At 32.6% G+C, this 72,089-nt stretch overlaps 2 protein-coding genes across 4 annotated transcripts; one reads left to right on the top strand and one right to left on the bottom strand.

Annotated features, from left to right (window-relative positions):
- Positions 1-20,942: 20,942 nt before the first annotated feature.
- LOC18435715 (TATA-box-binding protein 1) lies at positions 20,943-36,622 on the bottom strand. Of its 3 annotated transcripts, none has more exons than XM_020668065.2 (10): positions 36,498-36,622; positions 25,508-25,641; positions 24,433-24,520; positions 24,239-24,310; positions 23,682-23,732; positions 23,265-23,309; positions 22,458-22,550; positions 22,019-22,120; positions 21,602-21,707; positions 20,943-21,511 (listed from the first exon to the last, which is right to left on the bottom strand). In XM_020668065.2, the coding sequence occupies exons 2-10, from the start codon at positions 25,588-25,590 to the stop codon at positions 21,465-21,467; spliced, it is 687 nt and encodes a 228-aa protein (XP_020523724.1). In that variant the 5' UTR covers positions 25,591-25,641; positions 36,498-36,622; the 3' UTR covers positions 20,943-21,464. The 3 variants fall into 3 exon arrangements, with proteins under 3 accessions (XP_020523724.1, XP_088708826.1, XP_088708825.1); XM_088852700.1 differs by lacking the exon at positions 36,498-36,622 and adding an exon at positions 34,991-35,111; XM_088852699.1 differs by lacking the exon at positions 36,498-36,622 and adding an exon at positions 30,133-30,211.
- A 7,195-nt stretch (positions 36,623-43,817) lies between these two features.
- LOC148779605 (transcription factor DIVARICATA-like) lies at positions 43,818-46,367 on the top strand. The gene is made up of 2 exons (XM_088854488.1): positions 43,818-44,224; positions 45,864-46,367. Exons 1-2 carry the CDS (start codon positions 43,893-43,895, stop codon positions 46,309-46,311), a joined length of 780 nt encoding a protein of 259 aa, XP_088710614.1. The 5' UTR covers positions 43,818-43,892; the 3' UTR covers positions 46,312-46,367.
- The last annotated feature ends 25,722 nt before the right edge of the window (positions 46,368-72,089 follow it).

Raw genomic sequence — 72,089 nt, 5'->3', positions numbered from 1 at the left:
CTTTATCAGCTTCTTATTAGAATCAACTCTAAAATGATTACTTTCTTAATGGGAACAGCTTTAAAATGATTATAAGGACATGATTTCCTTTTATGTTGAGAAGTCATCATTGTTTAAATCCACCCTCCTACTTTGTTTAATAATGATTTATGTAGTTATCTATTATTTCATTTATTTAGTAATGATTTATGTATTTATCTATAGAAAAAGTTTATATAAGGTTGGAACTTTAAAATGTATAATTAAGGTGCACCTGAAAAATCCATCATAGATGATTGTTTTGATATTGGAAAACCCTCTAATTGATCATCTTGACTTTGAGATGTATGAATATGACCAGAAAATAGATTTCGAGCCCCAAAATAGTGTATCTTGCAACATATTATCTAGACCGTCCAATTTCAAGATTTTTATGTGTTTATAGATTTACTTGATTTTGACCATTTTTTAAGTTTAAAATTTTATAATTAGAGATGAAAATAGATTCTTGAACTATCTTAAGAATTTTTTGAGACCAAAATTACATTTATGATAAAATTCGGTGTGCCTTAATTTGATTGTTTAAGGTCGCAAACCACACGCCTATCTGATTGTTCATTTATTTATTTCGTAAATTTGTTAATACTGAATATTAACACATCAAATTTAAGTAAATGACTAGATATGTATCATATGGTTTTGTAAAGAACAAATTTTCTCAGGGCACCAATTCTTGAGTTTTTTTTTTTTATGAATAACTCAATGTTTTATGGGATTGTATAGATCATTTATCTTTGTTATAAAGAGGTCATAATTACTCCCAATCATTAAGTGTTAAACTGGATAGCTTAGGGTGTGTCATGAAGTTCAAATATTTTGTTTTCAAACTTTGAGCCTAGTTATTGACACTTTTACAACCGTCTGATTCGAAATCTAACAAGATAAAAGTGATTGTGACCTCTTTGTACCAAAAATAAATGGTATCTTTATATGCTTTTTCATGTTTTATTATTATTTTTCTTTTCTTTTTTTACAAATTTGTTTGTCTTAATTAAACCTTAACATAAATGTTTTAAAACATGCCCAAAGCACTTAACTCTCAATTAAAACCCAAATTGTTAACTCATTTTATTCCATGCTAAATTGTGACGATATAATATTTCAAATTTTATAAGAATTTTATGAAATGCACATGGCCAAGAAGAATAATGGTTGGAATCCCAGTTGAAAGTAGCAATCAAACCGAGAACTAAAATAGTAATATTGTATTGGCTGCATTGATTTATCGTATTGACCGGGGGCTGACATGAGAACCCTAATTTGGTTCAATAATTAAACCCTAGTTCGGACTGGGGTCTCACATGACAGACCTAACTTGGTTCAATAATTAAACCCTAGTTCGAACTTTGAACTTTGAGCCATTTTTTTCATATTGGGTATGGTTTCTATAAGGTTGCAACCTTAAACAATTCAATCAAGGTGCACCTCCAAATTTTAACATAATATGCAAATTTGGTGTAATTTTTTTATAGAATTATCTCAAAATCTATTTTCATATCTAATTATAAAATTTATACTTGAAAAATGGTTAAAATCAAGTAGATCTATAAACATATGAAAACTTTGAAAATAGACGGTCTAGAAGTGTTGCAAGATGCATTATTTATGTGACTCAATTTTTTTTTTTTTCATATTCATACATCTCGATGTTGAGATGATCAATTAGAGGGTTTTTCAAAATTAAAATAACTTTTTTCGATGGATTTTTGAGGTGCATATGTAGTTCTACATTTTAAGGTTGCAACCTTATATAAACTTTTTATGATGGATTTTTTCGATGGATTTTAAGCTTACTTAACCCAAAAAGGATAAAGAAAAACAAAGGATTCACTAATAACAATGAAGAGCAAAAGTTTGGTGATTTGGATCGAAATCGTCCGTTCTGGATCGAGAATCATCCTGACCGTTTCGGATCTCGTAATACATCGAGATCTGGCTGTATCATCATTAGAACCGACTAGTTCTATTAGAGAACTGACTAGCTCTGTCATAAAACCGGCGAGCTCTATGTGGTTTTGTGAGTGTTTAACTTTTAAAAAATGGAATGTGGTGGCCCATTCCCTTTTTAAAATGGGAAAAGATCTTATTATTCTCTATTTTTAACTTTTATATCTCATCAAACTCAAAAATTGAAAATATTACTTGCAAGCAAAAAGATTTCATTTTTTATATCTTCCAACCCCCTAAACCTTTTTGACTATATATTAATGACCTCAACAACTTATGAAATGATTATCTCTTTCTCTCTAAAACTCCATCTCTCTCACATCATCGTCTCTCTCTCTCTCAGAACTTCATCTCTCTCTAAAACCCAAACTCCATCTCTCTCTTACATTATCGTCTCTCTCACTCAAAACTCTATCTCTCTTTCTAAAACTCAAATTTCATCTCTTTTTCTCTATCTCTAAAACACAAACTCTATCTCTCTCTCACACAAAAGAAGGTGCGCTCGTGTTCGAGCTCAAGCTAAACCCCTTGGCTGGTAAACTCAACGAGAAATGAAGAGAGATGGAGTTTGAATAAGGTGTTATTTTAGTATTTGTTTGGGTAAAAAATTTATGGTCAAAGGGATTCAGGGAGTTGTAAGATAGAAAAGATGAAAACTTTTTGTTTACACGTAATATTTTCAATTCTTAAATCTAATGAGATATGAAAATTTAAAATAGAGCATAAGGATATATTTTTCTTTTTAAAAATCATATTTAAAAATCTTATACAAGGAATACCTTACTAATGGGCCCCAACCACTCTCGAATAAGCATGTCACCCAAAAACACGTGCTGAATGCAATACATAAAATGATGTCCCAACTTTAATTAGCTGCTCTCTCTTTCTCCCCTCCCAAGTAGTGTATCTCTCTCTCCCCTCCAACCTAGGCATCTCTCTATCCTAACAATCTCTCTCTCCCAACAATCTTTCCCTTCAATAACAATCCTTTTGTCTCTATTAACAATCTCTCTATCTCTCTCTACAAAGTTTGTTTAATTAATAATTTCATTAAAATTAATTCCATTAAAATTTTTCTCTACTAAGTAGTACAAACAAATAATTCCACTAAAATTCACTTTCTCTCTCTCTCTACTAACAACATCTTTCAGTAAATTTGTTTCATATAGTTTTTTTTAAAAAAATCAAAATTCTTAAGTTAATCCAATAATAAAATAAATAAATCGAGTTAGAGAGATTCATTTTATTGTCATGTTGCATTTTAAACTTTATTATAAAATGAATTTAATAGACAACAACACTCAAGATGAGACAAGTTCTGAGTGTTTACCTATTTTTGACACAATAATAAAAACCATAATGTAATTGTCACTATTTTTTTTTAGAAACATAAAAAACTAGATTTCTAAAAAATTATAGTAGTTTTTTTTTTAAATTGTTTTAGGTTGAAACCGACCTATCCGGCCACTTTTTCGATCCAGATCGACGATCCACATATCCGACGCGATTTTTGAGGTGGCCGATCCAAGCCCCTGATATGTTTTCTAAACCGTAATGGGGAGCTTACGAGAGATGAGACAAGGCTGATGCGTACTGTTTTGATGGTTGATAAGAGAGTGGGCTCAGGTTTTGGAAGAGGAATTGTGGGAAGGGAAGGTAGTTGAAAAAGTTAACAGGAAGCAGCACAAAAGGGTATATTTGAAGCTTGGAAAGATGACTAGTAAAATTGGAGGCGTGGGCAGTAGAAACAATCAATGTGGTAAAAGTTAGGGCTATTAATGGGCCGGACCAGCTTGTAGGGTTGCAGGCTGGATCCTGTTCCAGCTCCATGTTAATGTATGTGGGCTGGGATTGGCCAGGCCTACCACTGACTGGCCTTGGCCTGTCGAGAAAATTTTTAAAGTATATGTTACAGACATTACATAGTCTCTTTTCCATATTTATTTAGGAGCTAACCTGTTTTTTTTTTCCGGCCAGATCCGGGATATAACCCTACGCTATTATTGGTTGGCTTCAAGCCAAGACTGCGGCCGTTTACCGTACACCGTTATCGGCTGGGCTCAAGCCAAGACTGGAGGCCTGTTAACTGGTCTAGTTAAAAGTTTATTTGGTTAACTTTTGCTTTCATTGATGGGCATGGTTGGTGTGGTCCGAGCTTTGCAATAGAAAGTAAAACCATGAAAGGACACGTGCGATCTAGTCAGAATATATAATAATTTTTTTCTTTTTTTTTAAATTTTTTTTTTCTTCATGGTTTAGATCACTCACAAGAAGTCTTTTTATTATAATATAACAACTTTCACTAAAATAAAATAAAATAAAAGAATGCAATAGGATCTCAAGAACTTGAAGCCATTCAAGCTATACTTTTCATTAACAAAAAGAAAATACACAACTTATGTTCGGAAATAAAAGATATAATAAATAAATATGGAAGAAACAAAAGAGGGTGCCGAAGAGTACTTCAACCAGGCTTCTTACACCCCACACTGAGTCACCACCTTTTGACGACACGGGATCTATTGGTCAACTTTCAATCTCAACTGGAAAAGCAAATTTTGACAAGCCACATCAATGAAACATGAACCTCTTTGTTCACAAACTTAAACCCTAGGTGAATCCCTTTAGCAACCTAGTTTGAGAGAGATGGATTCTCCGTTTGTTACACCCTAAAACCCTTAAGCATAAATCCATGGTTGAGAGATGAGAGAGAGAAGAACTCTGTAGCTTAAACCCTTAGCCCCTTTTTCACAATGTAGGAGAGAGAGATCTAAGAGGTGGAAAGAGTGGGGCGTGCCCCCTAGATGGATGAGAGAGAGATAAAAAGTTTGGTGTAAGAGATATGGTGTAGAGATTTGGGTAGTGATCAATCCTTTTTTATAGGCCTTGAATAGGATTAGGGTAGGGGCCATTCATATAAGATTGAATATGAATCATTGATCTTGGGCGGCTTATGGGGTGAAAGATCTGAGCTCTCCATTCCATAGATAAACCATCAACATCTTATAGAAGGTACAAGACCATTATCCGCCACTTTCGAAACCATTTTTCCATCAATTAATTTAAATAAGAAATTAATGTATCATAATATTATCCTTTTTTATTTTTATCCATAAGCCTTCTCACACATTCCAAAATATTAATCAAATATTCCTCAAGGCTTCAAACTTTCTAAAATCAGTACTTTCTTATATCTCAATTCTCCAAGCTTGATCACAAAATTAGAAGGTGCTATAGGTAGGGTGTGCCACCCATGGTGGGACATAATGGACCCCACTCAATATGCAATGGTGGGCCCAAAAGACCTATTGGGGTTTCTATGCAATTTAAGTTATTTTTATAATTTTAGAAATACACAAAATTATTATTTGAATATTTAAATAATTATAAAATCAATATGTCTATTTCTAGAAATCCAAATTTGATAAATAAAATATCCAAATATTTTAAAAAATTCAAATAACAATTCTTAAAATTAAGTATAATTAAAATAAACAAAAATAAAACCTAGATGGAAAAATGTTCCATATGGTCTAAGAATAAATATCCACTGGGGCACTCCACGTCCAACCACGAACTGCGAACCACACATGCTTTCTCAAATCGACCCAGTTTTGCCTATGACCCACAATCTATGCAGGGGATCATTAGTGAGTCATCAAAGTCTAGCCAATAGGCAAGAGGTCACAATCTTAGTATATGGATTTCAGGTCCCCCCCCCCCCCGAAGACAAAATACAAGGTCATCCTGATTTGATGCAATTCATAACTCGATGGTGCACATGGGGTATCTTTCGCACATGCAGATGCTTCAACCTGAAAGGTAGTACGCTTTCCTAAAAAAAGTTATCGATGTACATGCCGTGTGATAACACAAATGATGAGGTTTTTGGCCCCGTTCCTAAAGGCCTCCATCACACACAAGGGTCACGTAGTCCCTCGGCTCACTGACTTAGACATACTCCGACTTCATCAATGGATAACCCATATAATCCTCATCGATGCGATTCTCAAGGCCCAAGGGACCACACTCCCATTGTGTTCACATTCTACAATATAATTTCATTTTACAAATACTCATAAGACATTTAATGGCCATACTCACCCAACAAACCGTACCTCAAAATTCCATCAGAAAATATAGTTCACATGCAAAAAACTATGATATTAGCTTGAAAATTTATATTTTCCCGAAATTTGAAACTCAAAAAAATGTACAAATTTAACAAATATGTGAATACATGAAGAGGCACGCTTAGAGTAATGTGTCATATGAGACTCTTTTTAGGGTTTGAGACATTATTTCTAGGGTTTGATATCATTTTTTACTTTTTCAAATCTACAATTATGGAGGTCAAGATAATCAGTTCAATGCTTTTTACCTCCAAAACTTCATTTTTCAGCATGGTTTTGAGGCATGGCTTTATTTTTTTATTATAAAGCGTATACTATATGCTAGCCTTTTTCCTTTTGAAATAGAAAAAGAGGGACATACAAATACTGCATGTCCAATTATTTACAAAGTGAGTTTGTGTACAAATAGATTATGAAATCAAATGTTGTGATGCATAAAGGGGATTGTACAATTACTTTCTTGGCAATCTTTTTTTTTTTTTTTTTGTTTTGAAATCAACAGGGAATAGGTTTCTGCTGTAGGAATGAAAATCAAGACATCACGGGCACCAACCACTTTCACTACCTATGCCTTCAATCTAATCCTCTTCCATGGCAATTAATATGCTTGGAGATTGTTTACAGGGTTTCTTCTATGAGGGTACTAGTGACTATTGAATCTAAAAGTATTTTTAGGACATCAAATTTTGACCAGGTAATCTCTGCAACCTAGTACCGATCTCAAAAAATAAGAACGCACTCTGAACCAAAGGCTGTCCAATTCTAGATGGTCAGATACAAGTGCTTAAAAACTCAAAATTCATTTTTTAAGAAAAAAAATCATCTCAAAAAATAAGAACGCACTCTGAACCAAAGGCTGTCCAATTTTAGATGGTCAAATACAAGTGCTTAAAAACTCAAAATTCATTTTTTAAGAAAAAAAATCATCTAGAGATTGTGATTGTTAGGTAGATCAAATGCACAACGAAAAAATCCCCCCAAATAGCTCTTTCGCCCGAGCAAGTAACCATACAACATATGCTAGCATGCTCCTCTGTGTGATTTCTCGATCTCTCATGTGAGGTACGAGGAAGCAGTAGGAACTGGCATCCCAAGTCCGCCATTTTCTTGCAGTACAATGATGATGGGAGAAAGATTAGGTGGTCATGGTGTGGTAATAGCAATGAGTTCATCTCTCTATATGACCTATTTTTTATGAGTCCCCCTATTTTCATACGGGCTCCCTTGAACACCCATTATTTGTATCGATCTTGGATCCAAATTTGTAGTCATCCACGATCTACACTATGATGATCATGGATATAAAAAATAAAATATAATAAAATAAAATTTTAAAAATATTTTCTATCCATTGAATAGGAATCTTTAGTTGTTGATGTTCATCTTATAGATGGATGTTTGTGATTGTGCGGGCTAGTGAGTCCGCTGACTCACAAAACAAAATTTCCTCTCTTTATAGGTAAGGTGGGCGCATCATAGAAAGGGGACTTTGCCTAGGATACTGAATACTAAAAGTGAGGTCGGCAAAAGTGACTTTAAAAGCAAGAGAGGTTGTCTGTGAGCCCATGGCACGTTTAATGTGGTTGTTGAGTCCATGAGAGTGGTATTTTGGACCTTATAATTTTAGAACATGGTCTTGCACTGAGTGTGACATGTGGACCACGTTTTTCAAAGATATGTGAGACACAAATATGGCAGTTGGCTTTGTTACATGCAGTAAAAGGCCATGTGAAACCTTATTCCCGAGGGATCACAATGCATTTGCATGGGAAAGTTCTAGGTGCTGTTAAGATTTGACAGTAGATGAAAGATGTATGTTTGTTGTTAAGGTATCCACACTATTAAATGTGAAGTACCTTAGATTGAAGCTACAATTGTATATAAGCACATTTGTCATGATAATTCTCACAAGAATTGGATTTGAAAGGTAATTGCTCGAGCTTGAAAGTGATCAACTCATCTAGGTCACAGAAAAAGGAAAAAGGTTATATACGGTTGCAAACTTATGCTATTAAAGTAAGTTGCACCTTAAAAATCCTATAAAAGACGGTCTTCCAGTATTGGAGAACCTTCTAATTGATCACCTCGATCTTGATGTATGGATATGAAAAAAAAGAAAAGAATTTCAAGTCCAAAAGATAGTAACCCTCCAATTGTTCGAGGTCTTCCAGTATTGGAGAACCCTCCAATTGATCACCTCGATCTTGATGTATGGATATGAAAAAAAAGAAAAGAATTTCAAGTCCAAAAGATAGTAACCCTCCAATTGATCGAGGCCTTCCAATATTGGAGAACCCTCCAATTGATCACCTCGATCTTGATATATGGATATGAAAAAAAAAAAAAGAATTTCAAGTCCAAAAGATAGTAACCCTCCAATTGATCACCTCGATTTTAAGATGTATGGATATGAGAAGAAAAAGAATTAAGTTAAAAAAATAGTACGTCTTGTAACATGTTATCTATACTATCTATTTTTAAGATTTTCAAGTGTTTATTGATCTGCTCAATCTATACTATTTTTAAAATTTAAAATTTTATAACTAAGGATGAATACATATTTTCAATACATTACATGGTTTTTGGATGTGTGCCTTACTTCTATGGATCTTAAATTATTTTTTTTAAAGTGTTTTTTTAAGAGCGATTTACATATGGATCTTAAAATTTTAGGTAAAATACAAAATGCCTTTAAAAGCAAGCATAGCAGTTTTTTTGTACGACTATTAGCACGACCAAACGGTGCCTTAGGCATTAAAGATTTCATGCATCCCTTTGCTAATCAGATTTTGATTAATTGATGAGCAAAATCCAATCCAAATTCATTATATAATTCCGAATCGATTGCATCGACTTCCATTGTCGCTAGTTATAGTCAAGGAATAATTCTTCAGGTTATTATAAAGCTTTCTGATACTAAAGCTGCATATTTTGGCATTATTTGAAAGTGTGTTTTATTTTGATTGTTTATACAAACCACACCAAAATAAATATAGAGAGAATCCAATTTTGAACTAGTATTTTACACGTGCACTGCACCTGATATGATTCATTAAAAAAAATTATTTTTAATAGCCATCACAACCATCGTCATCATTAGCATCAATATATATAAAAACATTCAATAATATCATTATCATTATTATCAGCGAAGAATACTAAAATATTTTGTTATCAAACCAAATCATAAAAATAAAAAGGGTAATTATATTTGTTCACTTGGTTTGTTGTACAGTTTATTGGTTTTTGCAATGACTGGAATACCAAATTTAAAGAAGAGTGATAGTCATTGATGTTGGCTTTTATTCCAAAAACATATTTCTTGTTCTCCAAATTCTTCAATATGTCTTTGACTATATGGCTTGATGTTTCCTGCAATACATTTAAGAAAAAATTAGTATCACACGCAAATGTTATATAGTAAATGCTTTTAATTGTTGAAGTTTACGTTAGAACATAGTTTGGAAATTTCACTTGCAGATTTTTCAAGAAGTTGTTTCCCTTGATCGTTAAAGACGGTAAATTGAATTCTATGAGAGTTGTTTGTAACATTAATTTCGAAAATGAACCTGGACAAAATATTAAAAAATAAGAATTAAATCGTTATTTCTTATGGGAACACAATGTATTAATATCACACATAAATGTTATATAGTAAATGCTTTTAATTGTTGAAGTTTACCTCAGAACGTAGTTTGAAATTTTCACTTGCAGATTTTTCAAGAAGTTATTTTCCTTGATCGTTGAATCTTTGAGAGTTGTTTGTAACATTAATTTTGAAAATGAACATGGACAAAATATTAAAAATCAGAATTAAATCGTTATTTTCTTAAGGGAACACATTGTATTAATATGCTATATGATTTATATTACCTCTCAACAATAAACAGTAGATATTTATTACACTTCTAACAAAAAATAATTTCCATCTTCTTCGATGATTTAAAAATCGACGAGTTGCAACGGACTCGTTCGAGTCAGCACGGGAATCGATTATCCCGTGGCGATTCCAGTGTAAAACTGGGAACCGCCTGGTTCTAGAACGAATCGGCACACGTGTTACATAATGGAGTTAACACGTGGCAAAATACCGATTTTCTATAGTTCACATGTGGCAAAAATACCGATTTTCCATGGTTCACATGTGGAAGATTCACCCACCGGGCTCGCATGGATGACAACCTTGGACACACGCGTGCAAACCTCAAGGAACTTACAAAGCAATTTATAGAAGCGAAACTAAAGCTCGCCGTTGGATGTGGGATAATTCCCATGGTGCATTAAATTACAACGAAATTTGGATAAGTATTATTAATGTAAAAAATAATTACACTAGTGTTGATGTGGTGGAGTGGTTGTCACTTCCACATTAAGCCTTCATGCCTCAAGTTTGATTCCGCTTAAACACATTTTATTTTATTTTTGTTGACAATAAAAATAAGCAAGAAATATTTTTTTTTAAAAAAAATTTATTTTTTTTGAAATCTCTTTCTTTCTAGTATCAATCGTTTTTACTAAATTTATTCTATAAATCTAAAAAATTATAAATAAGCACCAAATTAAAGTGCTTTTTTAAAAAAATATTTTTTTTGAAATCTCTCTCTTTCTATTAACAATCTTTTTTATCTCTTTCTATTAAAAATCGTTTTTACTAAATTTATTCTATAAATATAAAAAATTATTATTTTTTAATAAAATTTATTCCATTTGAAATCTCTCTCTTTCTATTAACAATCTCTTTTACTAAATTTATTCTAGAAATATAAAAAATTAAAATTTTGAAAAATTAAAATGTTCTTTCAAAAATTGGTATGCATTATAATAATTTCTAACCAAATTTTTATTTTATTTATTAATTTTTGCATTATAAATCATGTAATTTATTGTCTTTCTTACAATTCTCAATAATACATTTTAAATTAGATCGTATTACAAAATATTTTAGATTTGTTATTATTTGTATAATAAAATAATTATAAAATTTAAACCAACAATTTTAATTTCAGCATATGACATTAACGTTAGTTAGGTTGTAATAAATTTGGATTATAGTTAGTTAGTTTGTAATAATTTGGGTATTTTTAGGGGATTAGGCCTTTCCGCCAATTTGAAATTTATCGATTAAATCAACTCTTTATAGTACTCCATGTATGATTATATATTTTATCCATGATAATTATATGATTTTTCTTATGTGTGATGTAAATTTAATGATTAACATAAGTTTATATGGAGAAAAAACATACCAATATTTATAACTTGATGAAAAAAGTGAAAGTTAACAATGAAGTATCCTCATTTAGTATTGGATTCCTAAAAGACTACATTTATAATTAATTTTAATAATTTTTTTGGATTTTTTTAGAGCTAAATCCGATAGAGTCGACTGATTCTCGATCCGAATCGTCGATTCACCGATCCAAATGAGTTTTTGAAGTGCCCGATCCGGGGCACCAATCCATTTTTTAAATCACTGTTTATACCAAATTTGTGTACGAGTATCTACGTCTATTATCATCCCTTGGAAACGGTGGTATTGCACTTCATCTTGGCAAAAATAACATTTTATTAAAGTATAAGAGATATTTCAGAAATGCAGTTATTGCAAGGCTGAGGTATACAAGTTATTTGATAGTACCTTCTGGAGTTTTGGCACATGCATCTCAATTCTTGTATGCTTATAATTGGTGCTGTAAATGCCAGTCTTGTATGCTTATAATTTTTCTGTAAATTAAAATGCCTTTTATTTATTTATTTTTCAATTTTAGTTTTTTATAGGACAAAATGGGACAATAGAAATAATGCAAAAATCAAGAAAGAAGACATGAATTAAATAGAAGCAATTTAAAACTAACTAAATTATAATGAATTATAATTTTTTTGTCTTGTTTGAACTTTTTTTTTGAAAAAAACTTACAAATTCAATAAGGAGAATGCAAATAAAGAAAATTAGAAACTAAAAAATAAAGAAAAAATAGGAACAAAATAGAAGAATATAATGATTAGGTCAGTTCCCATTGACTGGAACCTAATTACTTCAGGTCTAGGTGGAAGTTGACCCAACCCACTTGGACCCAATTAGTTCAAGTCTGGGTCGAAGTTGACCCAACCCAAAGCTGGCCCATTTGCAGCCCTATTCAAATATCTAAAAAAGGTTCGCTAAAAAAATAAAAAATCAAATTTTTGAGAACTAGATTAAGAGATTAAATGACATCATATCCAATAAGAAAAATGTAATTTCTTTCAAATTACAGGTTTTCAAAATATATGATATTGTTGTCATTTTTGCTGGTAGTTATGAATATTTATATAATTTTTAAATCCAAAAATGTAATTTCATTCAAATTTTAGGTTTCTACTTGTCAGTAGTCATCCATGTATCATCTCTCTCTCTCTAATTTATCTCCTTTCTTTCTACTAAAACGGTTTCTCTATCAAAAAAAGAGAGAGGGAGAGAGATGCATGGAGAGAGAGTGTGTTATAGAGGGATAGATGCGTTCCGTTGAGAGAGAGGGTAATTTTGGAGCATACAAATAATACATATTTTCTTATATATTCATGATGACCGCATGTTTGTTTCCTAAAATTTAGATAATACATATTTTCTTCATGGTGACCGCATATTTTCCTTGTGTAATGAATTGAAAGCATAACGTTTTAGATATTTTGGTGGGGTGAACAACAATATATATAATACTCCTAATTTTTCCTAAAATTTAGATACTATGCTTTTTTTTTCTTTTTTGTAAAATTTAGATAATATAATTTTTTTTATATATTCATGATGACCATAGGTTTGTAGGATTAATACGGTAGAAATATGAACTTTAGAGTAAAAGCATCACAAAGAGCGAGAGGGAGAAAGGCGTATTTTTTTTTTTTGCACTTGTTTTTACTATGAGAGTGGAATTCTAGGATTTTCCACATATTGTACGATGCTATGGATTTCAAATTCCAGCTTTACTTGCTTTTACTCTTCTTTGATTTTTTAGATATTGTGGAATGCAGTGAGAGTAGAAAGACAGTATGATGATTTTACAGAGAAAGAGAGTCGTTGGGTAAAACGTAAAATGGAGTAGAGAGAGAATACGGAAAAAGAAGAAATGAAGGAGAGTTAAAAATGTCTTTATCCATTGTTTTACATAAAAGTAATGATATTGAGAACCTGAGTGGTAGTTATGAGACATTTGGAAACTACTCTTTACAAAGAACCTTTTAAAAAAAATGTATCTTTATTCAAAATGGTATCTTTATTCAAAATGGTAGTTATGGCTAATTTTAAGGAAGGGAGGAAACGACATCTTTTGGTGGAAAGATATCATTGTGATATTCATAACTCCTAATTGCCTAAAAAAAGAAAAGAAATAAAGAGGTGAAGAGCAAGATGACACGTGTGATAAAAAAATAGAGGAGCTTCTCTTCTCGCTTAAAATATAGTAGATAGCAAGCTTAAAAACTCAAAAAAGAAAAAATGTGATAAATAATAAAAAAATTAAATTTATATTTTTTAGGCTAAAAAATCGTTTTCATTTCTTCTTTTCCTTTCAAATTCATGATCATGACGGTCAATATTATGAAGATGTGAAATTTAAAGCTCAAAGTCAATCCCTAGTAATGATTTTTGAGGAACAGTGTATTAGAGTATATGTATCCACCAAACCAACATGCCCCATTATTTTTCTAATCAAACTTGACCTCCAATTTGTAGAAAGGTTTGTAAATTTGAAATTCGAAATGTAAGATGGTCCCTTTGGTTAGACCAAATATTAATGCATATACAAAAACAAAGGCTCTTGGTTTCCTCATGGCATTGTGGGCACCACTAGTATAATGATTATAGCTTTGGATTCTTTCATTATAATGGATGCCTCTTTGAAAAAGCAGCACTTTTTTATTGCCTAAGATTGACCATTTATGCTTTATAACAAGAAGCTTTGCACTTTATCTTGTGGATAGAGCCTTATCAAAGCCCCAAAGTTAAGCATGCTTGTGCCCCACCTACCCCAAAAAACGGAAAAAAAACAAAGAAAACGCATGCTTGTGCATAACAGTAGCAAGGAAAAGTGACCACCAAAGAAGCCCTTGTGCCCCCCCCTTTGACGAAGAAAAAACGAAGCTCAAAGTGTGAGAAAATTTTCACAATAACAGAGATTTCTTACGCCACTTTGGTATGCCTGAAAATATTTTCATGTAATTGATTATTGGGAAATTTATTGAAATATATCTCTTTTTTTAACTATTATTCGTTAACAATTTACCCTCTTTCTATTATTCCAACTCATAAATATATGTATTTATGATGAATATTTTGAAATTAAATCAAAATATATGGTTAAAATGTTAAATGGTTAATATCTTAAGTATATTTTGACCAATGTTGTCAGATTTGTTTAGGGACCTTTTTGGGTTCGGTCAGAAAAATGAAAAATTTTGGTGCTTTGGTCAATTGAAGGGAAAGGATTTTTTTTAAAAATAAAATATAAAATAAAACATATATTTATATAAAAATATATACAAATAATAATTAAAAAAAAAAAAACCTTTAAATTTATTTTATCACGTGAGGATATAACCATCTTTCCCATGGTGAAAAGGCGGATTGGAAATCAATTTATTTTATTTTAACAAAAGTACATGATGGTAAAGATAATAAAGATAGGGGCAAGTTGGTACTTGTTCAACAGGATGACGAGGGTTGGGACATACTTGGATTTGGGGCTCCGCAATCTGTCACTTTATTTTTAAAAAAGAGTTGACTTTGATTTTGAATTTACGAGTTTTTTTTGGGACGAAATTACGTTTTATGGTAGCCTATTTACCGTAATACATTATGATTTTTTCGTTAATTAAAATACCATTATAATTTGATAATGTATTACGGTATTTTATTTTAAATACCATTATAAGTTGATAATGTATTACCGTATTTTAAATATCATAACAAAATAAAGTTACATTGCCATACTTTGAGTATGATTATATGTTTTGTTTATTTATTACGGTATTATTTTTACCTTAATGCTATTACGACAATCGAAATGCCGTAATCTTTCATCACGGTGTTCATTGTGCCGTAAAAGCCTAACCGTTACGGTGTTTTTATTATGTTGGGCTTGCTCTTTTTGAGGTGGGCTCTTGAATTTTTTGAATTGGGCTCTTCTTGCAGAGAATTTTGATGCTTTCAAAATGGAAAACCATTTTCTCTCTCTAAAAATTTCTTGGGTATCTTCAGATACGAAAGAGGGTTCGACATTTTGTTACTATGCATAAAATGTCTGGTTCATGGCCAAGCATTTCTTAAAATGTAGGAGGTTCTTCCTTTTTGTAGATTCTCTGCACATAATAGCTTTGCCGAAAGAAAAATTCTTGGTATCTGAATTGTTCTTTCTCTCTCTAAATGCATTTTCATATAAGCCTCTGTTTTTCATGTTGTGACCCATTGGCCTCTTGCTCTCTGTTTTGGCTACTCTCTCTCTAGAACTTTGTTTTTCCCATTCAAAAGATCTTACTTAATCAACTGTTCCAAGTCAATTCAATCGTTTAAGTTTTAGTTTCTCTCTCTCTACTTTCTTTTGCCTGGTTCAGGTTGGCCTACTTATAAATGGTGCGATTTCAGTCTTTCTCCTGCATTAGTTGGGTTTATTGAGAGAGAGAGAGAGAGAGATTTCAGAGTGAATCAAGTGATTTCGTGAGCTTGTTTTTTTTGTTCCTATGGATACCTGAAATTGCTACTGTTGCATAGAAGCTGTGATTTTTTGCTGTGGTCTTCGCTCAGCGACGAAAGCATGGGAAAGAAAAAATGGGGCTTTTTCGTGTTGTTATAAGGTGCGAAGTGATTAAAGCATTTTAATTGCCGTAATAACCCTTCTAAACCATTACGGTAAAAATAATACCCTAATAAAAAAAAACCCATTATGGTACTCAAAGTTGTAGGGTTCTCGAGAGCCTCTTAGCTTGTGGAATCGGAAATCTCACGTGGTCCCTTATATTTACATTGTTCATCTTGTAGGGCTACATCTATGGCTTCGGCAACTAAAAATCTACTATTACAATGAAGATTACAATTTTTTGTTATAAAAAATACTATATATCTCTAAACATCGGTAAAATATCATCACTGATCTTCCCTTCTCAACCTGCTCCCTAAACCGAGCAACACCGTTGATCAACATCCTCTTTTCCATCGTAATACCGCTATTGGAAAGATAACTTCGAGAGCAACATAAATATTTTCTCTTTCTAAAAGTGGAAGTTAACCAACCAAAAACCCATAAGAATACTGAGTCTCTCTCAGATGTCATGTCTCTCTCTCTTGGAGACCTATTTCTATATTGGAGATCCATTTCCATACCTTCCAAAGGGGTGGCCCCCAAAAGGGTGACCCCCAAAGGATGGGTATTATGTCTTTCTTCACTCTCTTATAAAGATACCACATTCTTACTTCTCAATAAAGTCAATTTTTTATTTTCCATAATACCCTAATCTTTAGAAAAAAGTATGAGTATGGTGATTTAGCTATCACTAAACCGAACAATCTCTTCCATGATAACAAAAATCACCATAATTGCTTTGACAATTTTCATTGAATAGATTTATTGGTTTCTTCATACTTCCTCAATTGTGGAATTCTTACAAACACTTTGCCTCCATATTTCTCCACCTCAAACCATGTATCCATCAAAGTCCACAATGCATCATTTTCTTAATGCAAGCCTTAGCCCCACACACACGATCTCAAGAACCCCTTAGCTTACAGAACAAGGAATCCTAAATACCGGGATCCCACCCAAGATTGTGCACTCAATTGGCCAAATGCGAAGTAGATAAATACAATTATAAATCGAGTGCGAGGAATAAAGCAAACATAAAAAGCACACCACCACAACACCCTATTTACATGATTCACCCCGTAGGGCTACATTCATGGCTTCAGTAACTAGAAATCCACTATCACAATGACGATTACAGTTTTTGGTTACAAGAGATAATACACATCTTTAAGCATCGGTAAAAGACCATCACCGATCCTACCTTCTCAACCCGCTCTCCAGACCGAGCAATACCGTCGATCAACATCCTTTTTTCCATCGTACTACTGCTGTTAAAAAGATAACATCGAGAGCAATATAGAGATTTTCTCTCTCTAGAAGTGGAAGTTAACCAACCAAAAACTTATGTGAATATTGCCCTTTTCTCTCTCTTTTGGAGTCCATCATCATATTGAAGATCCATTTCCATAACCTCCAAAGGGGTGACCCTCAAAAGATGAGTATTATGTCATTCTTCTTATAAAGATTTCATCTTCTTGCTTCTTAAAAAAGTCAATTTTCTATTTTCCATAATACCCTAATCTTTAGAAAAAAATATGGGTATGGTGATTTAGCTATCACCAAACCCAACAAAAGTATTTTATTACCCTATTTAAAATACCGTAATACATTATTAAAGTATAACGGTATTTTAATTACCGTAAATGTCATTATGTATTACGGTAAATAAACTATCGTAAAGGGTAATTTTGTTCAAAAAAGCTCAAACATTGAAAAAAATGATATAGGCGAAGTTTTATAAAGTTGGAAGTTTTTTTCGATTTTCTTAAAATATAAACATATTAACAATAATTTTCCTATATTATTATGAGGGTTAAACACTTTATCTACCATGGCCTTTGCTTGAAAAGCCTAACATCTAGGGTGCAAGATATGCATGTTTGTAATTAATGGTAAAATAATTAGCATGCCGGGAAATGTAGTCCTTGCATTGTGTTCTTGTTTTGTCCATTGTCCTAGTCACACTCAAATCTTGACTTTTTAAATGAGTTTTACATTGACTACCTACCTAATACAATCTACTTTCTTTACCCTACTTTAGAACGGGTTAAGAGAAAGTTTAAAATCCTCACATTTTTTAGATCATATTAATTTTTTTTTTTTAAAATACTGAGTAAAAGATAAAAAGTCAACTTATTTATATTTTCAAAATAGTATTTATATTTTCAAAATAGTATATGTTTTGAGACATAGGAATAATATACAATTTGCAATTATTATTGATATGATTGTTCACTAATGTCACTATATATATCACCTTTCTTTGCTCTACTCTTTAGGAAAGCATGCGCAAGTGCATAAAGAACCGAAAGGAGAAAATATATAACACAATTTAAAATTTCAATTATGAGAAAAGCACATACTACCAGGTTATTAGTCATTAAACCAAGCACTTAGACCCCTTATCTTCAATTTTTTTATATTTTTTTTTTATTTTTTGAAGAGTGATGTTTTGATATTTCATTACATAAAGGTGACACTACAAAATACCTAAAAGCTGAAATGCTACAGTTCTCCATTGATAGGCACCCAAATTGTCCAAATGAATTTGGACAGTTGGGATTGTGTAATAGTCTATGAATTTTATTTTATTTTAATAAGTTAAAATGGTTTAAAATTTAGATATCTTTATTTTTTACCATAACACCCCAAATTCAAAAATAACTAGGAAGAAATAAAATTACTAAAATGCCTCGATAAAATTTGTGAGGGGATTTTGATCCTTTTCTTGTTTGAATTATTTTATTTTTATTTGATTAAAGAGTGCCTCGCAGCGGTGCACACACCTTCAATATTTCAAAGTAAACCGGGTTTCTAAAACTAAAATTAATATTATAATACTATTAAATAACAATGGCCATATGATGGCAATCACTTTCTCTCTCTAAAACAAAAAATTTGATATAGTTTCCCTCTCGAAATATTTTGAGATAGTTTCTCTTTCTAAAAAATTTTAGGTGCTTTGTAGAGAAGTTTACTTCCCTAAAAAAATTTGGTACTTTCTCTCTCTAAAATTTGTTATACTTAATATACTTTCTCTCTCCAAAACGTAAAATTTGAGATAGCTTCTCCCCCTAAAAATTTTGAGATAGTTCTTTTCTTTAAAAATTTTCAGGTACTTTCTCTTTCAAAAATTTAATGTAGTCTTTTATTTTTGTCGCATACCAAACGTGCCTAATGTAATTTTCACATGAAAATATTTTCATCCACAAAATAAGAAGAAATTTTGCAATTTATATGATTCCAGAGGAAAATCTTTCAGTCATTATATTTTCCCTAATCAACATTATCAGAACGATTGTAAAAGAAAAATCTCAAAGAGAAACCCTATCTCGATTTGAAAACAATACCTTGAATACTATAAATTAGGTTATTTATTTTTCAAAATGGTGTTAATTGAAACACATTACATGAGAATGTTTAAATCAACCATGAAACTAACCTCATAAGAAGCTGTGCATGACTGTAAGATATATGAGACGGGCTTTAAAGGTTGACCTATAAAATATCCTAATGAACATAGAAATGAAGCACAATTGCATAAAAGCTAATAAAAATATATTGAACAACCAAAATTACAGAAAGAACACCACATGCATCAAAATTCCCCTATTGAAGTTAATGAATATTTTAGGTGATTTGGGGTATTCTTGTAGGGTAAAAAAATCTATGCTAAATTTTATAGCTTCTCAAAGTAGAGAACAACAGAAATTTTTTAACAAAATCAGAAATTCATTCACAAAAATCCAAGAAAAAAAATTCAGATTGTGATAAAATTCAGATTGGAGCATATAAACTTCAGGTTGGGGACCTCCATGGCGATCTCCAAAAGGCCTAACAAACCATGAAAATGGCTAAAATTTCGATGAAAAACTATTCATTGGATCGTAGGCAACTCCATGGTTGTGCAGCTTGGTGATATCCTTGACAAAAGAGCTCCTTTATTTTTTAGAAAAACTCAAGTAAGACTTAAAAAAATCAAATGGGAAGCGGTTAATTTTACAGGGAAACCATGAAAGCCTAAATATACAAGGAGACTTCAGGTATGTTATAAAAGTTGGCCTTGACTGGTTTTTTATAGGAATTCAAATGAAAGACCATTGTAAAGGATAGGAAAAACAAATTAATATTTTTAATGGAGTACCCAGAACTTACGCATCAGGAATTAGGGCTAGAATTGATGCTTTGAGTCCTGGAGGCCCAATTTCTACGCATTTTTTAGCTAATAACCCTACTGTTTTAATAGTGAGCGGCTCTGTTTTTATTCATGGTGGGATCCTCCCTAAGGATGGAGTTCCGAGAATGTAAGGATCGCGATTCTAAAATTTTTGTTCGGGAACATGTTCCGTTGGACAGTGGGAGCGAGATCCGTGAGGTAGCGAGAGCGAGCTCCGTTCTGAATGGGATCGAGAATCCTAAAAATAGGAGTGAGCTCCCAAAAAGTTGGGAATGGGTTCCGGACGAGATCCCAGCCATGGAGCGCCGGAGCTGGATTCCGGAGCGGGAGCGCCACCCTAGTTGGGGACAACAAAATACGTTTAGGCCCCTTTCTTGTTATTGCTAGCATTTTATTTTAGATTTAAAATGAATTATTCCCTTGTAAAGATGAAATAAGAAAATTTCTAAACCACAATAATTTTGTTCTGCCATTCAAACAATAGCCTATAATAACTGGTTGAGTTGCTCATTTGCACCACAATGATTTTTGAGACTTCTAATCATCAATTCAGTAACTAAATTAGGAGCAAAAAAAAAAATCTGCCAAAATTGAGGCTGAATATACCATATATTCTCAAGGCAGTAGCACGAGCCCATGGGTTCCTCGTACAAGTGGGCTCGTACTAATACATCATGCTTTTCAGTAATGAAAATGGAGGAAAGTTATATAAGTCCATGGGCTCTTACCATAGCAAGCCTGTCGAAGCTATAAGAGTTTATTAAACACCAAAATTTGCATCACATGTTCATCTCTTAACCAATCAAAAAGAAAGAATTTGCACAAAAAATGGGGAAGGTTGAGCTATCATTATTATAACAGTTTATTTCTTGAATAAAGTATGTGCAATATTTCAGCCTAAAAAAATTCCTCTTGACTTTATATTTTAGCCAACAGGCTTCTGTACATGTAGCATAAGCTTGTTAACTTGAATAGAGAGAGCTTTGAAGGGGATAAAAAAGTGACATCATATATCAAAAGTGACATATCAACATCCAAAAAACCAATAGAGGGCTGGCAATAGCCTTTGATTCTCACTATTGATTCTTAATACAACACAACAGAAAATAAAAAAATTAGAGAACCGAGAATGTGTTAGCTGCTTTAAAGTCATGAAAGAATAATTGAATTTGAACCACCCAAGAGCTCCAGTTCCAGTTTCAATGGGGATTCAACTATTCAAAATTCATTGGATTAAAAAATTTGCAACTTGAAGTGGAGCCTTCCTAAATCAGAGTCATCTAATCAAAATTTCTTGGCTTCAACAAATTTGCAGGTCGAAGTAGAGGCTTCCAAAAATCAGTGAGGACTTGAAACATATCCCTGAGGCGGCACTTCATTACTCTCTACACATGCAAACAACAAGAAATTTAGTCTGTCTGGCTCTCCCTAGAGAGTTAATAAATGATAGGGAAGAAAAAGACCAAAAATCGTACCACTCTTAAATTGAATTGGATTCAAGCTAGTCACTTTTTTACCCCTTCTATACTCGGCTAGGACTGGATATATATTATCAAAAGCTGCATAAGTCTCTTCCCGCCTCTGAAAAATTATCAATGGGAAACCAACAGTTAGATCCCATTTCCTTTCCCTTTGCTCTGTACCAGAATGAAATGGACTTAAATGGAGTATGGTGCATGGAACTCCAAATGAGCACCATCATCCATTCATGATGACGGCCGGTGAAGATTATCACACCTGGGTGAATGCCCTTGTCAGGACAATTACTGCTAATCTAATGCCGTCCATCATTGAGATTGGATGGTGAATGCCTTTATGGAGCACTGGGCACCATATTCCCTTGGATTATGACATGCTCTAGAAAATAGAAAATGGTGGTAAATGTGTTAAACCTTGGCTCCACTAATGACTATTTTGCCTGATGCAAATATGAGGATGACTAACTTTGGTTGCGCCATCCGGTAGATCAGACCAGGGAAAAGTTCTGGCTCATACTGCATCATTAAACCAAAATGGGAGAATTGAAGATCATTTGGATGGAATATATATCTTAAAAAACCCAATTATACAATGGCTTTTTGACAAATTTCCAATTATACTACAATTCAATGGCTATGGAAAACCACAATTATACTACAATCCAATGGCTGTGGAAAACCATGGCCGTTGGGTCACCACCACCCAATGAAAAGGATGGTTGGTGATGAAGAAGGTGGGTCCCACCATTCAACTATCATCATCATTGTCCACCGTATCAACGATGATGAACCAATGAAACATAATTTTTCCAAAATCCATTGAATTCAAATTTAAAGAAATGAGTGACCATACCCGTGAGAAACCATCATGAAAATGGCAAAGCCTCTCGAGCTTGATGGGGAATTTGACATCGCAGGATCCAACAATATTCTGAATTTTGAAGTCCTGGGATGCACCATAAACATCAATAACTTAATCAAAGGATTCCTATATTGAATTATTGTCTGGAACCCCTCACAAACTCATGCAGGTTCTCTAGAAATTTGCAACAACAAAGACCCTAAACCATTTCTTTGTGCCAATTTTACCTTAATTCAAGTAACATGCATTTTTTGAAGGGAAAATATCATGTAAGACCGAGGCTTTTTAAAGTTGTAGCTCATATCTCGTTGGAAATACAGTTTTGGTGCCAAAAAAAACCCTCAAACTGCTCACCTTGACCTTAACAATTATGAATATGTTAAAAATGGAACACAAACTCTAACAGCTATGTATCTTCTAGCACACTATCTAGACTACCCATTTTTAAGTATTCATAAATCCGTCAATCTACATCATTTTTAGAGCTTCAAATTTCATAACAAGAGGCAGATATATATTTTAGACTGTCATAAAGGTTTGTGGCACTAGATCTGCATTTTTCGAAGGGCTTCTGACGTGCTGCTTTGCTGAATATCATAAAGCCACAACCTTGTGCTAACTACACCCATTTTAAAAAGAATTATGGCACTTGTAGTCAATTATGCAAAAAGAAAAGCATTAAAATATTTCAGAATTTCAAAGTTTGGATTTACATAAGTTGTGTGGGCTCACAGGAAACTTTTTATATTTTTACATGGAAAAAATATGGCAATATCAATGGCGTGGAACAAGTAATACCTTGAAATGAACGGGAAAACCCATCTTTTGGAGGATTCGAGTGAACTGCAAGAAGGAAGAATACAGGTGTCTCAGCTTTCATTTTGACAGAGATTGAAATAGACACCTCTAATAAACAGCAAGAATATAAAGCAGTGTTTGAAACCTGACTCGGGCTGGGACTTGCTAAGGTCCTTAGCCCCAGTCAGAGTCTGAACTCAGCTGAGTTAGACTACTCAATGCAGTTGACTCTCAATAAAAGATATAGAGGAAATCTCTAGGCTCAACCGGAATCGCCAAGTTGTTGGTGGGTTACTCATTCAGACCCATCACCCAGAAGGGTCCAATTCAATGATTTTTAATCACTGCTGGAAACTATTCCCATAAAAGTAGGTAAAATAAATACATCAAATCCCCATTATGATCTATGGTACTTGCCTTCCTTGCTGCAACCTTGGAGTCTCCTTCACTCTTCGCTCCTGTGCACACCTGAATATTCATCAAAAAAAATTGATGTAGTGAGATTGAAGGGCAAGAAAAATCTTAAAAGGGAGATAGCGGTAACCATTAATTGAATTTCAGAGCTCTCAAACTCGAAAGTTCTATACTAATTTCAATAAAAACTCCAACCTTCTCACTAATGGATCTTGACAAGCAAAGCACTTTCTATTTCAACATTTTATTAGAAACTAATGCAGTACAAGCATAAAGTTCAACTTGCCCATTACTGATATCATCCTATTCTAAGGATAATTTTTTTTTTGGGTGAATAAGCAGCCAAAGTTAAAAGAAAGAATCACAATATCAGTTGACTTTAGCTAGTAAACATTCATCTTGAATAACAAAAGCACCTCTCATAATTACAAATATTGGTTAAAACAAAACAAATAGCAGGAAGTCTCAGGGTACAGTATTATAAGTGGCAAGGTGCCATGATCGCCCGTTTAGCACTTATTCATATAAATAAAAAGAAAGAAATAGAATATCAAACTCACCATTTTCCCAGAAGCGAATATTAATGCTGTGGTTTTCGGCTCTCGTATTCGCATGATACATGCTGCAAAATGCTGACAAGCACAAGAACATAAAACTTATGAAAAAGGAAGCGCTTGACAACAACTCAGGTATTAGTAGGCACAGAGCTTCGAGGACCTAAAAAATTAAATCACTAATGGATCACTTTACATACCTTGGAATTGTACTCAGCATTGCGGGCCCGCAATGCTATGGCCTTAAGGTCCAACTTGCAATCCAAATTCAGTAATGCGACGACATTCCTATATTTGAAATTAAATACGCATCCATTTAGAAGATTTATTTCTTACAAATTTAAGTGCACATTTCAACTCAATAAAGAACCAAGAAGATCACAAGTAGGTGTTAAAATGGATAAAGTACATTGAGTTCCACTCTGAGATATTTGTCCTTTAACTAGGTATTAATTTAATCAACTAAGGATCCAACTTATAGATACTCCCTTATGAAAAAGAAATAAAAGAAAAAGGAAATAAAATTTCCAACAACCAAATGAATTGGGAAGTATAATGAAAAACATTTACGATGTAATCATACTCACAAACCAACCTAAGTACATTGCATTAACTGTTTATAATTGTTTATTTAGGGATTGTACACTATATGACCGTTTACCTTTGGTACAAGCAGGTCACAACTTGTCTTAGCCGATATATGTGAAATAGGACAGCTGGGGGTATTTAATTTCTTCACACAAAGCCCGAGAAAATTTTCTCCGACTTTGAGTAATGGCAATGGCACACCTCCGGCCACCTGATTTCGCATTTGTCAGTTATAGGCAATTGTGATCTTTTCATACCAAAGGTAGATGCATTGTATACTTTCCCAGTTCTTTATTACCTTTCAGGATGCAACATAAATCGTATAGGAACATTAGTTGAAAAGTACATAACTCAAGTCCATTGAAGTATTGGCTGCAAGGGAGACTGATAGACTATAAAAATGGGTAACTTGGACTAAAACTCTTTTGAAAAACTCTATCAAATTATACAACTATTTCCTGTCGGACTTGGAGTATTCGGATAGGTGTGACTCTAGCTCAGGCCCCTTGGAGAGTTGGAGCCCGAGTCTGACTTACAAACATTGCTGCAACCTAATGACAAAAGCGCTGCTAACTAAGCACACGAACACCTTGAGCTAGCATAGAGAATAAGAATGCCATTGAGACAACAGTGTCCTATCAGATTGGAGTCTAAACAGGAGTAAAGACGTCGAAGGCAGAGACGTACTGAATGGTGGGTTCTAAACCAAGAGGGCGCCAAGAGTGATCCACAAGTTGTTCTTCCTCCACAATATTACAATCCATTGTCATACAAATAAACTTCCAAAATCTGACACCAATAGAAAGCTCCTTTTTTCAGACCTGAAAAAAAAGAACCAGCAAAAAAAGATTAACAGATTGTAAGTTTCAAAGATTTGTCACAGGTATGTTATTCTGACAGGCTTATTCAAACCAATGGAACAACATAGAAAAGAAATTATTCTTTTTCAAATGACTCTAGAAATAATCCCTCATTTCAATGGATAAAACGCATGGAATTGTTTGAAATTCAAAGCAAACTATGGCACTAACACCTTTAAACTCAGGTAAAGCTAATGCCAATGACAACAACTAAGATACACTCACATAAAGTCAGAAGGGCTGCTTATCAGAACTAACTTTTGAACAACCTAAGATGGTAAATATTGATTAGACTATTTTTGGTTTCCTTATATGACAAGAAACATGCATATCAAAAAATAAGAAAAGTTTCCCTTTATCATTTGGCAATCAAGTAAACAGAATATTAAGGTATCAGGGCATTTCCCTTAACGTCATGGAGACTCTTTTACCATGTCATCTCTGTATTAACTTCATCTTCGTCCAATCTCTAATACATATAATTTGAACTCACATCCCTATGGTGCAAACATATCTACATATAACCGATTCATTAGTTGAGAACTGTTCCTTCAAGAACACTTGATTGAGATGTCCCTTTAATGGGTTCAGTTCAGAACTCCCATACCTATATAATCTCTATGTTCCTGTGGAGAACAATAGTTGTTTTTTCAAAGATCAGATGGTTGAGAACCAAGAGGAAATTAACCCACAACAATACACCTTAACCAACAATGATCTGCGCTCTAAAACTTGGCTCGGGCCCGGACCTAACTTGTGGCCGGAGCCGAATTACTCGGCCGAGTCCACTCGAACTCAGCTCGCAACTCCAAAAATTGCCTAGTTCTGTCCTACCTAATTCCCATCTCAATCGATGATATAGATAAAAAATCGCCTAGTTTTAAAACACTAGTATACCTTAATCTGTTTAAAACACTACTCTCTCTCTCTCTCTCTCAAGATAGAAACATGTTGTTCAACATTAAAAAAAAAAAAGACTTATTCTCTCTAAACAAGCTGCGATATAATAGCATAGAAAGTTATATTGGTAATTTTTTTAAGACTAAATACCCATGTATAAATATTGGAATTTGAGATATTTTCTGTTTCTGAAAATGTAAAAATTGAGATAGTTTCTCCCTTTAAACTTTTTTAGATGGTTTCAGTGTCTAAATTTTTTGAAATAGTTTTTCTGTAAAACTTAAAATTTAATTTAGTTCTCTCTTTAAAATATTTATTAATAATTTCCCTCTCTAAATATTCTTTTCTCTATTAAAAAATTCAATTTTCAAATTGTTTTTCTCTCTGAAATTTTTGAGAAATCTCCCTCTAAAATTTGAATTTTGAGTTAGTTTCTTTCTCTAAAAATTTTAAGATAGATTCTCTCTAAAAGCTATGAGATAATTCTCCATCTAAAGCTTGAAATTTAATACAATTTCTCTCTTGAAAATCATCCATATTTAACAAGAACCAACAAAAACATGAACTAAATGAGAAGCCAAGAATTGCTGTCAACTTTTTTAAGAAAAAAAAAGAAGCCAAGGATTAACAGGTCAAGCGAAGAATTAAGAAGAAAAGAAACTAAACACATTGCTGCAACCTTACCTAGAGAGAACTGAAAAAAACCAGGGCACACGTATTTCTCTCTCTCTCTCTCTCTCTCTCTCGAATTACTCAGATTTCTTCTCTTTCTCTCTCCAACTCTCCCTCAAAATAGTCTGCTGAAAATGAAAGAGTGGATCTCCTAATTTATAAGCCGCTGTCTTAAGTTCTAAAGATAATAGAATGTTCTAAAGACAATAAAATTTGGAAGAGGAAGAGTTAAAAAATTAAAATAGGATTTAAATATTAGAAAATTAAAATAAGATTTAAATTTCAGAAAATTAAAATAGGATTTAAATTTTAGAAGATTAAAGACCCAAATAACCTGGGATTTTATTTTGCAAAAATTAAAGTTCCATTTTTTGTGTTTTTATTTTCCATTAGAAAATAACGAAAAATATAAAAATAAATAAAGGAAGCAACGTAAAATAAAACTAAAAGTAACTTTAAAAGGTCCAAATAAGCTTAAAAAAGAAAAAGAAAAAAAGATCTAAAAAAATTTGATAAATAGTTGTGGACATTTAAGAAATCCAAAAAAAAGAAAAGAAAAAAAACTATAAAATTTGAGTGATTAATAGTTGTGGACACTTAAAAAATGCAAAAAAAAATTGAAAAAAAAAACAAAAAACTCAACAATCTTTTCCAACAACATCCAAATTATATATATACATATATATATATATGGGAAAATATGTGATTAGCCCACTAGCTTATATGAACATATAAGCCCAATGGCCTAGATTGAATTTAGGCCGATCTGACGATCACATATGTCCGATAGTTCTGGAATTTTATTTTATTTTTCTACAAATCGAAAACACTTAAAATTTTTTTTCTCATCAAGGCGCACCTAAACAAAATATAAAAAATTATTCGGGAAGAAAAAAAAGACTAAAATACCCTTTGAAACTTTTCAGGTGTACTTTGGTCAATTTATTTTATGCAAAATATTTTTTTGATATTTTTCAAAAATTCATTATGAATACACGTCTAAAATTTCTAGTGATTTGAATTTGTAGAAAAAAAAACTAAAATTCAAACACTACCAGACATCCATGATCGTCAGATCGGTCTAAAATCAAATGAATAGTGATTTCGCCTACTCTCATCACCGTCTAAATTTTATCGGGCGGTCACGATTGTCCGGTAATATTTTATTTTTAATTGTTTTTCTACAAATCAGAATGACCTGAAATTTGGAAGATATATACATCTTACTGAGAAGGATCTAGTAAAAATATAAAAAAATTATCCCCAAAAACAAAATTGATCAAAATACCCCTGAAACATTTCGAGGGTAGTTTGGTCAATTGTTTTTTTGTAAAATATTTTTTTTATATATTTTTTGAAGATTATTATATTTTTTATGAATACAGGCTCCAAATTTCAAGTTATTCCGATTTGAAAAAAAAAAAATGAAAAATGAAATACTAGCAGATAATTATGACCGTGCGATTAACTTTGGACGATAATAGGATAAGCGAAATCACTATTCATTTTCACTTATAGACATCGCGTAGTGTTTTTCTATATATATATATAGATATAGTATTCGTTTAATTTTCCCTATTTTTTAAACTTTTTTAATTCTTTATATGGTCCCAATTAAGTATAAAAAGCTCGGCGTAACTTGGCCACTCCCATAAGGCTAGACCTAGTGACTCAACCGAGTCTCATTACACTGAAAGAAACTATACCCCTCACTAACGTATTTTCTTGTATATTAAATGCCTGAATTTCACTGATCAAAATAGAAAAAAAAAAAAAAAACAATAATCTGAATTTTACTGATAAAAAAAAACAAAAAAACGCTATAGCACCTGAACTTCATTTGTAAAATTGGGGAATTCTTCTATTCTAGGAAGTGAAACGTGATGGCCTAATCAGAAGGCCAGAGAGAGAAACAAACTTGAAAGAACCAGACAATCCATTCTATAATCTTTTTACATGGTTACCTATGGTTCGAATAAATTAACTAATGTTTGATTATTCGGGCGAGCCAACTCCGATTCCCCGCCGCTCTTGCGAGCCCGAGTATCCTCGAGTTGGGTGGTCAACCAAGGGATTGAAAAAAAAAAAACAAAAAGAAAAATTATAAAAAATCCAAAAAAAAAATTTGTATCATTTTAGCAAAGAATAGAAAGTGCTCTGTCCATGGATACTTATATTTACATTTTTTTTGCTTTTTTATATTATTACTAAAATCCCCCATCAGAAATTGACTTTTCAAAATATACTTTTTCACTACTTTTAGATTTGTTTTGTTTAATTTTACTTTTCATATAATTTTTTCTATTTTTAGGGCTTTTTTATATTTTTTATAATGTTTTGGCTTGATCAGGACCCTGCCTGACTCAGTTCGAGAGACTTTGACTTGGCCCGAGTTACTCGGCTCAGGTCACGTCCTTGAGTCTTGGTATTGAACATTGAAATTGACAAACTTTTTCACCTTTTGTAAAGGAAAAAATTAACAAAAAAAAATGAAAAGAACAACTACATATAAAATGCGTCTAAAAGAATCTAAACTTGATGATACTCTAAAATTGTAATGCATAACTTGAGAAAGATCTGAAAGACTAACAGTTGTAGACTGTATAAAAATGAAGATCTGAAAGACTTAAACAGTTGTCGACTGTATAAAAGTAAATGAGAGTATGAGACCCTAAAGCCTGAAATGCATGGAATAAAAATGATCCATATTTAACAAGCACCAACAAAAAAGATGAACCAACTAAGAAGCCAACAACAATTGTCAACTTTCTCAAAGGAAAAAAAAAAAAAGAAACACCACCAAGAATTAACAGATGAAGGGAAGAAGTTAGAAGAAAATACTGAAATCACCAAAAAAAAAAAGAAAACAAAAGGCTTTACCTCCACAGATGAAAACCAGGGCACATATTTCTCTCCTTCAACTTACTTCTTTCGTTCTCGTTCTCTCTCTAACTCTCCCTCAAAACGGTCAGGTGAAAGAAAATGAAGGGTAATATGTCTTAATTTATAAGTGGTTGTTTTCAGTTCTAAGGAATTTATTAGGCTTTATCAGAATATTGAAGACCCAATCAATCCAGGACACAGGGTTTAGTTTAACCATTGATCCGGGATTTTAGGATGCAATTATTTCTTCTTGATTTAGATAAGATTTTTGGACAAAAGCTTTATCGTGAAAGAAAACCAAAGTCCCAATCAATCAAGGATATAGGGTTTACCCAATCGATCAAGGCTTTAGGATGTTTTCATTCTGTTTTTCGTAAGTTTATATTAAGGGAAGGCCCACCTATATATATATATATAGAGAGAGAGAGAGAGAGAGAGAAAAAAAAAGTATGTGTTACCCCTGTCTCAGCCATCAGATCTGAATAAATGGCCGAGATGGCTTAAGTCACATTGTCACAAGCCAGTACTTAACTGTTAGATCTTGATCTGACGGCTTATAATGTTTTATTTTTTATTTTTATTATATAAATAATTTTGAAGCAAAATTTGAGGAATCCATAGATCTAACAAGGGCACACATGACAAAAATATTAACAAAATATTTTGGGGATGAAAAATTACCAAAAATAACTCTGAAAATTGAAGGGGCATTTAAGTCATTTATTTTTACATAAAAAATTTTAAATTTTTTTAGCCTCGCCCTAATTTTTTGATGGGGTGCCTAAAATTTTATCAAAAACTGTTGTGGAAAAAAAATAAAAATAAAATAATGTTTGACGTGACATTGTGGTATTAATAGTCGTAACCGTTCAATTTAGAACGAACGGCTAATAAGTAGGGTCACACATAACTTATATGTTGTTAGGCCACATATAATCATTTCCTTTATGTTAATACTTCAAACTTCAAGGTGAGAGAGGGCCGTAAACCCAATATTTCTTTTGATGTACATAAATATATCGTTTACGCTAGTAAAATTTCTAAAATCTACAAAAACAAGTTTAGGAAATTCATAGAAAAATCCTATATAAATATTAAAAATCTATAAAAATTTGATTTTAAGATAGGTGACATCCTAAGACTTCAAATGATCCAAGAATCACTTAATTCTAAAACACAATTTGAAAGTTATGGTCAAAACATAATTTTTTTGACAAATTTTGCTTTAATCACTTCTGTAAAGCGAACCACGTAATATTGTTTAGGGATTGTATACAATGAGACCATTTACTTTTGGTAGAAGGTAGTCACATTTATTTACAACTATCCAAAGTGAAATTTGATAGCTTCAGTGTATCACAAAGTTCGAGAAAAATTCTTTTAACGTTTCAGCTAGGTCAATAGAATAATTGCAACCACCCAATTTCACGTCCAATGGTCAAGATTAATTTTCACAATCTTGTACTAAAAGTAAATGGTCTCATTCTATACTTTTCCTATTGTTTATGCGACAATGTGGATAGTAACACAAGCCCAAAAGCACAATGTAATGCCCTCGTGACATCCACATTTAAGTGCAAAAGCACCTTGAAATGCCCTCGAGACATCCACATTTAAGTGCAGGACGAAATACCCCACCCCAAAAAAAAAAAAAACCAAAAATTAAGGCAAGGTTGAGTTATCACAAGTTGCGTGTACAACTTGGTGTACATAAAAAAAATTTAAAAATCTAAAAAGTTGTAAGAAGTATGAGTGTGTTGTATAGAGTTGTATAAATTGTTTGTATATGATTTGAATATTTTTGGCATCGATTGGTGAATGTTTTTTTTCCAAAACTCCTAGATTTACATTTTCTTTTTTAAGCTTTTTTTTTAAAATGTCTCTAACTATAAATCAGGTTTTTAATCTATTTCTCATTCCTTTTTGAAATATATCTGACATTGTTCATATTACTTTTAATTTTATTTTATTCTAAAATATTGTTTTATTTCTATATATATTTTTAATTTTTCTAAAGCATTTTGGCTAAGTACAAGACTCGGTCGAGTTCTCAACCGAGTAACTTTGTCCAAGGGCTGGGTCCCTTCACCGAGGCGATCTTCTAGCACTGATACTGGCTAACAACCTTTAACTGCAGTTCATGATTGCTTATATGAGATCCCTTCCATGAATTTGAGTAGTGTGAGCTTTCACATATTGAAATACTTGAACTAAACAAATGAAATAATAAATGAAAATTTCTCACATAATAACAAATTGAAATTCTCACCATTTGTTCATTATGTATTTCTATGAAATAATAAATGAAAAACTTTTACATGGGTTCAAAACTCCCATACCCATAGAACCCATATAATCTCGCTGTGTATGGAGAACATAGTTGTTTGATCAAAGATCAGATGGTTGGGAGCCAAAAGGAAATTAACCCACAATAATACACCTAAACCAATAATGATCCATGTTCTAAAACTTGGCTCGGGCTCTGGACTGAACTTGTGGCCGGAGCCGAGTTACTCGGTCGAGTCCACTCGGACGGCTTGCATCTCCAAAATTGTCCAAAAATCCAAAAACAATTACAAAATATTATTTAAAAATTAAAAATTAGCAAAACTATAAAATAAATAATAAAAATTAGTGTAATACTTATTACACTTTTAAATAATGTTAATAATTAATTTTTCCATTACTACAAAACAGGAAACCAAATTCCTTTGTTTAATATAAATTTTAAGAATTTAAAACTGTAAGTACAAATTTTATGCTTTAAAAATATTTTATAACTAATTTCTAGAATTTAATTTCTGAATTTTGTATCATTCTTGACTCATTTTACTTTATTTTTAATAGGCTTTAGAAATATAAAGATAGAATGAAATTTACCATGAAATTTTCATGATTAAAGTTTATTGACAAATCATTTTCCTAATTTTAAAGAATATTTAAATATAAATGGTAATATTTTTATTTATAAAAAAAATTAATCATTTAAAATACCTTATGACCAGTTTTTATTTATACTTCTATAGTATAAGAAGGACGCCCTTTCCCTGGTCCAGATGATTAATTGCAGGGTCTTTCAGATAGCTTTTTTAGATTGATTCTTGAGCACTTTAATTATAAAGTTTTTAAAAAATCTTGGAACATAAAGGAAAAAGCTGGGATTATCCCACTAGCTCATATGATCATATGAACCCAACGGTTCAGATTGAATCTAGACCGATCTGACGATCATGGATGTCTGGTAGCTTGAATTTTATTTATTTTTCCACAAATTCAAATCACTTGAAATTTTAGATATATTTTTTTTTCATCAAGGCGCACCTAATAAAAATATATAAAAAAACTTATTCGTGAAAAACAAGATGACCAAAATACCCCCGAAGCATTTTGAGGGTATTTTGGTCAATTTATTTCATGTATAATATTTTTTTGATATTTTTCGAAGATTCATCTATTTTTGATAAACACGCGTTAAAGTTTCAAGTGATTTGGATTTATAGAAAAATAAATAAAATTCAAAAACTACCCGACATCTGTGATTGTCAGATCGACCCAGATTCAATCAGGGCCGTTAGACTCATATGTCCATATGAGCTAGTGGGCTAACCCCAAAGATAAATATCCTATCCGCTTTCTTCCCCATCCAAACGTTTACGTCCATAATAAATTGAAAGTATACACAAAGTAAAAATTCCTTATCTCACCCCAATGATTCAAACTCGGATTAGTCCAAATATTCGCTTTCTAGTGATCTAGAAAATATTAAAATAAATGAGATAAAAAAAAAGAAAAGAAATTTTGAAAGATTTAAGAAAATATAAAATAATTTTTTTTTAAAAAAAAAAAAATTATATAAGGGGGGCTTTAGGTAGGACGGGACGGGACCTATAAAGTATATATCCTCTTCGAACTAGTTCAGTCCCGGCTAGATGGGCTAGTTCGGTCCTACTTATTTCCATATGAATCGATGATCTAGATAAAAAATCGCCGAGTTTTAAAATACTGATATACCTAGTCAGGCCATGACCGTCTAAGGTGGCATGAAAGAGATTTAAATTGAGTAATGAAATTGTTTGAAATAGATTTATAGGAGTAGTGATTATCGGGAAGTTGGTTTTGGTTTTGGTTTTCTTTTCAATTTTTTAAACAGTAATGATACAAATGGAGTTTCCACCATCCCTCTCTCTCTCTCTCTCTCTCTGCAAGAGTTTCTCTTTCATCTCTCTGTCATAACTCATAGGCTTCCATCACGCGCTCCCTCTTGCACTACAAGGTGGCTCGAAACTATCTTTAAAGAAATGCTCTGTTTAAAAAACTACTCTGTCTCTGTAAATACCCTCATGTATAAATTTTGAACTTTTAGATATTCTCTATTTTTTAAAATTAAAAAATTGTGATAGTTTCTCATTCTAAAATTTTTGAGAAGGTTTGTGTGTCTAAATTGTTTTAAATAGTTTCTCTATAATACTTAAAATTTGATTTAGTTCTCTCTCTAAAATATTTATTAATATTTTTTCTCACCAAAGATTTTTTTTGTCAATAAAAAGTTCAATTTTCAGATGGTTTTTTTCTCTGAAATTTATTAAAAATCTCTATCTAAAATTTGAATTTTGAGATAGCTTCTCTCTCTAAAAACTATGAGATAATTCTCCATCTAAAACTTAAAATTTCATACAATTTCTCTCTTGAAAATCATCCATATTTAACAATCACCAACAAAAACATGAATTAAATGAGAAGCAAAGAATTATTGTCAACTTTTTCAAGAAAAAAGAAAAAAACAAGTAGCCAATGATTAACAGGTGAAGCGGAGAATTAAGAAGAAAAGAATCTAAAGATATAGCTGCAAGCTTACCTAAAGAGAACTGAAAAAAACCAGGGCACACGTATCTCTCTTTCGAATTACTCTGTTTTGTTTCTCTTTCTCTCTCCAATTCTCCCTCAAAAGGTCCGCTGAAAATGAAGGAGCGGATCTCCTAATTTATAAGCCGTTGTCTCAGTTCTAAAGATAATTGAAGGCTCTAAAGACAATATAATAGGAAGAGTTACAAAATTAAAGTAGGATTTAAATGTTTGAAAATTAAAATAGGATTTAAATTTTAGAAAATTAAAGACCCAAATAAACCGGGATTTCGGCCTTACAATTTAACCAGACCCAATTAATTGGGGACTTTAGACGCGGACATTTATTTTTTAATTGGGGACTTTAGACGCGGACATTAGATATAAGTTTTTAGATGATTTTGGTAGTTTTTAATATGATTTGAGAACTTTCATATTATTTAAATATTCAAAATTTAAATCCAAATTTCTATTGAACTATATATTTTAGATATTTTTCATCATTTTTGTCTTCCAATACTTTCTATTTATTACTTATTTTATTTTTCTTATTTCTAACTATTTTTAAAAATTACTATTTTTTTTTGGAAAAATATCCTATTATATCCTATTTTTAACTTTTTAATCTTATCAGACTCAAGAATTAAAAATATTTGAAAATATGACTTGTAAGCAAAAAGACTCTATCTTTTCTATCTTTTAACCCCCTAAACTATATATTGTTGACCTCAACAACCTATGAAATGACTCTATCTCTCTCTCTAAAATTCCATCGTCTCTCTCTCAAAACTCCATCTCTCTCTAAGAAGGTGTGCTCGTGTTCGAGCTCAAGCTAAACGATTTGGTTGGTAAACTCATCAAGAAAAGAAGAGAGAGATGGAGTTTTAGAGAGATAGAGAGATGGAGTTTCAATAGAGTGTCATTTTAATGTTTGTTTGGGTAAAATATTTATGATCAAAGGGGTTTAGAGGGTTGTATAGACTTTTTGCTTACCAATAATATTTTCAATTCTTGGATTTCATGAGATATAGAAGTTAAAAATAGAGAATAAATAGATATTTTTATTATTATTATTTTAACCTATTTTTTGTTGTAAGTGACGTGACTTAGTCTACTCAAACTCGCCAAGTTACTCGCCTTGGCCAACGGCCAAATAACTTGGCCGAGATGAGTTTTTTTGAACTAGTGTTATTAGGGTAGAACAAGTGACCGAACCAATGAGGACATTGGTCTAATTGGATTGGTTGAAGCAGATCAGTTCACCAATCAAAGGGGTATACTAAATAAAAAAATTGACAAAAACATAAACAAAATTAGATAAAAAGTGGTAAAACAAAATTGAAAAAAATATCAAGAAAATTAGATAAAAAGAGGTAAAACAAAGAAAATTATGGAAAATTAGAAAAATCAAGAACTCTAGTTTACAGGAGGAGATCTAACAAGAAGTATGTCTTTGAAAAGAAAAAAAAAAGATGTAAATCTAAACTTTTTTAATAATAGGAGAGTAGAGTAAAACTTACCTGTGCTCGAGAAGACCCTTTTTTCCTCTCCGTCTCACACCTGACCAGAACTGGTATGGACTCGACTCTCGACCCAAACGATATTTCACATGAACCACCGAAAACTTTTTCAGGCGAACTTTCAGTCTCATCCCTATACGAGAGAAGCTCCACTTTGCCGGAATCTATTTCTTTTAAATCTTTCAGAAGAGCCTCCTAATGCATATAAACATCCATCGGCCTTTTTCCAGCCATTTTTTGGGCTATTTTTTTTGCGATCATCAGGAAAGAGACTGTTAGGGCCTCCTCGAACTCGAAAATCTTGTTATGTTGAAAGGACCATCCATTGAAGACGATCTTTTCTCCTGAAGGTTATGAAGACTGTGGAGAGAGAAATAAAGACTCGAGAAACAGAGGGAGAAAGATGAGTAAGCAAATAAAGGAGAGAAAGAAGGTTGCAAAATCAAGAAAAAAACGTACAATAAAGATATTTTATACAAGATTAAGTTTAAAGAGAGAAGGCGGAAATCTTATGACCGCTGGGCATCAAGAAAATCCAGCGTTTATACAAGATTAGTTATATCCTAATAGATATTGGACTCAAGAAAATCAAGATTGTATATTTTTCAAATCCTAATGAATTATACGATGCCATGTCTCTTTGTTGAGAATGTGTGAAATTTGATTCTCATCTCGTTACCACGTCACCTTATTTTTTATTGATTTTTCCGCAAAAGGCACTTATCCACCACTGGAGAAAAAGTTAATTTTAGATCTTTTTTTTTTTTTGCCCTTTAAGCATATTTAGACCTTTTAAAGTTAATTTTAGTTTTATTTTGTGTTGCTTCCTTTCTTTTAATTTTATTTTTTCCTTATTTTCTAATGGAAAATAAAAACACAAAAAAATATTTTATGAATTTTGATATTCATAAAAGATTATTCCATAAATTTCAAAAGAGAAAAATTTAAGTAGATTTTAAAGTTTTCATTAGCCTGTACATTTCCAATCAAAAGAAAATTTGGATTCCTTTATTTATTTATTTTTATATGGGCAATACTTACTCTCTCTCGCTCTTTGAACTTTGAAGTATCAATATGAAGTTTAAACGAGGAATAAAAGTTGTACAAATCTTTCTCAAAATAAAAAACAAATATCCGTGTCTAAAGTCCCAGATTAATTGGGTTTAGTTAAATTGTAATGCCCAAATCCCGGGTTATTTGGGTCTTTAATGTTCTAAAATTTAAATCCTATTTTATTTTTCTAAAATTTAAATCCTATTTTAATTTTTTAACTCTTCCTATTATATTGTCTTTAGAACCTTCTATCATCTTTAGAACTTAAGACAACGGCTTATAAATTAGGAGATCCACTCTTTCATTTTCAGTCGGACCTGACCATTTTTAGGGAGAGTTAGAGTGAGAGAAATCTGACTAGATCGAGAGAGTTAGAGAGAGAAACACGTGTGCCTTGGTTTTTCTCAGTTCTCTCCAGGTAAGCTTTACGTTCTTTATTCTTCTCCTCACCTGTTAATCATTGGCTTCTTGCTTTTTTTTTTCTTTTTTTTTTTGAAAAAGTTGACAATAATTCGTGGCTTCTCATTTAATTCATGTTTTGTTGGTGCATGTTAAATTTGGATGATTTTCAAGAGAGAAATTGTATGGAATTTCAAGTTTTATATAGAGAATTATCTCATAATTTTTAGAGCGAGAAGCTATCTCAAAACTTTTAGAGAAAGAAACTATATCAAACTTCAACTTTTAGATAGAGGTTTCTCAAAAATTTCAAATAGAGAAACAATCTGAAAATAATTGAATTATTTATAGAGAAAATAATTTTTAGAGAGAAAAATTATTAAAAAAATTTAGAGAGAGAACTAAATCAAATTTTAAGTCCTATAGGGAAACTATTTCAACAATTTTAAACATAGGAACCATCTCAAAATTTTTAGAGAGAAAAACTATCTTAATTTTTTAATTTTTAAAAATAAAAATATCTCAAATTTCAAAATTTATGCATGAGGGTATTTAGTCTTATAAAAACTGCCTTCCTACTAGAGGGTGGTATCCTTGCCCTGACTAATGCAAACATTTTCTTTATCTGAACCTCAACTCTATACAAATTGTTTTTCGGTTTTAGGGCCTTAATGCATGGAGATCTATTATTTATTTATTTATTGGAGATTTTTTTCTGAAGAGATATTTATTTATTTGTTAGAGATTTTGAATATCGGTAGCGTCCCGTCCTCCTTAAAGCCCATCTTTAAAGCCGCACCTTTAAATTTGATAACCTGTCATAAGGTATTTTAAATGATTAATTTTTTTATAAATAAAAATATTACCATTTATATTTAAATATTCTTTAAAATTAGGAAATTGAGTTGTCAATAAACTTTAATCATGAAAATTTCATGGTAAATTTCATTCTTTCTTTATATTTCAAAGCCTATTAAAAATAACAGTAAAATGAGTCAAGAATGATACAAAATTCAGAAATATAATTTTAGAAATTAGTTATAAAATATTTTTAAACCATAAAATTTGTACTTTCAGATTTAAAATTCGAAAAATTCATATTAAACAAAGGAATTTGGTTTCCTTTTTTTGAGGTAAAGGAAAAATTAATTATTAAGATTATTTAAAAATGTAATAAGTATTACACTCTAATTTGTATTATTTATTTTATATTTTTGCTCATTTTAATTGTTAAATAATATTTTGTAATTATTTTTCAAATTTTGGCCAATTTTGGAGTTGCAAGCCGAGTCCGAGTGGACTCAGCCGAGTAACTCGGCTCTGGCCACAAGTTCAATCGGGGGCCCGAGTCAAGTTCTAGAACAATGATCATTATTGGTTAAGGTGTATTACTTTGGGTTAATTTCCTCTTGGCTCCCAACCATATGATATTAAACAACTATTGTTCCCCAGACACAGAGATTATTTATATGAGTATGGGAGTTCCGAACCCATATAAAAGTTTTTCATTTATTATTTCTAACCTCATGTAAGGCATCCTGCATTTAAAGGTTGTTAGCCTGTATCAGTGCCAGAAGGTGAAGGGACCCAGCCCTTGGACGAAGTAAGTTACTCGGTTGAGAACTCGACTGAGTAGCCAAAATGTCTTAGAAAAATTAAAAAATTATATAGAAATAAAATAGTATTTTAGATTAAAATAAAAATAAAAGTAACATGAAAAAGTCAAAATATATTTCAAAACGAGATGAAAAATGGATTAAAAACCAGATTTATAGTTAGGAACATGTTATAAAAAATCTTAAAAATGATAATGTAAAACTGGGAGTTATGGCCAAAAAAACACTCACCAATATGTGCCAAAAACATCCAAATCATGTACAAATAATCTATACAACACTATAGAACACACTCATACTTTGTACAATTTTTAGATTTTAAAATTTTTTTATGTACATACAACTTGAGATAACTCAACCTTGCCTTAATTTTTTGTTTTAATTTTAGGGGGTGGGGGATTTCGTCTCGCACTTAATTGTGGATGTCTCGAGGGCATTTCATGGTGCTTTTGGGCTTGTGATGCAATCCACAATGCATAAACAATAGGAAAAGTATAGAATGAGACCATTTACTTTTAGTACAAGGTGGTGACAATTAATATTGATCATTGGATGTGAAATTGGGTGGTTACCTTTATTCCATTCACCAAACTCAAACATCAGAAGAATTTTTCTCGAATTTTGTGAAACACCTAAGCTATCAAATTTCACATCGAATGGTTATAAATAATTGTGACTACCTTGTACTAAAGGTAAATGATCTCATTGTATACAATCCCTAAACAATATTGCATGACGTGGTTTGTACAGCAGGAGGGATTAAAGCAAAAATTGTCAAAAAAAAAATTATGTTTTGACCATAACTTTCAAATTGTATTTTAGAATTAAGTGAATCTTGGATCCTCTAAAGTCTTAGGATGCCTCCTACCTTAAAATCAAATTTTTATAGAATTTTGATATTTATATAGGATTTTTCCATGAGTTTCCTAAAATTGTTTATGTAGATTTCATAAATTTACATCAAAAGAAAAATTGGGTTCTTATTTTTTGGTAGAAAATATTTAGGCGCCCTCTCTCACTTTGAAGTATTAACATAAGGAAAATGATTCTACGTTACCCCAACAACATATAAGTATGCGACCCCACTTCTTAGCCGTTCGATCAAATTGAACGGTTATGACTATTAATACCACAACGTCACATCAAACACTATTTTATTTTTTATTTTTTTTCACAACATTTTTTGATAAAATTTTGGGCGTCCCATCAGAACATTAAGTCGAACCTAGAAAAAATATAAAAAAAATTTATGTTAAAATAAATAACTAAAATACCCTACAATTTTCAGGGGTATTTTAGTAATTTTTCATCACAAAAATATTTTGTTAATATTTTTATCATGTGTGCCCCTTGTTAGATCTATGGATCCCCCAAATCCTATTTCAAATTATATATAAAATAAAAATAAAAAATAAAAAATTATGAGCTTTTGACGGTTAAGTACTAGCTTGTGATATTGTGACTCAAGCCATCACAACCATCTATTCAGATCTGATGGCTGAGACCATGCCAACATGTAGCATATATGTGGGTGATGTCCCATAGAAGGCCCTCCCTTAATATAAACTTATGAAAAACCGAATAACAACTGTGCAAATTTTATCCAAGAAGAAAAGATTGCATCCTAAAGCCTTAATCGATTGGGTACACCCTAAATCTTAGATTTATTGGGTCTTTAGTTTTCTTTCACGATAAAGCTTTTGTCCAAATCATATCTAAATCAAGAAGAGATAATTGCATCTTAAATTCTTGGATCAATACGGTCTAGTTAAACTAAACCCTACATCTGATTGGGTCTTTAATTTTCGTGCATGATAAACCCTAATAAACTCTTTAGAACTTAAAACAACCGCTGATAAATTAAGACATATTACCCTTTTGATTTCCTTTCACCTGAGCATTTTGAGGGAGAGTTAGAGAGAGAAAGAGAAAGAAAGAAAGTGAGTTGAAGGAGAGAAATATGCGCTCTGGTTTTCATCAATGGAGGTAAGCCTTTTGTTTTTGTTTTGTTTTTTTTTTGTTTTTTTTTCCGGTGATTTCAGTATTTTCTTCTTACTTCTCCCCTTCATGTCTTAATCCTTGGTGGATTTTATTTTTTTTCTGCGACTAAGTTGACAATAGTTCTTGGCTTCTTATTCGGTTCATCTTTTTTGTTGGTGCTTGTTAAATATGGATGATTTTTATTCAATGTATTTCATTCTATAGGGTCTCATACTCTCATTTGCTTTTATGCAGTCTACAACCTTTTCTGAAAGACTACCTTTTCTGTTAGTCTTTCAGATGTTTCTCAAGTTATGCATCAGAAGTTTAAAGTAACAACAAGTTTAGATTCTTCTTTTATTGGTTTTTATTTTAGATAATGAAATTGAGAGCATTGTATTTGTAGTTTTTCTTTTCATTCTTTTGTTAATTTTTCATTAGTGAGTCTATTAATTTTTCACTTAACAAAATGTAAAAGGGTTTGTCAATTTCAATGTTCAAAACCAAGACTCAAGGACGGGACTTGACCCATGCCCGAGCCGAAAAACTCGGACCGAGTCAAAGTTACTCGAACCGAGTCGGGCCGCATCCTGCTAATCTTTGGCTTCGTGTTTGTTTTTTTTTCATGAAAAAGTTGACAATAATTCTTGGCTTCTCATTTAATCCATGTTTTTATTGGTGGGCATCAAGAAAATCAAGATTTTGTACAAGATTAGTTATATCCTAATAGATATTGGAATCAAGAAAATCAAGACTTTATATGTTTCTTATCGTAATGAACTATACGATGTCATGTGTCTTTGTTGAGAATGTGTTAATTTTAGTTTTATTTTGTGCTGCTTCTTTTATTTTATTTTTATATTTTTCCTTAATTTCTAATGGAAAAAAAAAAAAGCAAAAAAATATTTTATGAATTTTGATATTCATAAAAGATTATTCCATGAATTTCAAAAGAGAAAAATTTAAGTAGATTTTAAAGTTTTCATTAGCCTATACATTTCCAATCAAAAGAAATTTCGATTCCTTTTTTTTTTTTTTCTAAAATATGGGCAATACTTTCTCTCTCGCTCTTTGAACTTTGAAGTATCAATATGAACTTTAAACAAAGAATAAAAGTTGTGCAAATCTTTCTCAAAATAAAAATTAAATATCCGTGTTTAAAGTCCCAGATTAATTGGGTTTAGTTAAATTGTAACGGCCAAATCTGGGGTTAATAGTATCAATATGAACTTTAAACAAAGAATAAAAGTTGTGCAAATCTTTCTCAAAATAAAAAACAAATATCCATGTTTAAAGTCCCAGATTAATTGGGTTTAGTTAAGTTGTAACGGCCAAATCCGAGGTTATTTGGGTATTTAATTTTCTAAAAATTTAAATCCTATTTTAATTTTTTAACTCTTCCTATTATATTATCTTTAGAACCATCCATCATCTTTAGAACTTATCAAGACAATGGCTTATAAATTTTGAGAACCACTCTTTCATTTTCAGTCGGACCATTTTGAGGGAGAGTTAGTGAGAGAAAGAGAAAGAAATTTGACTAGTTCGAGAGAGAGAGAGAAAGAGAGAAACACGTGTGCCTTGGTTTTTCTCAGTTCTCTGGTAATCTTTATGTTCTTTATTCTTCACTTCACCTGTTAATCAATCGTTGGTTTTTTGTTTTTTTTTCTTTTTTTTTGTGAAAAAGTTGACAATAATTCATGGCTTCTCATTTAATTCATCTTTTTGTTGGTGCATGTTAAATATAGATGATTTTCAAGAGAGAAATTGTATGAAATTTCAAGTTTTAGATGGAGAATTATCTCATAGTTTTTAAAGAGAGAAGCTATCTCAAAATTTTCAAAGAAAAAAACTATCTCAAATTTCAAATTTTAGATAGAGATTTCTAAAAAATTTCAGATAGAGAAACAATCTAAAAATTGAATTTGTTATAGAGAAAAGAATCTTTCGCGAGAGAAATTATTAAAAAAATTTAGAGAGAGATCTAAATCAAATTTTAAGTCCTACGTAGAATATTTCAGACATAGAAACCATCTCAAAATATGTAGAGATAGAAACTATCTAAATTAGATAGAAACTATCTAAATTTTTTAATTTTTAAAATTAAAAAATATGTCAAATTTCAAAATTTTTATATAAGGGTATTTAGTCTTATAAAAACTGCCTTCCTACCGGTGGGTGGTAGACTCTTGGTAGATTGTAGTGGCTGTGGAGCCCACTTTCAATCAATCAAGAGTTTTGCAACCTTGCCTTTGGCATTTCAACTCTTTGTTTCCTCATATTTTTCCCTCTATTTCTCGATTCACAGTCTTCAAAACTTGTGGAAGAAAAGCTTTTGGGAGAAAAGATGGTGTTCAATGGAGGGTCCTTTCAACCGAGTAAGCCGATCGAGGAGGTCGGAGCAGCCTTTCCCGATGATTTACCGGATACATGGCTGAAAATAGCCGAAATAGTGTGTGGAAAAAGTGAGATAGATGTTTATATGCAGGCTCTTCTAAAAGATTTAAAAGAAATAGATTCCGGCAAAGTGGAGCTTCCCGATTCATCCTATTCGATAGAAAGTTTGCTTGAAAACATTTCCAATGATTTAGGTGTAACATCATTTGGGTTGAAACCAGTTCCGGCCAGGTGTAAAACAAAGAAGAAGGAAAGATCTTTTTGGACTGAAGCCGAGCACAGGTAAGTTTTTGTCATTCCCCTTTCGCTGTCTTTGTTATTCGTTTTTCTCTCTCTTTCTTTCAATAGGTTTACCTCGCTAAATTGTGTATCCTAAAAACTGTTTGGTCTTGATTTTTTAAGGTTCCAAACCCTCATAACACAGGAATCCTTTTGACCCAAATATTCAAAATATAATTTGCTAGACTCTTCAAGAAAAAAATACCCGACCAGAATCTTGAATTCTATGGACTTCGTTCCCTCTCCTACTTCATTCCCGTAAAGAATTCTGTGGCCTTAAACCCGTAAACCTTTGGATTCAAAACCCTGCACTTTGCAACTTCCTTCAGTTATTCCAATTAAATTTATTTTTTGGTACTTTCTTTCATTTCTCTTTTTTTTAGGTTTGTACACGGCTTGTTTTGATGGGCTTTATATGCATTTTTTTTAACGGTCACTCATTGCCATTTCCTCCAAGCAACCCTTTTGTGTTTTTGACTTTTTTTATTTTTTTTTGGCTAAGGATTGAATAAAATTTGATGTTATATTATTACTTCACTAGGAATATTTTGATTTAGGGATAATTGGATGAGGGGTATTTTGCTTATAAGCTTTTATGTACTTTATTCTGCTGACTTTTCAAAATAGTAAAAACCCATCATGAAAGAGATCTGAAAATTTAAATCTATAAAAAGATATTGTGAATCATAGACGCACATTTTACTAGTTTACTTGAAGGTTTCTAGTTTTTTTTGTTTTTTCCTCTTTCTAATCTATTTTTCTAGGTATTTTTGTAAATTTTTTAATTTAGTATATACCGGTTTGATTGGTGAACTGGTCTTCTTTAATCAATCCAATTAGACCAATGTCATCGTCAGTTCAGTCATTTGTTCGGTCCTAATAACTCTTGTTAAAAAACTCATCTCGGCCAAGTTACTCAGCCTTTGGCTGAGTCGCGTAATTCGGTTGAGTCTGAGTTGACTAGGCCAAGTCACGTAAAAAAAAAAAAAAAAAGTAATTTTTAAAAATAGTTAAAAGCAATTTCAAGAGGCACTCATGCCACCATTGAAACTAGAAAAAACTAGAATAATTATTTTTGCAAATGAAATGACATCTTTTTTGACACTATTCGAAGATGTATCTTACTTTGATTGTTTAGAGTCTTAGCCTTATATAAACCGCATTCACTTACTTTTGATACATGAAGGATACAATTATCATTGATAGTTAGATTTAAAATTGGGTAGTTGATGATGTGTCATTTTATATATATATATATATATAGACAAAATTCAAAACAAAATTTTTCCAATGTTTTGATACATCTTCGAATAGTGTCATTTTATATATATATATATATATATATATATATATATATATATATATATATATATATATATATATATATATATATATATATATATATAGAGAGAGAGAGAGAGAGAGAGAGAGAGAGAGAGAGAGAGAGAGAGAGGGAGAGAGAGACAAAATTCAAAACAAAATTTCTCCAATGTTTTGATACACTTTCATTTATTGGATTTCACATCCAATGGCCAAAAATGATTGTGACCTCTTTGTACAAAAAATAAATGAATTCATAGCACACAATCCCTTTATTTTTTTCCCCTCCTGTATTCACTTTTGTAACTTGTTTTTCTGACAGGCTATTTCTAATTGGTCTGCAAAAATATGGCAAGGGGAATTGGAATAGCATCTCCAGGTTAGTTGTCAAGACCCGAACCTCAGTTCAGATAGCGAGCCATGCTCAAAAATATTTTATACGACAAAAGGCATTGGCAGAGAAGAATGAGAAGAAGCGTGTAAGCATCTACGACATGAGTGTGGATGATCTTGATACACAAGCTGCTGAAGTATTGAGCTTAACTGAGTCAGAGTCAGTCTCTGATAAGGTACATGAGATCTCAGGACAACAAGTGGGGCCTACACAAAGCTATGGGCCCAACCACTCCCCTATGGGATGTCAACTCCCAAAGCAAGAGGCACCATTGAACTATATGCCTTTAACCCAATTTCGTCCGGAGCTAGAACTATGCCCACATGTCAAAGAAGACGTCATGGCCATAATATGGGAGGGCCAATTTAGATATTAAGTTACAAGAATGGCTTACGGGCATTTTTGGTAGAATTAACTCATAATTTTTTGTTTTCCTTTTTTGAATTATTTAGGAGTAGGAATCCATTAATAATGACAATCTCAACTGTCAATTGATCAGGCTCAAAGCCTCAATTTTTATTTATATTAAGAGTTGAGCTCCAGAGGATTTACAAATGTATATCAAGTATGTTATGTTGTATAAGGGATATTTAAGTTTGTAGGACGTTATTTATCCAAGAAAAACAATCTGCATAGTTGCTTCTAATCTTCATAATGTGCAGCATTTGATATAAGTTTTATTTCCCTGTGTCATGATATTATCGATATTAGTTCAAGTATTTCAATGTGTGCAAGCTCACCCCACGCAAATTCCATCAGACGTAAGGCATCATGAATTGCATTTAAAGGTTGCTAGCGAGTATAAGTGCTCGAACATCGCCTCGCTGAGGGAACCCAACCCCTTTTCTCGGTTGAAACTCAACCAAGTCTTGTATATACCCAAAAACTCCTAAAAAAAATTACAAAAATATATCAAAATAAAATAGTATTTAAAAATAAAATAAAATAGTATTTAAAAATAAAATAAAATTAAAAATTTCCTGAAAAAGTCCAAATATGTTTCAAAAGGTAATGAAAAATGGACTAAAAAACTGTTTTATAGTATTACTATAAACTTATGAAAAACCAAATAAAAATTGAGCAAATCCTATCCAAATCAAGAAGAAAGGATTGCATCCTAAAGTCTCTGATCGATTGGTTAACCCTAAATCCTAGATTGATTGGTTCTTTAATTTTCTTTCACGATAAAGCTTTTGTCCAAATCTTATCTAAATCAAGAAGAAAAAGTTGCATCCTAAAATCCCGGATCAATAGAGTCTAGTTAATCTCAACCCTAAATCCTATCATGATTGGGTCTTTAATTTTTTTTCATGATAAACCCAAATAAATTCTTTAGAACTTAAAGACAAAAATTAAGACCTAGTGCCCTTTCACCTGAGCATTTTGAGGGAGAGTTAGAGAGAGAAAGAGAAAGGAAGAAGTAAGTTGAGGGAGAGAAAGACGTGCCCTGGTTTTCATTAGGTAAGCCTTTTGTTGTTGTTGTTGTTATTATATATATATATATATATATATATATATATATATATATATATATATATTATCTCAATCTTTATTTTCTCACTTCTCCGTTTTACCTGCTAATCTTTAGTGGCCTTTTTTTTTTCTTGAGAAAGTTGACAGTAGTTCTTGGATTCTAATCACTTCATTTTTTTATTTGGTGCTTGTTAAATATGGATGATTTTTATTCAATGTATTTCATACTTTGGGGCTCATACTCTCATTTTCTTTTATGGTGTCTACAACCCTTTCTCTTAGTCTTTTAGAACTTTCTCAAGTTATGCATTAGAAGTTTATGTTAGGATATGGATATCTCGGGTTCACATTGATATACATCATTATGGATGTTTATGTATATATATATATATATATATATATATATATATATATATATATATATATATATATATATATATCTTTATAAGATTAGGTATCTAGAAAATAGAGACCAAGTTACGTGGTCATCAAGTTATCATACCATATTTATCTCCTCTAATTGTGTGATTGTCTTCTATATATAGTTGTACTTATTGATGTAAACATCCATAAAAAGTTGTGAATATATACCCGGTTAGGGCTTTGGATCCGTGGACGTAAGGCTTCGGCCAGAACCACGTAAATGTTGTGTTTTCTCTTCTTCTCTCTCCATTTTAAGCTTCCATGAATTCTAACATGGTATCAGAGATTCTCCATTTTATGCTCCGATGAATATCTTATTCTCTCTCCATTCTTCATTCTATGCTCCCACGAATTCTAACATGGTTACTTCTTCTCTCTTCATTCTTCTTCTCTCTCCATTCTCCATTCTCCATTCTATGCTCCTACGAATTTTAACATAGTCTCTTCTTCTCTCTCCATTCTCCATTCTATGCTCCCACGAATTCTAACATGGTATCAGAGATTCTCCATTTTATGCTCCCATAAATCTCCTTCTCTCTCCATTATCCATTCTATGCTCCCACGAATTCTAACATGGTCTCTTCTTCTCTCTCCATTTTCCATTCTATGCTCCCACGGATTCTAGCATGGTATTAGAGATTCTCCATTCTATGCTTCCATGAATTCTAACATGGTATCAGAGATTCTCTATTCTATGCTCCCACAAATTCTAACATGGTATCAGATATTCTCAATTTTATGCTCCCACGATTCTCTTCTTCTATCTTTATTCTCCATTCTCCATTCTCCATTCTCTATTCTATATTCTCCAATCTATGTTCTGATGAATTCTAACATGGTATCAGAGATTCTCCATTCCATGCTCCCACGAATTCTAACAAGGTATCAGAGTCTTTCCTTCTTTGAAAGCAGACGCCCGATCCCCCTGTTTCTAAAGAGAGAGGAAATCAGAGCAAGATTAATAACACATGAGGGTTAATACCACAGGAGCTGCGGATAATCCGAGTCTCCTCAGTTAGAGAGAGAAAGGAGGTAGAGAGAGAAACACATCAATCGAGCTGTGTATGACCGGTCATGTGGGTGATGGCATAGAATATTTGAGAGAAGGTTCAGCTAGTAAATCTCTATGTATGACTGGTCATGTGCTTAGCCCTGGACAAACATCTAATAATTTAAAGAAAAAGTGTATGCGTCAGCAAGCTTCAAAGGGCCATAGATAAAGATGGGCATCAACTAGTGCCATTATTAACTGATTTTTTGAAGAGAAGCGAGAATGCTGGAGGGGTGAGAGGCACAAATATGGATAATAATCCATTGGATTTACGAGCCACCAATCAAGGGGAAGCTTTGCTCATGGGTGATAAACTCTGAGTATTGAAATTCATTGGAATAGCTCGAAGGCTTGATCATTCAAGGCTTGAAACCTTGAATGATGAATTTAGAGAGAGAAAAACCGAATGCGAAACTCACTCTATGGACTCGCGTAATGGAGATACTAACGAGAGAATGGTTGGTGAATCTTATGTTGATGAGGTTGGGGTTCATGGTAAAGAACCCAATTCAAATAGGGATGTGAAATCTAGAGAGAGAACAGATCGCAAATCTGTAGCTGATGAGGATAAGACCAATGGAAAAGAACACAACGATGTTGATGATAGGAGCTCAAGGGAGAGATTTGGCCATGCCTTCGTTGTGAAGGAGGTTCAGAATACACTTTGTCTCTCTCTAAACGTTTGAATTCTTACGTTCTTATTGCGTGCACGTGTTGGGTGCCGAAAGTCTCTTCATTTTGGGGTTGTTCTCAAAATAAATAAATATCCAGCAAAGATCCCAGCCAACCTTCAATATCTAGTGAGTTTCCGAGCGACCCGACTAAAGCAAATGCTAACAAAGAGAGATTTATTTCACAAATCTTTAGTGTTTGTTGCCACTTTATTTGTCGCAGAGCCGTCTTTGTCGTGCCTTTGTAGTACTTTTTGTGGTCTTTAAACCAAGTTTGGTGATCATGTGTCCTGAATTACATCTCTTCGCTCTTGCGGACTATTCAAACACGCCAGGCTCTTGTAGACTATTCAAACACGCCAGTGAGAGCAGTGCAAGTTCTTTGGCAACTTTTTGGTTTCAAGACTCCAGTTCCAGTTTTAGTTTGATGATCGAATTTCTCGATCCTGAGTAATGATCAAGTTTTCTGTTACCTGATCTTGTTTAATGATGAAGTTTTCCGTTACTCCATCATGTGTGATGATCGAATCCTGATTGATCGAATTGCTCGATCTCGGTTGATCAAATTTTTCGTTACTTGATCATGTTTGATGATGGAGTTTTCTGTTGCTCCATCTTGTGTGATGATCGTCAAGTTTTTCGTTACTCGATCCCGGATGTTCTGAAAAAGAAAGAAAGAAATATCATTTCCTTTTGGAGAGAGAAAGCCTCTAGAAAGAAAAGAAGCATCTGATAGATAAGATCTTCAAAGAAAAAAACCCATAGAGAGAGTCTTTAGAAGAAAGTAGAGAGCCCAATACATGTTATTTCTTAGAAGACCCTAGAGAGAGAAAATCTCTAGAGAAAGTAGAGAGCCCAAAAAAAGTTGTTTTTTGGAAGACCATGGTAATTTGGAAGACTATGATAACCTATGAAATTTATTTTTTTGGCAACGTAGTATTGTTTAAACTCCAGTTGCTTTGTGTCACAGCATCTTGAATTTGAAGGAGAGTGTTAGGATATGAATATCTCGGTTCATACTGATATACAACATTATAGATGTATACGTATATATCTCTTAAGGTTAGGTATTTAGAAGATAGAGACCAAATTACTTGGTCATCAAGTTATTATACTATTTTTATCTCATCTAATTGTATTATTGTCCTCTATATATAGATGTACTTTTCAATGTACTTATTGATATAAACATTTATACAAAATAGTGAAGATGTAGCCGGTTGGGGCTTTGGATCCGTGGACGTAAGGCTTCGGCCTAAACCACGTAAATGTTGTGTTTTCTCTTCTTCTCACTCCATTCTCCATTCTATGCTCCCACGAATTCTAAAATGGCATCAGAGATTCTCCATTATATGTTCCCACGAATTCTAACAGTTTAGAGTATCAAAAAGTTTTTAGATTCTTCTTTTGTTACTTGAACTGAGTAGAGCCGAGTCAAAGTTACTCGAACCGACACAGGACGGTTCCCGATCAAGATGTTAAAGGTAAAAGTAAGCAAAACACATCTAAATGAGGTCTAAAAAGTTGTGAAATTTGGATTTTGAAATATCAATTTTAATGGGGGGATTTTAGTAATAATATAGAACGAAGAAAAAAAATGCAAAAATAAGTATCCATGGCCAAAGCACTTTCTATTTTCACTAAAATGATAAAAAATGTAAAAAATATATTCCAACTACATTTTTTCATTTTTGCATTTTTGAAATTTTTTTTTCTTTGTTTATGATCCTTGAATGGATTGTCTGGTTCTTTCAAGTTTGTATGTCTCTCTGGCCTTCCAATTAATCCACCACGTTTAACTTTCTTGGATAGAAGAATTCCCCAAGTGAAAAATAAAGAATCGATAGATATATATATATATATATATATAACTTGGATGTTCCTAGAAAAGAATGGTTAATTTTTTTTTTTTTTTTTTTCAGTTTTTTTTGCATTTTATCACTCAAATTTTATAGTTTCTTTTTCTTTTTTTTCTTTTTTTTTTTCTTGAATGTATACAAGTATTCATCAAATTTTTTTGATATATTTTTCTTTTCTTTTTTTCTTTTAGCATATTTGGACTTTTTAAAGTTACTTTTAGTTTTATTTTTCATTGCTTCCTTTATTTTTTATTTTTATATTTTTTTCTTATTTTCTAATGGAAAATAAAAACACTAAAAAATGGAACTCAAGCAAAAAAATAACTTAGTTTGAATTTTTATACTCATAAAAGATTTTATAAATAAAATAAAAACACCAAAAATAAATGGATTATGATATTCATAAATGGAAAATAAAAACACCAAAAAATCTTTTATGAATTTTGATATTCATAAAAGATTTTTCCATGAATTTTATGAAAGAAAAACCTATGTGGTCTTTTGCCTTGAAATACAATTTTATTTTATTTTTTTAATAATAATCACCCCTTATGTTTTTGGCAATAATATCACTCACAGATGGTCTTATTATATACAATAGATATTCCAAAAATAAAAGGCATATCAATAAAATAAACCTCAACTGCATGATGTCATTTATACAACCTAATATTGTGGTTGAAAATATAAAATAGAAGAACAAACAAATAAAAGAAAAGATGCCAGAGATTACCTCAATCGGGCTTTTATAGAAAGTATTGGAAGACAAAAATGATGAAAAATATCTAAAATATATAGTTAAGTAGAAATTTGGATTTAAATTTATAATATTTAAATTAATATGAAAGTTCTCAAATCATATTAAAAACTACCAAAATCATCTAAAAACTTATATTTAACAATTATAGTTGTATTTTCCAATATTTTGTAGATATATTTTTATACGTGGAGGTTACAATCATCATTGATAGATTTAAAATTGGGTGATTGAGGATGTGTCATTATTTATGCACAAAGTACAAAACAAAATATCTCAAATGTTGTGATCCACTTTCATTTATTGAATTTTACACTTAATGGCTAAATATAATTTTGATTTCTTTGTACCAAAGATAAATGGTCTCATTAGTAAGAATGATAACTATCATGGTAAGAATAATAACTGTCATTATCTAAAAAATACGATCATGATAATGATTAAGATGATAAGGAAACACGTTATATTGCAATCCCTATTATGATAAGAATAATAACAGTCATTATCTAAAAAAATACAATCAAGGATTAAGATGATAAGGATTAACACGATATCTTGCAATCCCTTCATCTAGTAAACCACGCCTATGGCTTCAAGGAATTTTTTGTTCCATTCCTCTGTCTCAAAAAATCTCCTATAGTTTTGTCCACCCACGCCTCTCTCTCATATAATTTGCTCATAATAAAAAATCCTCATATGATTTGCTCACTCACGCCTCTCTATATGCTTTGCTCATAATAAAAAGGATCTTATATGCTTTGCTCACTCACGTCTTTCTCTCTCATGATTATCGACCCATCTCTCTCTCTCTAGACTCTCTGTTCCCATCAAGAGCACGAATGGCTAATTGCTAACCAAAGGCAATCGTAGGCTTTTTTCTCTCTATAGTCCCATACTCCCTCCCAACACAAGATAATCATATCGATCTCTCTCTCAAGTTGCACGGAAGGGTGTCTCTCTCAGCTGCAAGGAAGTCATTCTCTCTCTATCTACAAATCTGGATTGATTTCCAGGATCAATTTGCAAAGAAGTCTATCTCTCTCTGAGTCCAATAAAAATTCCAAAGCCTCTCATACCTTTCTTTCGGTCTAACTTGCTCTCTCTATCTCTCTCTCTCTCTAATTTGCTTTCTCTATTGCTTTTAACATGTCTTCATCTATCTAATTTCTAAACTTTCCTCCTCAACGTGTGACAATCAGGCTCTCCAATGATAATTTTCTATTATGAAAAGGTCAAATTATTCTTATTGCTAGTGGCTAAGGAATCATGGGACATCTTTTATGATTCTATCTCAGAGCCACCTAAGTTCCTCCTCTCTAATAAAGATTGATGGTTCTATCCCAGAGCCACCTAAGTTCTTCCTTTCTAATAAAGATGCTTCTAATCTAGAATACGAACAGTGGTATGCATGTGATCAACTCATCATAGCATTGATCAACTCTACGTTATCCCCTGATATTCTGATACAATTTCTTGATATTGCCACCGCAAAATATCTCTGTTCTAACCTTTCACGATTCCTATGCACAAAACTCTTCTTATAAGGGCTTATTCTTGAAGTGTTGCAGACAACTCCCTATTTCTCAAAAAGAAAAGACAAAAGCTAGTGATGGTGCTTCTCTATGTTGATATCATTGTAACATAGAATGACAAGGATAAAATAAGACAGCTAAAGATAATGGTCAGAGCGCGATTTGCTAAGAAGGATTTTAAAAATCTAAAGTATTTCCTATGTATAGAAGTTGAGCGCATGAGACAAGGTATGAAATTGACACAACAAAATTATGCATTGGATTTGTTAGAAAAATTTGGAATGAGTAAACTATAAACCATTACCAACACAAATGGTCACAACAAAAAAAATATCTACTAGAGATGGTAATCTTGGTCAAGGTTCTGAAAAGTATAAAAGTCTTGTTGGTGGTCTACAATGCCTTACATTCACTCGACCATGTATCATTTACGTTGTCAAGCACGTTTGTTAATTTATGCATGATCCTCATGAGATACACCTTATAGCATCTAAAAGGATTCTCCGATATGTGAAGGGTATGTAGGGTGATGGTCTTTTCATTCCCATTGGTGGAAAACAAGTTAACATTATTACCTATTCTTATGCAGACTAGGTTAGAGATCCCAATACAAGAAATCAGTGTATGAGTGTTTTATTTTATTTGCAGGATCTCTATTATCTTGGAGTAGTAAAAAGAAAATGACCATTTCATGCTCAAGTTCAAAAGTAGAATATCAAACAATGTCCTCAACAACTGCTGAAATCACTTGGTATCGCCCTATTCTATCAAAATTAGTTATTGGAATTCAACATACAATTCTTCATTGTGATAATCAGAGGGCAATACAGCTTACATTTAATCCAGTTATTCATGTTCGGACTAAACACATTGAACTGAACTATCATTTTATTCGAGAGAAGGTTGAAAGTGGATAGATTACTCCTAATTATGTTTCAAGTATAGAACAACTTGCTGATAATTTTACAAAAGATCTTCCTACATCACAACATAGTTCGATAGGAAACAAATTGTCCATGTTTCACATTGATAATAGTTTGAGGGGGAGTAATAAGAATAATAACTATCATGATTTAGAAAGATGTGATCATGATAAAGATTAACATGATATATTGTAATCCCTTCATATAGTAACATCTTTTCATATCTGTACAGATTTATTGTAATCACATCGGATGAGTACATAACTATTATAAATAAAACACACATCCCTCTCTATAGGTGTACATAATTTTACACAAATATCGTTCTTTAAATTTCTTCACTTATGTTACACAATCAAGTAGCGAGCCATGCTCAAAAGTATTTTATACGATAAAGGCGTTGGTGTATAAGAAAGAGAAGAAGTACGTAAGCATCCACAACATGAGTGTAGATGATCTTGATACAAGCTACTGAGGAATTGAGCTCAATTGAGTTAGTCTCTGATATGGTACACAAGACCTCAAGACCATAAGTGGAGTCTACACAATGCTATGGGCCCAACCACTCACCTATCGGATGCCAACTCCCAAAGCTAGAGCCACCATTGAACGTTATACCTTGTACCCAATTTCATCCAGAATTAGGAAGACTAAGGCTGGCTATAGTCACATGTCGAGTAAGGCATCCTGGGTATAACATGGAAAGGGCCATTTAGATATAAGCTGCAAGAATTGCCTTGGGGCATTTCTGGTAGGATTAGCCCATAATTTTTTGTTTTTGTTTTTTGAGTTGTTTATCCATAAGAATCCAATAATAATGTTAATGCCAATTGTCCATTGCTCAAGTTCAAAGTCCAATTTTTATCTATAATAGGAGTCTAGTTCTAAGAGATTATGTCAAGTCTATTGTGTTAGGGTTATTTTGTTCGACCCTATTTATTCATGGCAAATAATTTACATATTATGAAGATTATGCAATCTCCATAATGTGCAGATTATTTTCATTGAATAGATAGGGTCGTACAATGGACAGTCAACATTAACATTATCAATGGATTCCTAATGCTAAACAACTAAAAAAACCAAAACAAAAAATTATAAGTTAATCCTACCAAAAATGCACCTAGACAATTTTTGCAGCTTATATCTAAATTGGCCCTCCCATGTTTATGGCCACGATGCTTTACTTGACATGTAGGCATAGCCAACCTTAGTATTCCTAGCTCTGGATGAAATTGGGTGAAAGTAAAACATTCAATGTTGGCTCTTGCATTGGGAGTTGGCATCCCAAAGGTGAGTGGTTGGGCGCATAGTATTGTGTAGACCTCACTCGTGGTCCTGAGATCTTGTGTATCATATCAAAGACTGACTCAGTTGCACTCAATTCCTCAGTGGCTTGTGTATCAAGATAATCTACACTCATGTTATGGATGCTTATGTGTTTCTTTTCTTTCTTCTGCGTCAACGCATTTTGTCGTATATAATACTTTTGAGCATGACTCGCTACCTGAGCCGAGGTTCGGGTCTTGATAACGACCCAGGAGATGCTCTTCGAATTCCCCTTGCGATATTTTTGTAAACCTATTAGAAATAGCCTGCCACAAAAGCAACTTACAAACTTGAATTGGAGAAGGGTGAAAGCAAGGGGATTGTGTACTATGAGTGAAGAAATTTGAAAAACAATATTTGTGCAAAATTGTCCACACCAATACATAGGTATGTAGGTATTATTTATAATAGTTATTTATTCATCCTTGATTGACTCAATCAAAGATGTGATTGCAACAAATTTGAACAGATACGAAAAAATTTAACTATATGAAAGGATTACAATAAATCATGTTAATCCTTATCAAGTTAAATTTTTATCATGAACGTATCTTTCTAGAACAAGATAGTTATCATTCTTATCGTGATTGCTATCATTCTTATTACTCCTCCTCAAACTATTGTCAATGTAAAACATGGACAACTTGTTTGTTATCGAACGATGCTGCAAAGTAGGAAAACCTTTTGTAAAGATATGGAATGAGGTTATTGTATGAAGGGATTACAACAAATCTACATAGATATGGAAAGCGGTTACTATATGAAGGGATTACAATATATCATATTAATTCTTATCATGATTATTTCTTTCTAGATCATGATAGTTATCACTCTTATTACTCCCACTCAAATTATTGTCAATACAACTTGTTTGCTATCGAACGATGTTGCGATGTAGGAAGACCTTTCGTGAAAATATCAACAAGTTGTTTTGTGTATAAAACATATTCAAGGCTAATCTCTCCACTTTCAACCTTCTCTCAAAATGATAATCTAGTTCAATATATTTGGTCTGTGCATGAAGAACTGGATTAAATGCAAGCGTTATTGCAATCTTACTATCACAACAAAGATGTGCATATTGAATTCGGATAACCAATTCTGATATAATGTGGCGGTACCAAGTGATTTCAGAAGCTGTTGAAGACATTGTTCGTTATTATGCTTATGAACTCGAGCGTGAGACAATCATTTGTTTTGGCTACTCCAAAATACTAGAGATCTTGCAAAGAAAATACAAAATTCTGACACTGACCTTCTTGTATCGAGATATCCAGCTTAGTCTGCATCAGAATAGGCGATAAGGTTAACCTATTTTCCACCAATGGAAAGAAAAGACCATCATCCGATGTACCCTTTACATATCAGCGAATCCTTTTAGCTGCAATGAGGCGCATCTTATGAGGATCATGCATAAATTGACAAACTTGATTGACAGCATAAGTGATATCTAGTCGAGTGATGTAAGGTACTGTAGACCACCAACATGACTTCTATACTTTTCTGAATCTTGAACATGATCATCATCTTTAACAGATAATTTTTTTGGTGTAACCATTGGCGTTGGTGATGGTTTACTGTTACTCATTCCAAATTTTTCTAGCAGATCTAATGCATACTTGTGTTGTGTCAATTTCATACCTTGTCTTGTACGCTCAACTTCCACCCCTAGGAAATACTTTATATTTCCAAGATCTTTCATAGCAAATCATACACCTAGCATTATCATTAGCTGCTTGATTTCATCATCATCATTATTCCCTGTTACAATGATATCATCAACATAAAGAAGCAACATCACTTGCGTTTGCCTCTTTTTTTTTGAGAAATAAGGAGTTATCTGCAACACTTCGAGAATAACCTATTGTAAAAAGAATTTTGCGTATAGGAATTGTGAAGGGTAGACTAGATATCTTTTGCGGTGGCAATATCAAGAACTTGTGTCAGAATATCAGGGGATAATGTAGAGTTGATCCGATAATGTAGAGTTGATCCATGCTATAATGAGTTGATCACGGGCATCCCATTTTCCATATTCTGGATTAGGAGCATTTTTATCAAAGAGGAGGAGGAGAAAGTTAGGGGGCTCTGGGTAGAATCATCGAGAAGTCCCATGATTCCTTGGCCACTAGCAATATAAATAATTTGACCGTTCTATAGTAGAAAATTGTTATTGGAAAGCTTGATTGTCACAAGTTGAACAAGAAGGTTCGGAAATTGGATAGATGAAAAAAAACGTTAGCAAGAAAGAAAGGTATGAGGGGCTTTGGATTTTCCTATGGATGTTTAAATCAATAAGTACAATGATAAGTACATCTATATAAAGAGGACAATACTAAAATTAGATGAGATAAATATGGTATAATAACTTGAGGACCAACTTCCAAAGCTAGAGCCACCATTGAACGTTATACCTTGTACCCAATTTCATCCAGAACTAGGAAGACTAAGGCTGGCTAGGCTCACATGTCAAGCAAGGCATCCTGAGTATATAATGGAAGGGGCCATTTAGATATAAGCTGCAAGAATTGTCTTGGGGCATTTTTTGTAGGATAAGCCCATAAGTTTTTTTTTTTTTTTTTTTTGAGTTGTTTAGCCATAGGAATCCAATAATAATGTTAATGCCAATTGTCCATTGCTCAGGTTCAAAGCCCAATTTTTATCTATAATAGAAGTCGAGTGCTAAGAGATTTACAAATGTATATCAAGTCTGTTGTGTTAGGGATATTTTGTTCGACCCTATTTATTCATGGAAAATAATTTGCATATTATGAAGATTATGCAATCTCCATAATGTGTAGATTATTTTCCTTGGATAAATGAGGCCGTACAATGGACAGTCAACATTAACATTATTATTGGATTCCTGTTGCTAAACAACTCAAAAAACAAAAACAAAAAATTGTAGATTAGTCCTACGAAAAAATGCACCTAGACAATTTTTGCAGCTTATATCTAAATTGCCCCTCCCATGTTATGGCCACGATGCTTTACTTGACAAGTGGGCATAGCCAACCTTAGTATTCCTAGCACTAGATGAAATTGGGTGAAAGTATAACATCCAATGTTGGCTCTTGGATTGGGAGTTGGCATCCCATAGGTGAGTGGTTGGGCCCATAGCATTATGTAGACCTCATTCGTGGTCTTGAGATCTTGTGTATCATATCAAAGACTGACTCAGTTGAGCTTAATTCCTCAGTGGCTTGTGTATCAAGATCATCCACACTCATGTCGTGGATGCTTTGTGCTTCTTTTTTCTTTCTTCTGCGCCAACGCATTTTGTCGTATATAATACTTTTGAGCTTGGCTCACTACCAGAGCCAGGGTTCGGGTCTTGACAACGAGTCTGGATATGCTCTTCCAATTCCCCTTGCCATATTCTTGTAAACCTATTAGAAATAGCCTGCCACAAAAGCAACTTACAAACTTGAATAGGAGAAGGGTGAAAACAAGGGGATTGTGTACTATGGGTGAAGAAATTTGAAAAACAATATTTGTGCAAAATTGTCTACATCAATTCAGAGGTATGTAGGTACTATTTATAATAGTTATATATTCATCCTTGATTGACTCAATCAAGGATGTGATTGCAACAAATCTGAACAGATACGGAAAAATGTAACTATATGAAGGGATTACAATAAATTATGTTAATCCTTATCAAGTTAAATATTTATCATGAGCGTATCTTTCTAGAACAAGATAGTTATCATTCTTATCGTGATAGCTATCATTCTTATTACTCCCCCACAAACTATTGTCAATGTAAAACATGGATAACTTGTTTGTTATCGAACGATGCTGTGGAGTTGGAAGACCTTTTGTAAAGATATGAAATGAGGTTACTATATGAAGGGATTACAACAAATCTATATAGATATGGAAAGAGGTTACTATATGAAGGGATTACAATATATCATATTAATTCTTATCATGATCATTTCTTTCTAGATCATGATAGTTATCACTCTTATTATTCCCACTCAAATTATCGTCAATGTGAAACATTGACAAATTGTTTGCTATCGAATGATGTTGTGATGTAAGAAGACCTTTTGTGAAAAATATCAGCAAATTGTTATGTGCTTAAAACATAATCAAGTGTAATCTCTCCACTTTCAACCTTCTCTCAAATGAAATGATAATCTAGTTCAATATATTTGGTCTGTGCATGAAGAACTGGATTAAATGTAAGCGTTATTGCAATCTTATTATCACAACAAAGATGTGCATATTGAATTCGGATAACCAATTCTGATATAATGTGGCGGTACCAAGTGATTTCAGCAGCTGTTGAAGATATTGTTCGTTATTATGCTTATGAACTTAAGCGTGAGACAGTCATTTGTTTTTGCTACTCCAAAATACTAGAGATCTTGCAAAGAAAATACAAAATTCTGACACTGATCTTCTTGTATCGAGATATCCAGCTCAGTCTGCATCAGAATAGGCGATAAGGTTAACCTGTCTTCCACCTAAGGAAAGAAAAAACCATCACCCGATGTACCTTTTACATATCAGCGAATCCTTTTAGCTGCTATGAGGTGCATCTTATGAGGATCATGCATAAATTGACAAACTTGATTGACAGCATAAGTGATATCTAGTCGAGTGATGTAAGGTACTGTAGACCACCAACAAGACTTCAAGACTTTTCTGAATTTTGAACATGATCAGCATCCTTAGCAGATAATTTTTTTGGTAACCATTGGCGTTGGTGATAGTTTACTGTTACTCATTCCAAATTTTTCTAGCAGATCTAATGCATACTTGTGTTGTGTCAATTTCATACCTTGTCATGTACACTCAACTTCCACACCTAGGAAATACTTTAGATTTCCAAGATCTTTCATAGCAAATCGTACACCAAGCATTATCATTAGCTGCATGATTTCATCATCATCATCATTCCTTGTTACAATGATATCATCAACATAAAGAACCAACATCCTTAGGTTTTGCCTCTTTTATTTGAGAAATAAGGAGTTATCTGCAGTACTTCGAGAATAACCCCTTGTAAAAAGAGTTTTGCATGTAGGAATTGTGAAGGGTAGAATAGATATCTTTTGCTATGACAATATCATGAACTTGTGTCAGAATATCAGGGGATAATGTAGAGTTGATCCGATAATGTAGAGTTGATCCATGCTATAATGAGTTGATCACGGGCATACCAATTTCCATATTTTGGATTAGGAGCATCTTTATCAAAGAGGAGGAGGAGAAAGTTAGGGGGCTCTGGGTAGAATCATCGAGATGTCCCATGATTCCTTGGCCACTAGCAATATGAATAATTTGACCGTTCTATAGTAAAAAATTGTTATTGGAAAGCTTGACTGTCACAAGTTAAACAAGAATGTTCAAAAATTGGATAGATGAAAAAAAACGTTAGCGAGAAAGAAAGGTATGAGGGGCTTTGGATTTTTTTATGAATGTTTAAATCAATAAGTACAATGATAAATACATCTATATAAAGAGGACAATACCAAAATTAGATGAGATAAATATGGTATAATAACTTGATGACCAACTCCCAAAGCTAGAGCCACCATTGAACGTTATACCTTGTACCCAATTTCATCCAGAACTAGGAAGACTAAGGCTGGCTAGGCTCACATGTCAAGCAAGGCATCCTGAGTATATAATGGAAGGGGCCATTTAGATATAAGCTGCAAGAATTGTCTTGGGGCATTTTTTGTAGGATAAGCCCATAAGTTTTTTTTTTTTTTTTTTTTGAGTTGTTTAGCCATAGGAATCCAATAATAATGTTAATGCCAATTGTCCATTGCTCAGGTTCAAAGCCCAATTTTTATCTATAATAGGAGTCGAGTTCTAAGAGATTTACAAATGTATGTCAAGTCTGTTGTGTTAGGGATATTTTGTTCGACCCTATTTATTCATGGAAAATAATTTGCATATTATGAAGATTATGCAATCTCCATAATGTGTAGATTATTTTCCTTGGATAAATGAGGCCGTACAATGGACAGTCAACATTAACATTATTATTGGATTCCTGTTGCTAAACAACTCAAAAAACCAAAACAAAAAATTGTAGGTTAGTCCTACAAAAAAATGCACCTAGACAATTTTTGCAGCTTATATCTAAATTGCCCCTCCCATGTTATGGCCACGATGCTTTACTTGACAAGTGGGCATAGCCAACCTTAGTATTCCTAGCACTAGATGAAATTGGGTGAAAGTATAACATCCAATGTTGGCTCTTGCAATGGGAGTTGGCATCCCATAGGTGAGTGGTTGGGCCCATAGCATTATGTAGACCTCATTCGTGGTCTTGAGATCTTGTGTATCATATCAAAGACTGACTCAGTTGAGCTTAATTCCTCAGTGACTTGTGTATCAAGATCATCCACACTCATGTGGTGGATGCTTTGTGCTTCTTTTTTCTTTCTTCTGTGCCAACACATTTTGTCGTATATAATACTTTTGAGCATGGCTCACTACCAAAGCCAAGGTTCGGGTCTTGACAACGAGTCTGGAGATGCTCTTCCAATTCCCCTTGCCATAGTTTTGTAAACCTATTAGAAATAGCCTGCCACAAAAGCAACTTACAAACTTGAATAAGAGAAGGGTGACAACAAGGGGATTGTGTACTATGAGTGAAGAAATTTGAAAAACAATATTTGTGCAAAATTGTCCACACCAATAGGTTCTATTCATAATAGTTATTTATTCATCCTTGATTGACTCAATCAAGGATGTGAATTCAACAAATCTGTAAAGTTACGGAAAAATGTAACTATATGAAGGGATTGCAATATATCATGTTAATCCTTATCAAGTTAAATCTTTATCATGAACGTATCTTTCTAGAACAAGATAGTTATCATTCTTATCTTGATAGCTATCATTCTTATTACTCCCCCTCAAACTATTGTCAATGTAAAACATGGACAACTTGTTTGTTATCGAACGATGCTGTGAAGTAGGAAGATCTTTTGAAAAGATATGGAATGAAGTTACTATATGAAGGGGTTACAACAAATCTATATAGATATGGAAAGAGGTTACTATATGACGGGATTACAATATATCATATTAATTCTTATCATGATCATTTCTTTCTAGATCATGATAGTTATCACTCTTATTACTCCCATTCAAATTATTGTCAATGTGAAACATTGACAACTTGTTTGCTATCGAACAATGTTGTGATGTAGGAAAACCTTTTGTGAAAATATCAGCAAGTTGTTCTATGCTTAAAACATAATCAAGGGTAATCTCTCCACTTTCAACCTTCTCTCAAATGAAATGATAATCTAGTTCAATATATTTGGTCTGTGCATGAAGAACTGGATTAAATGCAAGCGTTATTGCAATCTTATTATCACAACAAGGATTTGCATATTGAATTCTGATAACCAATTCTGATATAATGTGGCGGTACCAAGTGATTTCAGCAGCTGTTGAAGACATTGTTCGTTATTATGCTTATGAATTTGAGCGTGAGACAATCATTTGTTTTTGCTACTCCAAAATACTAGAGATCTTGCAAAGAAAATACAAAATTCTGACACTGACCTTCTTGTATCGAGATATCCAGTCCAGTCTGCATCAGAATAGGCGATAAGGTTAACCTGTCTTCCACCTAAGGAACGAAAAGACCATCACCCGATGTACCCTTTACATATCAGCGAATCCTTTTAGCTGCTATGAGGTGCATCTTATGAGGATCATGTATAAATTGACAAACTTGATTGACAACATAAGTGATATCTAGTCAGGTGATGTAAGGTACTGTAGACCACCAACAAGACTTCTATACTTTTCTGAATTTTGAACATGATCAGCATCCTTAGCAGATAATTTTTTTGGTGTAACCATTGGCGTTAGTGATGGTTTACACTTACTCATTCCAAATTTTTCTAGCAGATCTAATGCATACTTGTGTTGTGTCAATTTCATACCTTGTCCTGTACACTCAACTTCCACACCTAGGAAATACTTTAGATTTCCAAGATCTTTCATAGCAAATCGTACACCGAGCATTATCACTAGCTGCATGATTTCATCATCATCATCATTCCCTGTTACAATGATATCATCGACATAAAGAAGCAACATGACTAGCGTTTGCCTCTTTTTTTATGAGAAATAAGAAGTTATCTGTAACACTTCAAGAATAACCTCTTGTAAAAAGAGTTTTGCGTATAGGAATTGTGAAGGGTAGACTAGATATCTTTTGCGGTGGCAATATCAAGAACTTGTGTCAGAATATCAGGGGATAATGTAGAGTTGATCTGATATTATAGACTTGATCCATGCTATATTGAGTTGATCACGGGCATACCATTGTCCATATTCTGGATTAAGAGCATCTTTATCAAAGAGGAAGAGGAAAAAGTTAGGGGGCTCTAGGTAGAATCATCGAGATGTCCCATGATTCCTTGGCCACTAGCAATATGAATAATTTGAGCTTTCTATAGTAGAAAATTGTCATTGGAGAGCTTGATTGTCACAAGTTGACCAAGAAGGTTCGAAAATTGGATAGATGAAAAAAACGTTTGAGAGAGAGAAAGGTATGAGGGGCTTTTGAATTTTTTATAGATGTTTAAATCAATAAGTACATTGATAAGTACATCTATATATAGAGGAAAATAACAAAATTAGATGAGATATATATGGTATAATAACTTGATGGCCAAGTTATTTAGTTTCTATCTTCTACATACCTAACCTTAAGAGATATATACATATACATCTATAAATGATGTATAGCAATATGAACTGAGATATTCATATCCTAACACTATCCCTCAAACTCAAGATGCTTTGACACAAAGCAACTGGAGTTTAAACAATACTAAGTTGCCAAAAAAAAAAAAATTCATAGGGTATCATAGTCTTCCAAGTTACCATGGTCTTCCAAGAAACAACTTATTTTGGGCTCTCTACTTTCTCTAGAGACTTTCTCTCTCTGAAGTCTTCCAAGAAACAACATTTATTGGGCTCTCTACTTTCTTCTAGAGACTCTCTCTTTGGGTTTTTTTTTCTCTAAAGATCTTATCTATCAGAGGCTTTTTTTCTTTCTTGAGGCTTTCTCTCTCTAAAAGTAAATGATATTTCTTTTTCTCTTCTTCGAAACATCCGAGATCGAGTAATGAAACACTTGACGATCATCACACAGGATGGAGTAACGGAAAACTCCTTCATCAAACATGATCAAGTAACGAAAAATTTGATCATCAACCAGGATCGAGAAATTCGATGAACCAGGATTCGATCATCACACATGATGGAGTAACGGAAAACTTCATCATCAAACAAGATCAGGTAACAGAAAACTTGATCATCACCCAAGATCGAGAAATTCAATCATCAAACTGAGACTGGAACTGGAGTCTTGAAACCAAAAAGTTGTCAAAGAACTTGCACTGCTCTCTCTGGTGTGTTTGAATAGTCTGTAAGAGTGAAGAGATGTAATCCAGGACACGTGATCACCAAAATTGGTTTAAAGACCACAAAAAGTGCTACAAAGGCACAATAAAGACGGCTCTGAGACAAATAAAGTGACAACAAACACTGAAGATTTGTGAAATAAATCTAACACTCTTTGTTAGCATTTGCTTTAGTCGGGTCGCTCGAAAACTCACTAGATATCAAAGGTTGGCTGGGATCTTTGCCGGATTTTTATTTATTTAAAGAACAACCCCAAAGTGAAGAGACTTTCAGCACCCAACATGTGCACGCAATAACAACATAAGAATTCAGACTTTTAGAGAGAGAAAAAGTGTACTATCAACCTCCTTCACAACGAAGCCATTGCCAAATCTCTCCCTTGAGCTCCTATCATCAACATCGTTGTGTTCTTTTCCATTGGTCTGATCCTCATCAGCAACAGATTTGCGATCTGTTCTCTCTCTAGATTTCGCATCCCTATTTGAATTGGGTTCTTTACCATGAACCCCAACCTCATCAACATAAGATTCACCAACCATTCTCTCTTTAGTATCTCCATTACGTGAGTCCATAGATTGAGTTCCGCATTCGGTTTTTCTCTCTCTAAATTCATCATTCAAGGTTTCAAGCCTTGAATGATCAAGCCTTCGAGCTATTCCAATGAATTTCAATACTCAGAGTTTATCACCCATGAGCAGAGCTTCCCCCTGATTGGTGGCTCGTAAATCCAATGGATTATTATCCTTATTTGTGCCTCTCACGCCTCCAGCATTCTCGCTTCTCTTCTAAAATCAGTTAATATTGGCACTAGTTGATGCCCATCTTTATCTATGGCCCTTTAAAGCTTGTTGAGCACACGCATACACTTTTTTCTTAAATTATCAGATGTCTGTCTAGGGCTAAGCACATGACCAGTCATACGTAGAGATTTACTAACTGAACTCTCTCGAATATTCTATGCCATCACCCATATCATATACAACTCGATTGATGTGTTTCTCTCTCTACCTCTTTTCTCTCTCTAACTGAGGAGACTCGGATTATCCGTCGCTCTTGTGCTATTAACCCTCATGTGTTATTAATCTTGCTCTGATTTCCTCTGTCTTTAGAAACAAGGGGATCGGGCGTCTGCCTTCAAAGAAGGAAGGGCTCTGATACCATGTTAGAATTCGTGGGAGCATGGAATGGAGAATCTCTGATACCATGTTAGAATTCATCAGAACATAGAATGGAGAATATAGAATAGAGAATGGAGAATGGAGAATGGAGAATGGAGAATGGAGAATAAAGATAGAAGAAGAGATTCGTGGGAGCATAAAATGGAGAATATCTGATACCATATTACAATTTGTGGGAGCATAGAATAGAGAATCTCTGATACCATGTTAGAATTTGTGGGAGCATAGAATGGAGAATCTCTAATACCATGCTAGAATCCGTGGGAGCATAGAATGGAAAATGGAGAGAGAAGAAGAGACCATGTTAGAATTCGTGGAAGCATAGAATGGATAATGAAGAGAGAAGAAGAGATTTATGGGATCATAAAATGGAGAATCTCTGATACCATGTTAGAATTCGTGGGAGCATAGAATGGAGAATGGAGAGAGAAGAAGAGACTATGTTAAAATTCGCAGGAGCATAGAATGAAGAGAGAAGAAGAATGAAGAGAGAAGAAGTAACCATGTTAGAATTCGTGGGAGCATAGAATGGAGAATGGAGAGAGAATAAGATATTCATCGGAGCATAAAATGGAGAATCTCTGATACCATGTTAGAATTCATGGAAGCTTAGAATGGAGAGAGAAGAAGAGAAAACACAACATTTACGTGGTTCTGGCCGAAGCCTTACGTCCACGGATCCAAAGCCCTAACCGGGTATATATTCACAACTTTTTATGGATGTTTACATCAATAAGTACAACTATATATAGAAGACAATCACACAATTAGAGGAGATAAATATGGTATGATAACTTGATGACCACGTAACTTGGTCTCTATTTTCTAGATACCTAATCTTATAAAGAGAGAGAGATATATATATATATACATAAACATCCATAATGATGTATATCAATGTGAACCCGAGATATCCATATCCTAACATAAACTTCTGATGCATAACTTGAGAAAGTTCTAAAAGACTAAGAGAAAGGGTTGTAGACACCATAAAAGAAAATGAGAGTATGAGCCCCAAAGTATGAAATACATTGAATAAAAATCATCCATATTTAACAAGCACCAAATAAAAAAATGAAGTGATTAGAATCCAAGAACTACTGTCAACTTTCTCAAGAAAAAAAAAAGGCCACCAAAGATTAGCAGGTAAAACGGAGAAGTGAGAAAATAAAGATTGAGATAATATATATATATATATATATATATATATATATATATATATATATATAATAACAACAACAACAAAAGGCTTACCTAATGAAAACCAGGGCACGTCTTTCTCTCCCTCAACTTACTTCTTCCTTTCTCTTTCTCTCTCTAACTCTCCCTCAAAATGCTCAAGTGAAAGGGCACTATGTCTTAATTTTTGTCTTTAAGTTCTAAAGAATTTATTTGGGTTTATCATGAAAAAAAATTAAAGACCCAATCATGATAGGATTTAGGGTTGAGATTAACTAGATTCTATTGATCCGGGATTTTAGGATGCAATTTTTTCTTCTTGATTTAGATAAGATTTGGACAAAAGCTTTATCGTGAAAGAAAATTAAAGAACCAATCAATCTAGGATTTAGGGTTACCCAATCGATCAGAGGCTTTAGGATGCAATCTTTTCTTCTTGATTTGGATAGGATTTGCTCAATTTTTATTTGGTTTTTCATAAGTTTATAGTAATACTACAAAATAGTTTTTTAGTCCATTTTTCATTACCTTTTGAAACATATTTGGACTTTTTCAGGAAACTTTTAATTTTATTTTATTTTTAAATACTATTTTATTTTGATATATTTTTGAAATTTTTTTTAGGAATTTTTGGGTATATACAAGCTTGCACACATTGAAATACTTGAACTAATATCGATAATTTCATGACACAGGGAAATAAAACTTATATCAAATGCTGCACATTATGAAGATTAGAAGCAACTATGCAGATTGTTTTTCTTGGATAAATAACGTCCTACAAACTTAAATATCCCTTATACAACATAACATACTTGATATACATTTGTAAATCCTCTGCAGCTCAACTCTTAATATAAATAAAAAATAAAGGGATTGTGTGCTATGAATTCATTTATTTTTGTACAAAGAGGTCACAATCATTTTTGGCCATTGGATGTGAAATCCAATAAATGAAAGTGTATCAAAACATTGGAAAAATTTTGTTTTGAATTTTGTCTATATATATATATATATATATAAAATGACACATCATCAACTACCCAATTTTAAATCTAACTATCAATGATAATTGTATCCTTCATGTATCAAAAGTAAGTGAATGCGGTTTATATAAGGCTAAGACTCTAAACAATCAAAGTAAGATACATCTTCGAATAGTGTCAAAAAAGATGTCATTTCATTTGCAAAAATAATTATTCTAGTTTTTTCTAGTTTCAATGGTGGCATGAGTGCCTCTTGAAATTGCTTTTAACTATTTTTAAAAATTACTTTTTTTACGTGACTTGGCCTAGTCAACTCAGACTCAACCGAATTACGCAACTCAGCCAAAGGCTGAGTAACTTGGCCGAGATGAGTTTTTTAACAAGAGTTATTAGGACCGGACAAATGACTGAACTGACGATGACATTGGTCTAATTGGATTGATTAAAGAAGACCAGTTCACCAATCAAACCGGTATATACTAAATTAAAAAATTGACAAAAATACCTAGAAAAATAGATTAGAAAGAGGAAAAAACAAAAAAAACTAGAAACCTTCAAGTAAACTAGTAAAATGTGCGTCTATGATTCACAATATCTTTTTATAGATTTAAATTTTCAGATCTCTTTCATGGTGGGTTTTTACTATTTTGAAAAGTCAGCAGAATAAAGTACATAAAAGCTTATAAGCAAAATACCCCTCATCCAATTATCCCTAAATCAAAATATTCCTAGTGAAGTAATAATATAACATCAAATTTTATTCAATCCTTAGCCAAAAAAAATAAAAAAAGTCAAAAACACAAAAGGGTTGCTTGGAGGAAATGGCAATGAGTGACCGTTAAAAAAAATGCATATAAAGCCCATCAAAACAAGCCGTGTACAAACCTAAGAAAAAGAGAAATGAAAGAAAGTACCAAAAAATAAATTTAATTGGAATAACTGAAGGAAGTTGCATAGTGCAGGGTTTTGAATCCAAAGGTTTACGGGTTTAAGGCCACAGAATTCTTTACGGGAATGAAGTAGGAGAGGGAACGAAGTCCATAGAATTCAAGATTCTGGTCGGGTATTTTTTTCTTGAAGAGTCTAGCAAATTATATTTTGAATATTTGGGTCAAAAGGATTCCAGTGTTATGAGGGTTTGGAACCTTAAAAAATCAAGACCAAACAGTTTTTAGGATACACAATTTAACGAGATAAACCTATTGAAAGAAAGAGAGAGAAAAACGAATAACAAAGACAGCGAAAGGGGAATGACAAAAACTTACCTGTGCTCTGCTTCAGTCCAAAAAGATCTTTTCTTCTTCTTTGTTTTACACCTGGCTGGAACTGGTTTCAACCCAAATGATGTTACACCTAAATCATTGGAAATGTTTTCAAGCAAACTTTCTATCGAATAGGATGAATCGGGAAGCTCCACTTTGCCGGAATCTATTTCTTTTAAATCTTTTAGAAGAGCCTGCATATAAACATCTATCTCACTTTTTCCACACACTATTTCGGCTATTTTCAGCCATGTATTCGGTAAATCATCGGGAAAGGCTGCTCCGACCTCCTCGATCGGCTTACTCGGTTGAAAGGACCCTCCATTGAACAACATCTTTTCTCCCAAAAGCTTTTCTTCCACAAGTTTTGAAGACTGTGAATCGAGAAATAGAGGGAAAAATATGAGAGGTGGCAAAACTCTTGATTGATTGAAAGTGGGCTCCACAGCCACTACAATCTACCAAGAGTCTACCACCCACCGGTAGGAAGGCAGTTTTTATAAGACTAAATACCCTTATATATAAATTTTGAAATTTGACATATTTTTTAATTTTAAAAATTAAAAAATTTAGATAGTTTCTATCTCTACAAATTTTGAGATGGTTTCTATGTCTGAAATATTCTACGTAGGACTTAAAATTTGATTTAGATCTCTCTCTAAATTTTTTTAATAATTTATCTCGCTAAAGATTCTTTTCTCTATAACAAATTCAATTTTTAGATTGTTTCTCTATCTGAAATTTTTTAGAAATCTCTATCTAAAATTTGAAATTTGAGATAGTTTTTTTCTTTGAAAATTTTGAGATAGCTTCTCTCTTTAAAAACTATGAGATAATTCTCCATCTAAAACTTGAAATTTCATACAATTTCTCTCTTAAAAATCATCTATATTTAACATGCACCAACAAAAAGATGAATTAAATGAGAAGCCATGAATTATTGTCAACTTTTTCACAAAAAAAAAGAAAAAAAAACAAAAAACCAACGATTGATTAACAGGTGAAGTGAAGAATAAAGAACATAAAGATTACCAGAGAACTGAGAAAAACCAAGGCACACGTGTTTCTCTCTTTCTCTCTCTCTCTCGAACTAGTCAAATTTCTTTCTCTTTCTCTCACTAACTCTCCCTCAAAATGGTCCGACTGAAAATGAAAGAGTGGTTCTCAAAATTTATAAGCCATTGTCTTGATAAGTTCTAAAGATGATGGATGGTTCTAAAGATAATATAATAGGAAGAGTTAAAAAATTAAAATAGGATTTAAATTTTTAGAAAATTAAATACCCAAATAACCTCGGATTTGGCCGTTACAACTTAACTAAACCCAATTAATCTGGGACTTTAAACATGGATATTTGTTTTTTATTTTGAAAAAGATTTGCACAACTTTTATTCTTTGTTTAAAGTTCATATTGATACTATTAACCCCAGATTTGGCCGTTACAGTTTAACTAAACCCAATTAATCTGGGACTTTAAACACTGATATTTAATTTTTATTTTGAGAAAGATTTGCACAACTTTTATTCTTTGTTTAAAGTTCATATTGATACTTCAAAGTTCAAAGAGCGAGAGAGAAAGTATTGCCCATATTTTAGAAAAAAAAAAAAAAGGAATCCAAATTTCTTTTGATTGGAAATGTATAAACTTTAAAATCTACTTAAATTTTTCTCTTTTGAAATTCATGGAATAATCTTTTATGAATATCAAAATTCATAAAATATTTTTTTGCTTTTTTTTTTCCATTAGAAATTAAGGAAAAATATAAAAATAAAATAAAAGAAGCAGCACAAAATAAAACTAAAATTAACACATTCTCAACAAAGACACATGACATCGTATAGTTCATTACGATAAGAAACATATAAACTCTTGATTTTCTTGATTCCAATATCTATTAGGACATAACTAATCTTGTACAAAATCTTGATTTTCTTGATGCCCACCAATAAAAACATGGATTAAAGGAGAAGCCAAGAATTATTGTCAACTTTTTCATGAAAAAAAAACAAACACGAAGCCAAAGATTAGCAGGATGAGGCCCGACTCGGTTCGAGTAACTTTGACTCGGTCCGAGTTTTTCGGCTCGGGCATGGGTCAAGTCCCGTCC

The sequence above is a fragment of the Amborella trichopoda genome, chromosome 12 (assembly GCF_054954075.1).
Source record: "Amborella trichopoda isolate Santa Cruz 75 chromosome 12, AtrichopodaSantaCruz75HAP2 v2.0, whole genome shotgun sequence".
Classification (NCBI taxonomy): Eukaryota; Viridiplantae; Streptophyta; class Magnoliopsida; order Amborellales; family Amborellaceae; genus Amborella; species Amborella trichopoda.
The sequence above is the reverse complement of the archived record's forward strand: the minus strand, read 5'-3'. Positions and strand labels throughout refer to the sequence as shown.

Bases quoted from the DNA above. Each gene is read 5' to 3' on its own strand.
- LOC18435715 (XM_020668065.2), bottom strand. From the start codon at position 25,590: ATGACAATGGATTGTAATATTGTGGAGGAAGAACAACTTGTGGATCAC. The intron at 24,521-25,507 runs GTACGTCTCTGC...TTTCAAATATAG, and splicing joins GGTTTAGAACCCACCATTCA to GAATGTCGTCGCATTACTGA. The intron at 23,310-23,681 runs GCAAGTACCATA...TCCTTCTTGCAG, and splicing joins CCAAGGTTGCAGCAAGGAAG to TTCACTCGAATCCTCCAAAA.
- LOC148779605 (XM_088854488.1), top strand. From the start codon at position 43,893: ATGGTGTTCAATGGAGGGTCCTTTCAACCGAGTAAGCCGATCGAGGAG. The intron at 44,225-45,863 runs GTAAGTTTTTGT...TTTTTCTGACAG, and splicing joins TGGACTGAAGCCGAGCACAG to GCTATTTCTAATTGGTCTGC.